Raw genomic sequence first — 56,860 nt, 5'->3', positions numbered from 1 at the left:
TCTCTCATAATTATTTATGGAAGCTATTTAACAGTCAAGATTAATAGCAGACAATATTGCATTCTTTTTAAAAATTTAGAATGTCAGACGCCTTTCATAAAAAGGTGCTAGGTCACGTTTGCCTTTAACCCTAGAATATTTATTATAATTGTTAAAGCCAATAGTCACATTGTTAATGTATAGTAGCTCACCCTCTATTTAATTCGTACTTTTTTTATCTTAATTTTTTACTTTATTTTTCCCTTTGCATTAAATTCTTGTACCATCATTTCCCTCCTTTATTTTTCATGAGGAATTCGATTTTCAAACTCAAATATAGCAAATTCCAACTGCTTCCCCTTGAGCCATACTTGGAAACAATTGTGGGTGTTTGAGACCCTAGATTGAACTTGCTTCTTCTAAGGTACTTTCATGCTTCATATTTACATACCTCAAGACTAGGTTATAAATCACGCTTCATGAACTTAAATACTTGATTAAATTCATGGCTTTATCTTGAAGAAAATTGGATAGCACCTCCCCTTAAATTCAAGCTTTTCAATTTTCACAAAACTTGCTAAATTCTTATTCTATCATTCCTAAACCTATTTCAACATCATTTCCATGATCTTAACATCATCAAAATTTTAAGGTTTTCTCTTTACAAAAATAGGGCAACAGCATAACTCCATGGAAAATTAAATCCCAAGTACTTAGCTCAAGATAAAACTCGTGCTTACCTCTTTACTATAACTTTTTCTTAGACTCTTCAACTTCCACACTTCTTGGCTGCACCAAACTCCTCTCAAGAATCTAAAACCATAGGATTGTTGCTCTTGAAAAGTAGAACAACTTTTTGTGAAAGCATTTTGAGGTAGATATGTGGTTTTGATGGTGATTTTGCTTGGTTTTCTTTCTCTCTCTCTAAACCTCTTATGCATTCTCAATGGAAGATGCTTAGAAATTCTCTCTCTTTCTTTCTGCACTCGCTGACTGAAATGAGGAAGAAGAAATGGGTATGGTGGTATTTGAGTAGAAGATTAAATCGATTTTGATATTATTAGGATTGCAAAATATTTAATTTCCCATTTTTATTCTAATCAATATTGTTAATCAATTTTGGACCATGTAAATGCCTTACTTCTTCTTCAATTACAAATCCAAGTTGACGCCACTAGTCCCTTCAAATGGGCTCAAAATTGGCTCTTAATAAAATTAACTCTTACACAAATGAAAAATTTGTATTATCTTGACACAATATTATATTGGAAACTAATTCTTTAAGCAAACCTAACCAATAAAATTAGTATAATTTTTCCAAATATTTCCTCCTTTCATATACTAATTTTCTTAAATTTTTCCTAAATTTTGAGTAATTTTTTGTAATTACACTCCATAACTTTCAAAAATTACATTCTAATCTAGTTGAGATCAACATTTTTGGATTAATGTTCACTCTTGTTCATCTTTAACACTTGACAATTTCTCACAATCTCACTATATTTAATTAAATATAATTACCCTAGAACATTAATAGTTACCATTTGGTCCTAAATAGACTATTATTCTTACTCAATTTTTTTCTCTATCCTTTCTTAGCCTAGTTAGTAGTTGAGCTGTCTAAGAAAAAGTCATGGATACTCTTTTTATAATAGTTAGTCAAATTTAAAAGGTTTTTATATTCTAAACTCATCCTAGACAATCGTTTTTCTAGAAAACTATCATATACTCTATGGCTTAGTAACTTTTCTATTAGGTCTAATGCGATCATAAAATCTAATTGCAATCTCGAGATCTAACTGCGATTTCACTAAGCTCTTTTTGGATCTAATACGATTGATAGGATCTAATTGCAATCCTTCTTAAGGAGATTTAGGATATAAGGACAATATTGTTAAGTAACTCTATCTCTATTTAATCTAGCAACTTTACTTATTATTCTTCAATACTGATTTTAGATACCCCTGTACCCTCCTAGGCCTTATTCATTGCTTTATTTTTTACTTATCCTGGATACTTTTGGACTTTAACTTGATCATTTCTTAGTTCCAAACATTTCCTTGATGTCTTTGAAAATATTAAGCCGTTGCCCCAAAAAGACTTTAAAATTACATGCTAGTCCTTGAGAACCATTCTATCTTTTTAGGAAAACTTTAGGGATGATAAATCATATTTTTTACATCATTTTTATTCCCTCTATTCTTAGTTTTTGACACTTACTTTTTATGTTTTGAGCATCATTTGAATTTATTGGATCAAGTAGGCCCATGTAATGGGTTAGTCTAAGCTCTCAATTGTGAAGGGTGACCTAGCAAAGGTTTCACTCTCACTCTCAAACCATAAATTCTCCTTTTCCACCTCAAGGGTGTTTCATGTCTCTATTACCAACTTCAACTAGTTGGGGTTAAGGGAAAACCCTATTACCACCTTTCCTAGGTGGGTTTAAGAGCAATAATCAAGAACCAAACACTAAGGTTTCATGGTGCTAATGGATATCATGTAGATTTAGATATATATCTCCATGATGAATTCCCACTCAATTCAAGATCATGCCATACCATTTACTCAAATTTATATATTAAATTTACCATGTACAATCTCACACATCAAATTTGCACATTTCAACCAAATGCCTTAATAGTCAATATAACATGTCAAATTTAAGTACCAAAATTCAAAATCATCAAAGTCATATTTCAAAAACCATAAGCCACTTCACATATAGTTTTAAAACATAAAAAGCACATTATCTTATACAAAAATACAAGTTCAAGTTTCACAAAAACCCAATTCAAAATCAAGCAAATACACAATTGAATTAGTGTCCCCTATAACATCTTGAATTTTGAGCCTAGAACTCAGGAATATGCTATAATTTAATAAGCTACTAAACCCAAGTAATCAAGAGTCTTTTAAAAATAATAAAGAAATGAAAAATTAGGAACTGACATGCTTGTCCTTGGGGTCAAATTAATTCTTCCAAAATTATCATTATTTACTCTCTCATTCCAAAAATTCCCAAAATTACCCCAAAAAAATAATAATAATAAAAGTAAAAATAAAAAATAAAAAAATTCTCTCAATATATATTTTATTTAAATTAGTTTTATGATAAATGGAGAGTAGTAATTTAGTGAAATTATGTTAATAGCTTACCGAGAAAGTCTAGAGTTCGAATTCTCATCAAGCAATAGGATAATTTCATATTATTTTAATTTTTAAAAATTACCAAAAATGTCCTTGTCTTTTCTGTTATAACAGCGAAATTTTGGCCCTTTTCCGTTGTTTTCCCAATGGTTCTTATTTTAGATTTTTAATCCTTTTCCTGTGCCAAAAAGAGAGCTGTAGCGTTCATTTCTTCTTTCTCTCCACCGCCATTACCCTCCTCTGGTTCTTCATCATCAATCCACTCCTCTAGCTCTTCTTGTCGATTCCCTTTTGCTCGTTGTCAACCCATGCCTCTTCACTGCTGCTGGTTCGTCCGTCGCTGGTGTCCAGGTTTGCCGTGGACTCACCGTTGACGAGGTCGGAGTCACGAGTTCGTCGTTCCCCTGTTCTTTGTTTCACCATCGATTCCTTCTTCTCCCTTCCTCGTTGGCATCATTTAGGTGCTGGTGAGTGAAGCTCGTCCTTCGTCCTCCTCCTTTGTGCAACAGCATCTCTTTCCTCTTCCACCACTGAGTTATGTCGGGCTCCCTCTCCCCTGTACAGCTCCTGCAAATCTTCTCCCTTCTTGCTGTGCTGTCTATGATTAAGGTGAGAAGCATTAAGATCTTCTTTCTGATAATCTTGTGTGCGTGAGTGCGTGAATTATTAGTTGAAGTTGTCTTCTTCTTCTTCTTTTTTTTTGTCCCCTCTTGTGCTGCTTCTGTCCGTGTGATGAAAGAAGGAAGAAATTTAAATTGAATTGGAAATAATTTTCTGCACTTGTGAGTGTGGACTGTCGTTGCTGTGCGTTAGAGTGTGGTTTGCTCTGTGTGTCCGTGAAATTACCGAATTTTAGCGTGTTTTCTGTTGCTGCCGTGCTGTCATAGGGAAGAGACAGTTCAAATATTGAGCTGCTAATTTATCTTAAAGTTTGAGAATGATATACTCATGGATTATAATTTTTGACTTGAATTAATTATTTAGATCGGGTGATGTTGAAGAATTTGTTAGGATGAAGTTGAAAAAGAATAGCTTAAATATAAAATTTAAATATTGGTGCTTATAAGATGTTTGTTGAAATGTTTGCTAGAAGATGTTGCAAAGGTGATCAGAAAATAATAATAATAATAATAATGTGACTATTTGAATCCTTGGATAGTTTGTTGATAAATATGTCTTTACATACAAGTTATAAATTTAAACTATTCATTGAAATCGTGTAGCACTTAAAAAGAAATTGTCAAACTATATGATGATTAAAATTTTTGTTAAGTTTCGAATAAGAATTAAATTAATGGTTAAGGTTGACTATTATTAAGTATTGTTGATCTACTTGATAGAAGTTGTTGGAGGGTTTAGTGAGAGTTTTAGGGGTTAATGAAAAATTTAAAAAATTATTGAAGAATTTGAATGTTAATTTTACTTGTTTATATTAAGAAGAAAATTCATAATGATAAGAGGATTGTTGAATTATGTGTTAGATTATTTAGAGAATCACTGAAGTAAGTGAGAACTTAAGGAAGTCAAGTTTTAGAATTCTTGAAGAGTCTCCTGTGAATAGGTGGCATTCCGAATATATTTTAGTAAAGTGTTTATAAACATTTCTTTATTTAAATATTATTATTGTTTTATAAATTGTTTATATATTCTTGTTAATCCTATTTTCATATCAATGGTATTATTTCTCATAAGTAGTTTAATTATTTAATTCTATATTGATATAAAATTTTTATTGCAATGATTTGTATATGGAGGAAATGATGATAATTTTGGGCAACAAAAAATGATAGTTGAATAATATTTGAAAGTGAAAATTTTGAAACTATTTTTTTCTTCATATACACTTGATTTTAATGAAAGGGACTAAGTTCAAACCGCTAAATGCTAACGACAGTTCCGTTGGTCTTTGGTGCGCCATGATACACCTAACTAGTATAGTGCTTATGGGAGGTGCTAGTCCCGTGCGCAGGCCAACACACATGGAACAGAGGGATGATTATTCGTGAGCATTGTACTCATGCTTATTCGTGGGTCTCATGCCTGTACTTGACTCGTGACTCTAGCTGCATTTGTTTTATGGCTTTTAACCGTGTTTGATTGGTTACTTACTCTTATGAACTATGTGTTCACGCTTGGTTAGTTACCCTCATGGATTGTATGTCCACACTTGTTATTCATTCTGATAAAGCTCTCCTAAATCTAAACTTAAAATTCATTATTTTTATATTATTTGTTTAAAAGCATCTATTTAGTCATACTGTTGCTTGAAATTTTTATATTCTATGAACATTATAAATTTTGATAAATTGTTTTATCTTATTAACATTGTTCAAATTTATGATTGTATCATCTTAAAAACTTGTTATTTATGATTATTAGTTTAAGTCTATGGTCTATTATTTCAAAATTTTAAAATTAAATTTATTCATTAAGGTCTTCATATATTTATATACACATACATAATTGAAACGCTAGTCATCGGTAATTTTTTTAGTCTCAGATAGTGTAACTGACTCTATGCCTTCAGCGGATTATTGAGACGCCTTTTGCCTTTTTGGAAAAGAAAAGTCATATTGTGATTATTGTTTTGGTAAAATTATGTATTGTATTTTATAATCATAACTTAGTACTCCATATACACCATAAGTAGGTCATAGGTTTATTTTGTTATTATGTAAATTGCTGGAATAGAGCAAGTCTACTTGCTGGTCTTGTTAATAGGCACAATTGTTGTTGTGAAATTTGGGAGGTTTGAAATATGGGGGAGATTTTGCTAAAATTTTTGCAAAACACTTGAGACTTTATGAGTTTTATTATTATATATAACTTACATATATCAATATTTTAACATAATTTTTGGTTATTAAGACTTATGGAATATGAATTTTTCTCATATTCCATACCGATCATACCTTTAGTTTTGGGGTGTGACAATGACATTGCCAACTAGGATTTTATTTTGTTGTCACTTTCACTACTTGCATGGTTAAATGCTAATTTTTGTTATATTTTGTGCTCAAGTTGTCCTATGCGATATTAATATTACGATTAGGGTCAAAATATAAATGTAAGTGTGCAGGTGTCTTGTGATATTTTAGTTATAATTGGAAAATGAATTATGCATGCTTAAAAGGATTTAATGTGAATATGACCTTGTCTTTATATGTGCTGAAAATGGGACTAGTTGGATAGGTCAACTTGTGAGTTATGAATATTGTTAAGGTATTATGTATTGCACAAGTTGTCTGGGTTTGTTTTGAGTATGGTTTAAAGGTTGTAGTGACCTAATGACATATGGCTGTGAGTTTGAATACTTTAGTTGTGAAAATTTTTGAAAAAGGATGTGTTTTGGTTCCAAAAGTCCAAATTTGTGATGTGAATGATTTTAGTCATGAAACTTATGTCATTAGTTTAATTTTGAAATGAGTTTTTTTATAGATACCTAGATAATTTAGATATGACATTAAACAAAGAAATGGGGCTCATCAAAAGTTAGTTCTTAGAGCTTGTCTTGACAATAGAGGTTTGTTGTCTTGATCCTTGTGCTATTTCATGGTACATGGTGCCTTCATCGCAATATGTGGCATAGAGATGTGGGAAGTTCTTTATGTCGAAAGCTATAACAATTGGCACCCTAGCCACAATGCAGAACATAAGGGGATCTTCTTGGTTTTCTTGATCTATTGTGATGAGTTGCTCAATCTTGAAATTCATGATTTTTTATAGGCCTTTAGAAAATAGTGTTTTTAATCTTTGATGCTTCTGAAAGCTTAAATTCTTTGATGTGAGAGCTGCATACTCTGGTTTGATTTATAAGTTATGGTTTGGATTGAAAATTCATATTTTCCTTGATCTTATTGATTTTAAAGGATTATTTGATACTTCTATACTATAGTAGTATTTAGTTGGATAAGTCCAATTCCTTCTACTATGATAGATGCTCATAAAATTGGTTTTTACTATCTAATTACCATGATAGACTCCTTGCTACCATGGTGTGTTTATAATTTGGATATTTTGAATAATAAACCTTACTTTTAGGCTTTTTTTTAACTATAGTATTAAATAAATATAGAAGATTTATTTCTTTTCTACCATGATAGAACATTTTCTATCATGGTAGTGTATTTCATCAACTTAAAAAGACGAGTGAAATTTTTTATAACCATAATAGTCTTGTAATTCTAGTTAGTTCCTTTTCTACTATGGTTAATCTTTAATTGACAAGGTGAAACCTTTCTATCGTGGTAATCATTAGATATGGGAATGATCTATTTTACCATGATAAAGTATGATTTAATTCGGTTAACGAAGTTGGACATTACCACTTTGGTATGCTAAAGGAGGAAGTGAATACTTAGAGGATGCAAGACTGATAGGAAGAGCACAAGTGGATTTTGTCACTTCTTAGCAGCTTACTTGTGTCTTGGAAAAGTAAGAAGCAAAACTCAGTCTCTTTGTCAAATGCTGAGGCAAAGTACATTGTTGCTATACTTGGTTATGCTCAAATTCTTCAGATGAAGCAACAACTGAAGGACTTTAGGGTCAAACTCATGGAAATTATCATCAAGTATGACAACACAAGTAAAACATACTTAACAAAGAATCTTGTTCAACTTTAAAGAACCAAGAACATTGACATACTCCATCACTTCATTAGAAATCACATTCAAAATAAAAACATGTTGGTGAAGTTCATTCCAATGAATTTTCAGTTGACAAATATTTTCACAAAGCCATTAGGAGTTGAACAATTTATTTATATAAGAAGAGATTGGGTTTGGTAAATCTCAAATGAATTGTAAGTTTTTCTATCGTAATTTTAAGTTATGATAATTTAAGATTGTTACTGACTTAAACTCCATAATGTCTTTAAAGTTTTTTGTAAGTCGGGTTAAGAGTTTTCTAAAGCTAACTGGTAATTTTGAAATTTAGAGGATGAATTTTGAAAGTAACAAGTCAGTCTCAAAACTCATGTGTGTATAAAAAGATATCTAGCCTATTTTAAAAGGAAATTGAGTTCTTGAAAGTGCTAAAGGAAGAGAAACAACACTTTTGAATTTAGGTTGTCAATTTCAAAAGTTTAATGTCTTGAAAAATTTTCAATGAAGAATGACTTTTAATTTGAAAGTTAGGGAACATTTTTGAATGTCGTGGTGGAATGTCAAGTTCAATATCAAAGATGTCTTCCAAGTTTTGAAAGTACAGCCTAAAGAGAATTCTAAAGACAAAAAAACTTTTGAAAGTCATTAGACAAAGTAATGAAAGAAAATTAGAGCATTCATCATCTAAAGTCCTCTCCCAATATTTGAAAGTCTGGATGCTGAATTCAGCCAAGGTACAAATTTCAAAAGTCCTCTCCCATTTTTAAAATTTCATATATAAGATATTATTTAAATTATTTTTATATCTATCTAATTTAATCATAGTCATTGATTTTATTTCTAAATACATTTATTTTGAAACTATCACGAAGGCCTTTGATTTTTTATAATGTTCCACTCATCAGTTTCAAAACACCTTGAAAACTTTCGAAACCTAGCTACATATTCTCTCAAATCGTTCTCCTTGTACATTCCTTCATTCCTAAATCCATCTTATACACTAATTACCCTTGCCTGTGTCATCAAAACCCTTCATTCAAATCATCATCAAGTTTTAAGAATTTTGATTGTCTCTATCTCTTGAGCTCAACAATGGCCATAACCAATAATATAGAGAAGAGCTTAAAACAATAAGGAATTTCAAAAGAGGACTTTGAGAAGTTTGAAGAATTAGTCAATCAACCTAAAAGGAACACACCTTCCAAGTAAGAAATAAAGAGCAAAGACACAGTCATTGAAAAGGCCAAGAAAATTGCAAGAGAGAGGAAGAAGAAAGAAGGGAATCAAAAGTAAGTGAAATTCAAGTTCTAGCTTTCAATCCTCAACATCATGCCTCCTCTACCTCTTGGAGACTCTTCTCTCCCAAAAACTTTTGCATATTCCAATTTGGACCTTGTTGGGTCTAGTGCTCAGAGAAGTTCAAATGAAGAAAAAAAGAGTGCTTAGGTTAGTCAAAAATCAATGATTTTTTAGACAACAAGCAAAGGCTCTAATGATGTGTCTATACACACCACCTCCACTTCATCTACCGAGAAGACATTCAAATAGCCTCTTACCCAAAATAATAAACCTGTTCTTAACTTACAATCAAAAAGCACTTCAATGAGTAAGGCACCTTAAGTGCAACTTGAGAAGAAGAGAAAGCCTAATGTTGCTATAAAGGGGAAGCAAATTTTAGTGCAAGATGAGAGCACCCTTGAGTATGCAACTGGAAAGTTGGAAGAATATGTGGATCAAGCTCAATAGTTCAAAGTAGGGAAGAAGGACTTAGTTAGGTGTTGGTATGTTTCTCTACTAACACTTGTTGAGCATGGTTATGATTTGATAGAGTATCTTAAGGATTATGAAGCTTTTCTCTCCATCAACATGCTTGTATTGCTTCCTATGTAAAGGCATTTTATAGTAGGATGGAAATGTTTGAGAAAGAAGAAAATAAGAAAAAAGAATTTGAATTTTTTTTTGAAGTTTACCTTTTCTTCAAGGAAAATGAAAAAGAAAATTTTATGTTTTATAAAATATAATAAAATGAAAAAAAAATTCATAAAAAAGGAAAACTTCATAAAAGCTTATAGATCAGAGAATTTGCTTCCTTAGTCATTTAGGATATTTTTTCTATAGTATTAATGTTTCCCTTAAATGTCCTTTTCTTTTATCATCCCTACCCCAACTAATTAAATGAATTTCATTAAAAATATATATCCTCACAATAAGGATTATTAGAGGGAGTATTTTTTTTTTGTGATTTAAATGGGCCACGAGGATTAAAAATGGGGAACTAGTTTAACATATATTGAATACAAACTCTTGATCTTTGAAATGTCACTAGCGAGTGCTTGCAAAATGAGTGGTAAAGAGAAAGAGAGTGAGGGTGAGCACAGGTTCTCAATGGGTTTGGTTAAAAATTAGGAAAGGGAGGTTATAGAAGGCCTTTCCAAGCAAGATAAGGACATCATAGTGAAGAACACTTGGAAGAGAGATAAGGATGTAGATATGCAAGACCAAAGGGTAGAAGAAGAAATATTTAGAGGCCATATGGGAAAAAGGATGAGAAAGACAATACTATTGGACAATCGTAATAGTAGAATGAGAAGAATGATGCTTGGGGTGCATTGAGCCAAAGATAGGAAAAGAACTCAAGTTTCAAGGAAGTTTTATGATCACAAATCTCTTATAAGGAGAAGTTGGCTAAGACAGAGAGTAAGAGTTTTGACCAAGATTTGAAGAAGCTAATAAAGGAATGGTTGTTGGAGGGGAAGACTATGACTCTAAAACTAACGAAGGAACAACAGAACATGATGGACAGTTTGCCACAAATAAGCATGTCGAACGAGCAAGCAAAGCAACTTTATTTGCCCTAGAAAAATGCTCTTCTTTTTTATGGTGCTAGGGAAAGAAGTGATTTTGAAAGTGATGCAAGAGAAACTTGAATAGATCTTGAAGACTACTAAGTTTGAGTTCATTGACCTACCAAATAACTACTTCTCCTTTAGGGTTGATGACTAATTTTTGTACCAAAGCCTCTTGTTTGAAGGCCCCTGGATTGTAGAGGTATATTATCTAGGCTTACAAAGATAGAGCCCCAATTTTAATTCTTATAATAACATTATAAGGAAACTTGCTATATGGATGAGAATTCTCACTTTACTTATGCACTGTTACATTGTCAAGTTTATGATGGAACTAGGTAACAATGGGAAAGGCTATCAAGGTGGACATGAACACCTTAGTTCATTGCAAGAATTGAGGAACAACTCTTAAGAGAGGCTACTATGCCAAAGTCAGTGTGGAAATAGATTTAGATAAAAGATTACAATCTAGGTTTGTTATTAGGAATTGTATTTATAGGGTTGAATATAAAGGCTTAGATGTTATATGCTTTAATTATGGTAAATATGGTCATTGTAAGGAGGAATGCCCCCTCTTATCTGAATCATCATTGAAACAGAAGCAATCTAAACCTATGGAAACTTTATTGACAATAAAAGAAAAAAATAAATACATGGTCACTGTTGGTAAGTGATCCCATGATTTTGATTGATGAAGATTTGGGTGGTTGGATCCAAGCTAAGCATACTTTTCTTCAAAAACTATTTTAGGAAGACGTGAGAGGCAAGCAATAGGGAAAACAATACATGAACACTAAGTCAAATCCACAAGGTCAACCATTAGAGTCTAATTCAAGGCTCGACCTTTTGTCAGAAGAGAAAGTAGAAGTTGACACGATAAAGGAAAAAGTTAGTAATAGTATAAAAAAGAAGAATTTACATAAGAAAAAAATGGCAACTTTGAAAGGAGGAGGAAAGAGGAAAGAGGAAAGGGTGCCTAATCAGAATAGGGTGTTCCATACATGTCACTATAGAAGATCATTACAAAAGGAAATCCTATGAAAAAGAGAAAAATGAAAGTTATGAGGAAGGAAGGGGATGGCTATGCACATGTGTCAGAAGGTATGTAAAGTAAAGTAGTGATGAAAGGTTTGAGGAAGAAGGAGGCTACTATAGTGGGCCAAGAAGGAGATTGTAAGGTGGAATCCTAAAATATTACTCATGATTCAAGCCTAAGCATGTTTGAATCGAGAATAAAAGAAGTAATGAATAGAGGAATTAAAACAAAAAAAAAATCTAGGCCCAAGGTGACTTCACCACTTTTAAAAAGGAAAATTTCAACAAGGGCCCATAATATGGTAATTAGGTCAATTAAAAGGATGGTTTCATTTGAACAGGGTTGAATAGAATTAAAACAAGATGTGGGTGAAGTAGAAATAACTACAATCTTAGATCAAGAAGTCATATCAAAACTTCTACATCCAATCCCAACTCCAACCCATTCCTAGTAACTACACAAGGATTTGTTTCCCCAAGACCTCTAAGAACTTCAAATAAGGAAACCAAGAAGGGTATGCATTGGAGACTTTGGATCAATGGTGTGAAACACAAGATGATATAAGAAAGGAATTTGGATTGGATGAAGGGGGTGAGGTGCTTCACCCCTTTAGTTATTTGGATATTACTCTTTTGCCTCCCCTTGAATTAGTTATGAATTTAATAACTTGGAATTATAAAGATGCAGTGTTAAAAGTTTTTGCTAAAATATTGAAGGATTTACTTAGAGGAAAGAACATTAATCATGTCTTCCTTTTTGAAACTCATATTGCTAGGGCAAAAGCTGATCACGTGTGCTGGAAGTTGGGATTCAATAATTAGATTTGATTAGAAGCCACAAGATATTCAAGAGGGATATGGTTCTTGGGGAATGATGAGTATTTTTTAGTAAATTATAGCTTCTCATCTACTGATCAATTTATTCGTCTAATTATCTCTAATCTTAAATTAGGAAAAAAATTTCAGTTACAGGGGTATATGTAAAAGCTAATGCTTTAGCTCATAAATCCATATAGGAGGATCTAGTACTTATCAGCCAAAGAGTTGTGGGTGCTTGGATAATGTTAGGTGATTTTAATTCTTAATTGACGTCTAGTGATAAACATGGTGGATCTGGACCTCATTTTCCTTTTATGTTCAGTTTCAATGAATATATGCAGAAGGCATGTTTACATTTTGTCAAATTTATTAGTGAGAGCTTTATGTAGGAAAAAAACCTCCTTAAAGAAAGAATAGACTATCCAACATCTTTTCTTGTACTCTTGTTCATCACTTACAAAAATTTAGTTCGGATAATAGGCCTTTAATGTTATGTACTGATTGGCCAAGCTCTCAATCTAGAGGAGCTAATCTATTTCACTGTTAGGTTGCATGGTTACTTGAGGAAGGTTTTAATGATGTTGTGAAAAGTGCATGGTCATCTAGGATTTGGAATGAAAAAGTCTAGTCCTTCACAAATAAAGCCTCTGAATGGAATAAGCATAAAGTGGGAAGTGTTCCTTATAGAAAGAAAATAATTATGAACAACTTAAAGGGGGTGGATAGAGCTAAAGGTGGTTAAGGTAGTTTGTTTTTAATGCAAATGGAACAGGATTTATGAAAGAACTACAATAAGCTTCTGACATAGGAGCTCCTATAGTACTAAAAATCCAGATGTAATTGGCTTAGATAGGGGGATAAGAACACAATTTTTTTTCATACTTTCACTTTAGCCTGTAGACAAAGAAATAGCATCAAGGGTCTTAAGAATGACCAAAGGGACTGGATTTTTGACCAAGAAGAGTTAAAGGACTTAGTGGTAAATTATTACAAAGCACTTTTCACTGGTTGCCTAGAATCCTGTTAGAAGCTATGTACCAAAACCTCTTTCACCAACTTAGTGATGCTAAGAAGGATGAATTACATAGTGAGGTTAGCTATGAAGCAATCAATATAGCTGCCTTTGATTTATAAGCTTTCAAGGCACAAAGGTCCAAATGGTATACAAGCTTTCTTTTACCAAGATTTTTGGCACATCATTAGTAAGGATGTTTGTTCTCTAGTGAATATTATTTTTATTAATCCTTCTTGTGTTGAGGACCTTAATTCCACCCATATTGTACTTATTTCAGAGATTGAGTCCCTTGAAATGATGAAGGATGTCCGATCAATATCTTTTTGTAATGTTAGTTATAAAATTATTTCTAAAGTCTTGAGCAATAGACTAAAGAATAGCATGGATAAACTGGTTGGAAGACATCAACATAGCTGTATTGCTGGAAGACAGATTAGTGATAATATTATCCTTACTCAAGAAGTAATCCATACTATAAAGCTAACAAGGAAGAGGAAAGGAATGATGGCAATGAATGTAGACCTTGAGAAAACTTATGATTGAAGGGAGTGGGATTTCATTAGTGGTACCCTGAAAGCATATTGGGATTTCCTCAAACCTCAAAAATGTCTTCATGGCTTGTGTACAAAGCTCTTCTCTTCAAGTGCTATGGAATAGGAACCCATCTATTAGCTTTAAACTGACAAGAGAAATTGGCAAGGGGATCCTATCTTTCCTTATCTGCTCACCTTGTGTATGGAAAGATTAAGTCATACTATTAAGGATATGGTGGAAGATCAAGAGTGGTGTCCTATTTAACTTGTGAGAGGGGACTTTACTCTCTTATTTATTCTTTATGGATGATTTAATTCTATTTAGAGAAGCTACTTCTGCATAAGTAGAAATCATTTTAGCTTACCTTGATCATTTTTGTGAAGCTTCGAGTCAAAAAGTGAACAAATCCAAACCCAAGGTTTGCTTCTCTAAGACTATTCATTTCTTGAGGGCTGATGAGCTTAGTAGTAAAATAAGTGTGAGGCAAACTAGAGATTTTGGGAAATATTTAAGGATCCCTCTCATTCATAAGAGAGCTTCTCACCATCTGTTTACCCTTTTGTTGGAAAATTCCTAAAGTAAGTTGTCTAGCTAGAGAGGTCAATTTTTGAAGTTAGCTAGAAGAACTACTTTGATCAAATAGTGTTATCAGCTTTACTAGCTTATCATATGAAAACTATGATCCTTCATAAAGTCAAAGCTTTCTTTGGGGAAGAGAAAATGACAATAGGAACATTCACCTTGTTTCTTGGGATAATATTACAAAAGATAAGAAGGATGGTAGGTTGGGGATCAAAGTTTTGAGAAGATAGAATGAGGCTTTTGTTATGAAATTGTGTTGGAATTGAATTTGTAATGAAGAAGCTGCATGGATGAAAGTCTTGAGGAGCAAGTATAATTATGGTAGCTATAGTATGCATCAAGTAAAGAAGAAAAAGAATTTATCATTCACTTGGAGAGGGATTTATGAAGTTTGGGATCATTTCAAAGAAGGCATGGGAAAGAAAGTGGGGAATGGAAATACTACTAGTTTCTGGTTTGAGAATTAGTCTATGTTGAATGTTCCACTTATTGAGCTTATGGTGAGAAGGGAAAGACTTATGGAAAAAAAAAAAAGAAGGTGTCTAATTATGTTGATGTAGACAGGTAGTAAGATCAACAAAAACTACATAGGTGGTTTAAGCCAAATTCAATTAATTACCTAACTCATGCTCCCTGAACTTGTGAGGAGAGAGAAGATGATATACACTTTTGGAAACCTTCCACCGATAGACGTTTTACTATTAAATATGCCTATTCTTTTCTAGATGCATGTGCTCAAAGAAATGCAGACAATATATGATAATAATTTGGAGACTACCTATAGTGAAAAAAGTAAAATCTTTCATGTGGCTACTTGTGCATGGGAGAGTTCATACTTATGAACTGAGAGTTAAAAGAGGGTTGACAGTCAACAGTAGTTGACCTTTTGATTGTAAGAATCTAAAAGACTCTATGCATTGACTATGGGACCATAAAAATGTCCTAGATAGATGTAAGCAAGTGGTTCGTGAAGACTGCTGGAATGAGCATACTATGTATATAGGGGTTAAGTAGATCAAATGGAATTTAAAACATGAGATAGGTAAGTAGTCCATAAAGAAGGTTAACTAGGTCACTTTATTCAGTTATATATGTTGGGATATATAGGTAGATAGATGTAAGCGTGTCTTTGAGGAGGAGGTACCATAGGAACATTATTTTGCAATTTCCACACTCTTCAAAGCGTGCTTTGATTTAGACTTCATTAGAATGGCACCCTTTCTCTCTTATACCACCAACCTCTTAAGGGGGGCCTTTAAGGGAATAAATGATGCGTTTAAAATTGAAATGTATGGTTCTGTTTTGGATAATGGTAGTAGTGGATGTGGTGGAGTTTTTTGGGATGCATAAGGTAACTAGATCTTTGGCTTTAGTGTGAAGTTGATAAATGTCCCTCCTACAATTGATGAGCTAATAGCTATTATTTTTGTGATTGTATTGAAGTTGTGTCGTTTGTTACTTAAGGTTGTGAGGAGTTATATCCATTTAAGGATATTGTGGATGATGCTTGATTTTTGTAGCATAAGGTATGGAGTTTGACTATCTAGTACTTTAGTAGGGACTCCAATCCCTATGCCAGCTCTTTCGCTAAAACGTTTCATAGTTTAAGAGTTAATTTTTATACCTTTGATCACCCCTACCTCTTGGACAAGAGGAGGTGGGTGATGAAAGTGATCATTTAATTAGGTGCTAGTTACATTTAATTAGGTGCTAGTTACTGTTGTAATCTCTTGAGTTGTGAATGCATTTTAAGTCCTAAAAGAAAAAAAGTGGGCTACTAGGCAAGGCCCAATTACATAAATATTTCAATGATGTGGAGAACCAAATTTTGAATGGAAGTTATTATATTTAGTATTTGATAGTATCTCAAATAGAATCACTTTCAATAAAAAACACTTATGTAATTACTTTTAATAAAAGAACACTTATGCAATATAGTAAGAAGTATTTACTTTTTTGGGTGTCTTTTTCACCATATGTGAATTAAAAAAATAAAAGAAAATAAGGAATCTATAGTTTGCGTGTGATCTTAAGCATTTGAATCAAATTTCAGGATTTATATTTTTAAATAAAAATATGAAAATATAAAACAAGTCAATAAAATTTAGTCCATTTAAAAATATGATTAATTAAATGGTCCAAATTATTAATTATAAGCACCAATCTCGCTCATTTTGAGAGAGGGAGATGTGTGGAGGATCAAGTGTTTCTATGATGCAACTCTAATTATTTCAAGTCTTTTCCTGATCACACAATGGTTCGCAATAATTAATGTGGCAGTAATCCTTTTTTAAAACTAAGGTGAATTTGACGTCAGCTATGAAGTTACATGACAGTAAAATATCACTTGTGGTAATTTGATGTTTTCTTTTCTTAAGAAAAAATAAATGATAAATTTACTTTTAAAATATAAGTTCAAGAATATCTGATATCTTAAATTTATTTTGTATGCAATATTCTCTTTTAATTTTAAAAAATAGTATAATATTTTTCTTATCATTAACAACTATTAATTTTGACTGTTAGTTAACTAAAAAATTATAAAAAAGGACCTCAAAAATTATAGAAAAAAAATCAGCAAAATTTTTCTTTCCTTAACCCTTTTCTGTAACTTTTTAGGTCCTTTTATGTAATTATTTTGATTCTTTTTTATAATTTTTAAGATTATTTTTATAATATTTTAGTCAACTAACTAACACAGTCAAAATTAATTTTTGTTACTGATAATAATGATATTGTATCATTTTTAAAAGTTAAAAGAAAATATTATATTAAAAATAAGTTTAGGGTCTTAAGCATGAAATTATTATTTAAAAGGAAAGGGGGGAGGGAGAAGCTGGACTTTCACGGAAGGGAACCAATCAAACAATTAAATATTAAATATTATTATTAATAACCACTAGTACCGACTGGAAATAAAGGTGGGAAACAATTGAACCAAAAAGAAAAATAAAACCTCAAACACTATGAAATAAAACCCTCGAAACACAAGAAAGGAAATTAAAGAAGGACCGCCAAACCTGGTTATTGAAAAGCTCGATCATTAATTAATTAAGCCTAAACCCTTACATCTAATAATAAATCTTCTAAATATAAAGATAGTTCCTCTTAATTATACTACTAGCTAGCTAGAAATTAAATCATAATAATCAATCAAAGAGAAATGGCTACATTTCCTACAACCTTGAAAGTGTCATCATTGTCGTCATTTATATCATCATCATCATCTCCATGATCTGTGCATTCTTCATGAGCTGAGCCTCTCCTTCTGGGTTTGATGATGATGATGATGATTGAGTGCATTTGATCGATGATGAGTCAGATAACACATCGTTGTTATTGTTGGCCTCAGAGGATTTTAATAATACGAACATGAAAATCAAGACTCCAATAAGGCCAAACACAACCATTCTTCTGGATATCACGACCATGATGGCTAGCTAATTTCTTAGCTTTAATTTCCCTTTAAGGATCGTCTTTACGAAGAGCAGGTTTTAGAGTATTGAAGATGACAAAGAAGGATATATATATATAAGTAGTCATTTAAGGCAAGCGTTGTTCTGAATTAACGATATTTATAAGGAGAATACTTGGCTGTGCTTATTGTTTGTGTTGGAACTGGTCTCATGGTAGGAGCACTATAAAAAGAAATTAGGTTTGCTATTGAGACGAGAGAAATATGGGAATTCCAAAAGAATCTTTGAAGGGAAATTAAATAAAGTTAATTATTATTATAAATTCAATAATGCTAATATAAATACGCGAATTCTTATTTTAATCAATCATACAATTATTTAGTATTCCTCCCATACCAAATTATAAAGATAATTTTGAAAATATTTTGTTGCCCAAAAATATAAGCAATTTCATAAAAATAAGGTTTCATTAATGATTTTTTTTAATATTACTCTTTAAGTGGAGAGAGAATTGAAATGATTATAGTGTAATGTAATAATTAAGTGTGTAAATTTAAATAATGGGTATTTTTAAAATTTTATATTTTTATTTTGAAAGGTAAATTTGTAAAGTGTCATTATTAAACTATATTAGTATACATAATTTTATCTTAAATTATCTTATGGAGGAGTCGTACGATACAAACTAATTATGTATCATGGCATTGAGGGACTTGTAGAATGAGAGTTAATGACAAATTATGAAACTGAAAATTCCAAAATTATTATGAATATTGACACAAATTAACCTTTCAAAAATATTACTCTTCTTTTTCTTTTAATAAGTATCACGTCTATTTGGACCATATAAGCTTTGGACCTTAGAATTGAGGTCAACTTTTTCCCTTGTATTTTCACCGAGGAACCATTCTTAAAATTTTGATTAATTTTAGAGAAAATTCCTACTATTATTAAAAGAAGATTAAGGATCATTTAAAAAAATTATTCACATACAAGAATCGATTGGATTATTGTTAAAATTTGAATGTGATTTATTTTTTTTAAAATGAGACTTGTTATTAATTTTTATATGTGAATAATTTATTTAAGTGATCATTGCATGTAATTCTCCCATTATTTAAAACATCCATGCTATTCTTAGAATTTTCACCTAAATCTTGGGCCCAACAAGATGTAAAATTTGGACATCGAGTCATTCAAATATTTGAGTCAGGCCCAACTTAAAAAGCTTTATATAAAATATGAAAATAATTACATTCATCAACAAGAAAAATATAATTATCATCATTCAAATTCTCTTATAAAACTAATGTTAGGATCAAAAGTAATGTTTTTGAAAATTATATATATAATATATCCATTATGTTTTTATATAAAGTTAAACAAATCAATCTAAAATTTTGAAACAAATTTAAAAAATTGAAATAATAAAAATGAGCATGCACAAAAATTATATTACAAGAAAAATAGTACTATGAATCAATTATATTTTTAAAAAAAATTAAAAAAAATTCAGAAAACATTCAAGTTATAGCAAGATTACCAAACCAACCGTGTATCATATTTAAATGTTGTTGACTTGGATTTATTGCCGGCTATTAGTTCTAATTTGTACATTTGATTGAGCCTCATTCATAATAGAAATTAGAAATGGGTGAACTCAACTCATATGGATGTAGGCCCTAAAATTTGGTTTTCAAAATTTTATCCAAAATTTAAGATCCAACTCTTATTCAAAGGATTCAGGATTGAGCCCGTAGTTATATTTTTAAAAAATAAAATAAAATAAAATTCAACATTATAAATTTATAATTTAATTAAAATATTATAAAATTCAACATAAAATAAATCAAGGTCTCAAATAATTTTTAAAAAATAAATAAAAGATTTAAAAGTTTAAATTTAAGATGAAGACAAAAATCTTCATCAATCCAAATTAAAATCCTCCTCCTCCTCATCTATAAATAAAATAATGTAAAAAAAAAAATCACATTCCAAGCTTGTAGGACAAGAAACCAAGAAGAACAACAATCAGACTACCAAGACCAAAAATAAAATTACATGAATGCAAGATTTAAGGACAACTAGAGAATCAATCGAGACTAAGTTACCAAAAGCAAATTGGGATGGTGGAGGCAAACTTGAAGGCTAAAGCTGAGAGGAGTCGAGATTCGAGAATCAAAGGCGACCCTACCAAGATCGACAGGCCAGATCTCCGTGATGCTGCTAAGATCAAGAGGCTAAGAATCAAAGGCGACATTGCCAAGATCAAAATATTAGATCGAGAGGAGGGAGGAGAGTACTATGATGGCAAGGCATAATGCTAATTCGAGAGGAGCGACCACCGGCGAAGTCGAGATTGATTCAATAAGAGGGAGGAGACCATCGCATAACGCTGGCAAGAGTGAGAGAACAAAGTCAAGAAGCCTAGATGAAGAGAGTCAGATGAATGAAAGAGGGAGGAGAGTCAGGCAATTAAGTGAGAGAAGTCTCAAGTTTTAGTTCAAAGCAGAGTTGGATGGAATCGGTTTCAGTGCTCATCTCATGCGCTCAGCACCAAAACACTGCCGTTTGGCAGTGTTTTTTTTTTTCTTTTTTAAACCACAAATTTATTATAATATAATAAATAAATATTATAAAATTATTATTTTAATATTTAATAAACAAATAAATATTAAGATGTCAAAATTAAATATGAACAGATTAACTCATTAAAATTTAACTTGAATAGTTTATATATAAATTTCGATCTAAATAGTTTAAAACTGTATTGAAAAAATTAAAATTATAAATATAAATATTTTTTTATTTTATTGATTTTGCATAGTTGTTTATCTATGAGAGATGATATCATTTAAGGCATAATCAGGTATTAAATATAGGTACTTTTCTTAATAGAAATTCAAACATTGATTTATTACATGTAAGAAACTGGCTCATTTTGCCAGACTCGACTCTTATTTTAAATTGTTCAGATCATTTTTTATTTTTTTAGTACAGTTCTCAATGTTCAAACCAAAATTTTTATTTAAACTATTTAGGTTCAATTTTAACATTTTAATATTTATTAGTTTATTAAATATTAAAATAATAATTTTATAATAATTATTTATTATTATAATAAATTTGTGGTTTAAAAAAAAAAAAGAAAAAAAAACTGCCAAACAGCAGTGTTTTGGTGCTGAGCACCACGGTGCTCATCCTAAGATGAGCACCAAAATCGAGTCCAGAGTCGGATGGTGCATTTTGAGAGATTGTTTAGGTGGGAAAAAAAATGTAAAATGAGCTTTGACAGGTTGTCCATTTTTCAAGGCTTATAAAAGACTGGTCTTCAAAACCGGTTACCCTAAAAAAATATTAATTTTCAAGCCAAACTCTTGTGAAAATTAACTTAAATGGGCAACTTATTAAACCTAGCCCTTATTCTTGACTTTATTTATGCTTGTAACATCTTAACTTTCATTGGGTTAAATGATAAATTAACCTCTAAATTACAGATCTTGAAATATCTAAAATCTTAAACTTATTTTTTATTTTTAACTTTTAAAAATAATGTAATGCAGTCTGACCTTTACTATTAACAAAAGCTAATTTTAATTATTGATTGATCAAAAAATGACATAATTGAACATAAAAAAATTATAAAAAATGACCAAAAAAATTTAAAGGTAATTTAGATATTTAACCCAAAGTTTAAATAAACATAATAAAATTTCACAAAAGAAATTCTTTTCAAAACAGAAGTAATTTTTTCATTTAAAAAAGTTAAACAAATATTCCCATAGACTTCATAATATACATAGATATATTGGTATTAATTTACTTAACCATGTTGTTATGTACAAAGTATCCGTAATGCTATCGCAATTGTTGTAACAGAGTGCATACGAGAGCACAAAGAGCATACTAGGATCTACTTAACTTCACAACTTCGGTGAAAGAGGACTTCACCAGATTTCATGTATGAAGAGAAAATATTGAGGAAGAACTGGGAGCTCTTCACCAGCAAACTATATTCTTAAAAAAAGAAAAACTCAGTATCTAAATCTAGACTCTGCCTACAGGGGATAGTGGTGGGATAGGGGTATACTTTATAGGTTCTTTCTCTAGGAGTCCATCATTGTTCCTTGTAGAGGCTTCATGCATCTTATTCATTGCTAGGGCAATTTCTTTCTGGCAAGTTAGAACAGAAACTGAAATGAAGAATGCCTGCAAATGAGTGATCGATGAACTGAAGTCCACCTTGGAGAATCCATCTTTCAATGGCATCAAAGTGAAAAGGGGTTTGTTTTGTTCTGCTCCTTCCTGGAAGTTAGACAAAGTTGACAAGTCAATGGGTTATAATATTTAGGATTAAAGGATATTTTTGCCCCTCAGCTATTTGCTAAAGAGCATATGATATCTTAAACTTTCATATCGTACACCCATCAACTTTTGACGACAGGATATCTGGTGCAACATTTTCAAATATTGAAAGAAAAAACTGCAATACATGTAAGTTCAGAATATCAAACACTCATGGGCAAATAATTGAGGGCAAAAATACACTTTAATCCTAATATTTATTGTTGTGCACAATCACAACCCTTGGCACAGAAAGATTAGAGCCATACCTCAACAAAAAGTTGGAAATGCTCTGGGTGAGATTTTGAACTTCTTGTGATAATTGATCTCTCCTTGTGGTTGGAAAGGACAAGCAGTTTGCAACCAATGTCCCAACCCCCACAATCACACAATCCTCCTGTTTTCCATCGATAGATCAATGGAGAGGGTTCTCCTTTGTTTGGTGAACCATGTATACCACCTGGCAATATGACTGTAGTTCTACTGGAGACATCATTTTCTCCTGAGCTGCGTAAGCATCCATCTTCTGCCAAGCACTTTTGGCACTCATTCTTCAGAAAATTATTGTCATTTTCTGCTCCTTGGCTGAAATTTCCACAAGGGATCTCAACAACAACTGCTGCAAGCTCCTGACTCGGTATGAACTTAGGTGTTATTTGATCTTTCTGGCCGATTTCATCACTCAATAGAACAAATTCTTTGACAAAACAGTGCGTCTTAGAGCTCTTATTGCCAGGTTTAGTGAATTTATTGCTGAAAGACTTCATCTGACCAACAACATTGGAGACATAATGACGATTTTTATCTTTGCTTCCGTGATTCATCCATCCACCAGTCTTCTTAATTTCATCAACAAGATAGAATGTAAAACAACAACCTGAATCATCCTTCTCCGGTAAATCTGATTTTTTTAGGGTAGCAGCAAGAATCTTTCTTTCATTGTTGAGCACAAATTTGAATATGGGGATTCCATTTTTCATTGTAAGATGCAAAAGGGCTTGAATTGAGTAGCCCTCGCTCTTTTCAACATGAGATAATGATTCCTTGACACTGTTTGTCTTGAAGTTAATTCGATCCAAGGTTCCTTTAATTATTGGACTGCTTTCAGACGAATGCTGCATCTCTGTTGCCTTATGCTTCAATATAGGGTCTAATAACCTTCGCAGGGAGCCGGACCTGGTTCTGCTATGACTACGCGCCTTCTCCTTCCTTGAATTATCCAAACAATCCGAAGATTCAGAAGTCACCGGACCAGACTTTACGCTGACATATGTGGAGCTAAACTGTGGTAGAGAGGACCCCTCTTTGAAACTAAAACTTCTTCCAATCCGTCCTAAGCTGAAGCTAAACCGACGATTGGGTGATGGATTCCTTCCTCTCTGAGCTGTCTGCTCAGCGATTTCTTGATCCCCTGATTTATTTGAGTTATTAAAAACAGAATGATTTATGAGCTTATCATCTAATGCATTCTTTTCACCTTGTCCACCTTCAGATTTCAAGTTAAACGTCTTCTTGGACCCAATTGTAGAATGACTACTATTCTGATCAACATTACTTCTGTGTTGCACGAGATTTGTTATTGGCGCTCGCTCAACCACCGAGGGCAATGGACATGAGTGTGGAATTTCAGAATTCACATATTCAGAGTAAACATCATCAATAAGGGAAACATTTGGCGGTCTACCTTGACTTGATTCTCTGAAGTTCTCATCAAAGGACATTCTTGGTTGGTGAACAGGATAACATGATTGGAGAATTTCTTGTGGGTGAGGAAGCCCAATATTACTTGGCTTGTTACAGCATGGTGTGTGACCCATATTGATGTCTGACTCTGAAGACTGCTCTACCACTTTCTTTACTTCACTATTGCAAGCACTCATTTTTTTCTTAGGATGGAATGAGAGCCCTTCACCTTTTGGTTTTAATGATGCAAGTCCCAAGCTAGGAGCAGACTCACGAATTTTGTCATTATTCTTGAGGCCATATTCTTGCAATCGCTCCAAGTTCTTGTCAGCTCCAAGATTCATGTTTCTATTGGGAATTTGAGAGGTCCCTTGGTGTCGCAAGTTCAATTGAACGTTTCCCGTTTGTGAACTTATTTTATCCGAGCGTTTCCCCTTCTTTTCAAACGATATCTCTAAGTGACTTGTGCTGAAGGACTCAAATGTTGAGGGTGTGACTCTTTGCCCATCTCTAATGCTCTCAACTTCAGCTTTAGAGCAGTGAGATTGTTTGACATACTGAAATGATTGTTTGGAATTTTCCGGAAAGACTTCATTATAAGATGCCTTAATACCCAGAGATAGGAAACCCCGTTGATTAGCAAGTTTGCCATTACGACCAGCACTTACAGATGATTTAGGAGCCATTCTTGAGGGCGATTCTCTGACACTGAATGATGTGAAATTGGTACCAAATGCCGGGATATTCATATTTTTGTGCTTCCATTTTTCAAGCCGCGTCCAATCTAGAACTCCAACATTTAAAGCCTTTCCTTGAACGTTTTCTCCTCCATCATTGCGCCGGAGATAACCTGGTAAATTTGTCATGTGCTTGACTAGCTCATCCTTCCTCCCTGCATTTCTCTTCACACTCTCATGGTCGTGACTCTTCCTATCTGCAACCTGCTGTGCTTTGTAATTGAGATCACTAGATATGGTAGAACCAACACCATTCTTGGATTTCAACTTATCCTCCCTAGTTGTCTTTGAGCTGCTTTGTTGCTTTGAACTGATCTTTTTCAACTCTAAAATGAATCCCATTTCCTCAATGGCATGGCACTAACTCAGGCTTTTCAGTTCGGAACTTCATTCAAAAGTTGCTCCTTAGGAGTTTGTATCATGCTCCAGTCATAATCTGTCTGCAAAATTCAAGATTTCAAAAATCGAAAACATGGTGGGACTTGTATAGTTCAATAAATGAGAATCAGGCTCGACCAAAAAATAATAATAATAATAATAAGGATTTTAATAGCATTTATACACAATTTAAAGCAAAAATTCGACTGCCCTGATGAAATGAATTTCAGAATGCAACGATGGTATAAGTGGAATAAGCAAAAAAATGCCACACCTGAATTTAAATGCATGTTTCCAGTTATTATCAGAAGCATAAATAGTTTCGAGTGCTTAATATGGAGACAATAGTCTATAGCCATTATCAATTTAGCAATCTTATGTAGACATTATCAATATTTGAGGACCCAAAAGAGGAAACTGCATTCTTATGTCTCTAAACGTATTCTTATGTCTCTAAACGTAGTTTTAATCGTTAACGTAAGCATAGCAACCTGATTCTGACATTTTCTTGGAAAAGCTCATAGAGAAAGCCGTGTGAAAAGATTATTATTGACGAAAAGGAAATAAGAAAATCTGTACTGCTAATAAAGAATGTATGAATGAACGAACGAAGTGATAAATCCCTCCTTGACTGCTCCTTACTCCTGATGAAGAGTGAAGAGAATATTTAATTGAATTAGTTTTAACCGATGCAACAACTTGACGATGATATGCTAGACAAGATATATAAGCTAAACAAAAACTGATCGAAAATTGAAATAAAACCAAATCTAGCATCATGTAATTATAAAGACCAAGCTCTGCTATGTTGATGATAAGGCTGAAATAAAATTAAAAAAAATAAGTTTAATATAATATAATATGCTACACCAGATAAAATAAGAGCAATTAATTCAGATGAAGCCTTCACTTCCTCCTTCCTCCATTTTCACCGAAAGAACAGATGAAAATTAAAAGGCAACAAAAAAATTCACAGAAACAGATAGTGATCGAGAATGTACCATTCGACACTATCTCCAGTCTCTTTGGAACCAAGAACAGAGGTCGGCGGTCAGACACCAGTGGTCGATCCAGAGAAAGATCTGAGGTGAAAAGAAAATATAAGTTAAAAAAACGAAAAATGAATGTAGATTACAAGCGAAGCAAGGAACATTGTTTGGGAAAATCAATGAAAATGTCGTTGATGTAATCAATAATTTCCTTGCACTTCATACATTTATGTCTCTTGTTCTTTCCTTTCCACGAAAAAGAAGAAAATCATGGCCTGAGCGAGAGCGGGGTTAAGTAAAGTGAGAAAGAGAGTGAATGAAAGAGAGTGAAAACGAATCTTCAAACGGTGAAAAGAAGGGAGGGGGATTGGTGGAGGGGAATCTGTGGGTCCCACAGTGAAGACTTCTTTCATTGTCACGGATCCCGGGGCCTAGAGCCTCCTCCAAATGCCATCCTATTGCCAGATTTGGTTTCTCTTTGTCTCTTCTATTCGTTTTCTCCTCACTTTTTACCGGGTTCTTGGATTCATTTTTAAATAATTTAGATTTAATATTTTATAAAATAAATTTTTAATTATAATCCTATATTTTGAATTGTAGTTTAAATGAAACTAGTTATATTTTAAACTTATTTTTATAAATGAATTATTTACATATTTTTTTATTACTCATAAGTATTCTTTTAATAAAAATAATTATATTCGAAACATAATCGAATGTTAAATGTGAGTACCTGGATCAGTGATAATTCAAACAATAATATACAACATTATGAGATATTAATCTTTTTTACTAGACCCAGCTTTCATTGCTTACTATCCAGAGATAGCCTGAATAATATGGATTTAATATTAAATTTTTTTAATTTTTATAAATTTTTAATTTTAGTTAATACAATAATAAAAATAAAAATAATTTTCTAAGATGCACTTTCTCAAAAAAAAATCACAAGTTTCTCCCTCCATTAAAAAATATAAAATATTTTTAACTGAATCTCACCCCAATAAAGTAATTATCTACTTTTAAACTAATCATATCTTTTTATATTTACCTTTATTAAATACCCTATAATAAATATAAAGTCATATATTAATAGGGATACTTTTGAAATAAAGTAATAATTACATCTCGAAAGCTTAAAAATGTCTTATATTTTTTAATATCTAATTTCTCAAAAAATGTCTTATATTATTAAACGGAAAAGGTAAAAAATTTAAATTTTAACCTTCTAGAATAAATTCGGATAATTAATTTATAAAAAAATAATTAAATTTAAATTATTTAAATTAAAATTAGACTGTTTGAATCAATTATCAAGCAGATTTATTAAAAAATTATAAATTTTATTTGATAAATAGAAAATTAAAATTAAAATTAAAATTAAAAATGTTAAATTTACGAGATTCAAATCTTTATTCTTTACCTGCTCTTTGTGTAGGGCCGAGAGGCAGCACCTCGGCGAAGAGAAGCTGGATCCCGTATTAAAAGTTAAAACACTGATTGGAACTTGAAAGTCTTCAGAGACTAAAGAAATTGTTTCTTTCAACATGTGATTGGATTATTGGATTATCTTTTCCTTTGTAAAATACAATCTTAGTTACTGTTTGTTCTCCAGTGAAAACAATACTAACATTTTTTTAAATAAATACATCAATAATAATAATGCACAGGGGCATAATCTAGTTATCCATAGGGCTATAAAAAGAATTGGATATGACCAAATTTTAATCTAACTCAAAATCTGATCATTTTCACAAAAAAAAAATTAGATTAGATATTTCACAATCTGACTTGATTTAGTTATAATTCAAAAATTAATAAGATTGAATTTGATCTATTGAATTAAGAGAAGTAATAATTTATTTCATTTTGATAAACTTAATTAAAATAATAAAAATATTTATGATTATAAAAAATCCATAATAATCTCTAATAACAATAAAAAAATATTTTAAGTACAATTTACATGATTCAAATTCATAATTGCAACAACAACATTTAACAAACTTCACTAACATGTCCAAAATGCATTACAACAACAATTTAATAACAAACTAAATTAAAATTATATTAAATAGAAGAGTTAGATGTGAATGAAGGGAATGCTACATTCAAACTTAAACTATTTAGATATATTAAAAATAATTAAAATTATATTAAAATAATTTCATAAAATCAGATCTGATTGAATCAAGTGGTCTAAGAGATTGATTTCCTATCCAGTCTAACTTAAGAAGTTATTTAGTGTTATTAGTCTCATTAGTCTTTTGAACTAATTTTTTTATTGGACTGGACCGGACTTGTTCAGTTTGGATTGGATTAGACAAAACAATTAGACTTTTGCACAATTCTAATTATTAATATATCATGCTCTCAAGCAAGATTTTTTTATCACATAAAATATTAACCTATACAACTGCTCCTCTAATCTTATTTGTAAAATAAAAAGGCCTAACATTTATTTTGATTCTATTTATACTACATTACAATTATTATTATGTTTCTTTTTATTCTTTTACCTCTATTAAATATGAAAAAAATTATTAAATAGTAAGGTATTTTATTTTTTAAATAAATATATTTAATAGGAATAAAATTAAAAATATATCAAATTTTTATATAGAATTAATGAGATTTATAAATTTTTATGCTGAAAATATTTTATAAAAAAATAGAAAGAGCACATCTAGGGATCCAACTTGCAAGCTGCCACATGTAGAAGTAACAATAAAACGAAGAAGCGAACTCCTCTGGCAAGATTAATTGATCAATGTGAAGAGTGTGTAGCTGATGAGTCGGGGACACACTTTAATCAATAAAGAAAAGAAGAAGAAGAAGAAGCAGAAACAAGAGGCTAAGCCTAAAACTAGGGGACGTACACTGGAGAACAAGGTATGGGCCCACGTTAATAATTATTACGGCACAATTATTTTGGCCTGTCTTGTGAAGAATCTTTCAATGCCTATGCACTATGCAATGGGCCCCTCTCTTTCTCTCTCTCCCTCTCTGAGTTTTGTTGGAAAAATTGCACCTTCATTCCAAAAACAAATAATATTTTCAATTTTTTAAATAAGATGTATTTATAATTTTACAAAAATATATATAATTAAGTGACATGCATTTATAATTTACAAAAAAAAATTATAATAATATGTTATTAATATTCATTATTTAATTATAAATAATATATGATAAGTTATAAATGTATATAATTTAAAATTTAAAAACATTTTATAAATTTTATAAAATTTTTTAGTACTAAATTTTTTTTTAAAAGACCTTGGTGTAAACTAAATTTTTTTTATAAGACCTTGGTGTAATATTTTATTTTTTATTTTAATATTAAAAATTAAGTCAATTAATATATTAATTCATTAAATAAAATAGCTTGAGAAGAGTATTTATTTTAATTCTATTTATATGATATTTTATAATTTTTATATCTATTTTTATTCTTTTATTACTATTAAATACTTGAAAATTATTAAATATTAAAGCATTTTATTTGTAAAGCAGATATATTTAATATGATTAAAATTAAAAAATTCTTAAATTTTTAGATAGAGATAATAAAATTTAAGTTTTTTAATTTTAATAAAATATTCATAAAATAATTTATAATTAAGGTTAAAGAATATTTTGTTCAAGCTATGACCATGCTCATTTTTTTTGCTTCCTAGTTTCTTTTTCCATAAAATTTAGTGGGATTTAGGCTTAAGTTGGAGATATTTATTTTTAATAAATTATATTATTGACAATATCATTATTTATTTCAATGTAAATATGATAATAAAACAACAGTTACATGATAAGATTGTAGAAAAATATTTTTATAATATATAAATAATATAACTCATTTTTTAAATTTTATATATAATCTTTGGTAAAAAAATTATATAATATTCCATTCGTTTAAAAATATAAAATACTTTTTGAGAAGTTGAATATTAAAAAATATATGATATTTTTAATATTTTAAAGTATAATTATTACTTTTTTTAAAAGTACCCATATTAATAATAACTTTATATTTATTGTAGTATATTTAATATGAATAAATATAAAAATATAATTTTTATTTAAAAATAAATAATTACTTTAGATAAAATTTAATTAAAAATAATTTATATTTTTAACTAGACAAGCATCATATAACTTTTTAAATTATTCAAATTTTACAAAAGTCAAAGTAAGTAATAGTAAAATAAGAAAATCGTACTTATTATTAATTAAAAATTTTAAATATAATATCTCTAAGGTGTTGTCTCATGTCTGAATGCTAGTGAACATTCCACCAGCAATGATATTTCCCTCGTTTTTTTTTTTTTTTGGGCCCCTCTTTCCCCTTCTTTTCTTTTTGACCGGAATCAAAACACTTGGCCAACAATACTTCTTTTTCTTTTAAATTTTCCTTCTTTAATTGATTTATGATAAAACGTGTTACAGTGATATGCTCGGCCGAAAAGGAAAAGATTAATTGCCAAGCTTTAATAAAGTGTAAATAGCATGGCAGAGCTTGAGATTGAGTTAAAATACAAAGCTTCTTAAATTAATATGTTGTCCCTGCCGTACAGAGATTATTTAAAAATATTTATTACCTTAAAAATAGTTATTTTATCGGGAGAATATCAATGAAAGAACTTCAAAAAAATTTAATGTCCGGTAAAGATTTATAACAAGTAAATATTAATAAATTAATATATAAAGTTATTATTTTAATTTATCAAATATTTAATTAGTCCATGTTCTTGTCAAATATTGATTTTTTGAAGAGTCTTTCTTTAATATTCTCCTTATTTTATTTTGTTTTTTTATAGCTTGAACAGTTTAACTAATAAAAAATTATTGAATAAAAATATTCTCTCCATTCAAAAATATAAGATATTTTTAATTGAATCTCACTTCTAATAAAGTAATTGTTTACTTTTAAACTAATCCTATTTTTCTATATTTAACCCTATTTAATAGGGTGCTTCAACATAAAAAAATATAAAGTAATTTATTCAATAAGGTACTTTTGAAAAAAAAAGGTAATGTTTACATTTTGAAATACTAAAAATGCCTTACATTTTTTAACATCCAATTCTTAAAAAAAGTTTTATATTTTTAAACGGAGGGAGTAATAAATAAGGACTTTTTTAAGTATGATAATGATAACTGAAAACCTTGAATATTTGAAATAACATGAAAGGACAATTGTCCTTATATTTACAACCAGAAACAAATGACTTTACAAAATTAATCTCACAACCAAATGACCTCATTCACTATTAATATATTATACAAGTTTTTCATTGTTAATACGTCACATAAAGTCCTTTGATGTTAATGTGTCAAGTAAAATTCTTCAGTGGCAAAAGCAAAACTGGCTGCTATCCTTCCTTAACCATGAGGACGGATTATGTAATCTGAAGAAGAAAACAAAAAATGGACTGCCTTAATAACACTATTGGATTCTTAAGCTGCACAAGCTGAAAATCGTCCCTGTAACTGTGGGCTTGACATTGGCACATTTAGCAGTCACTTCAGCTCAATTGAATGTGAGATTAATGCCAGTTCTCACTTGATACTCCGCTACTACACGTAATTTTAGATGTGCCTCTAATGTTTGTGAAAGTCACATTGCTTATCTTTATCTTCGATGGGGTCTAATCCATTATCGAAAACATGCAAAAAGACATGGATAAAAATGAGAAGCCACTAATACTAGGAAGAAAAATGACAATGAAGAGTTTGAATTACACACCAATTTGTCACATTGATTTGATGGGTGTGAGCTCCTACTTATTAATTAACCCACTAACATTTACCACTTATCCCACATTTTAATATAATCCCATCATACTTCTCATTTGACAAATATAATTATAAATTCACATTCTATTCAACTAACTAATGATGGCCCTCACGAGCTTATACTCAGAAAGTTAGTCAATTTAATCCATTAAAAACACATACTCACAATTAATATGCATTGACAGTCCTATTTATTAATATATAAATATACACAATATAAATTCTCTTTACATATATGCTAAGGTATTACAAACAATTACTAATTGTATGCCTTTAATTGCTTTTTCCTTTGTACCTATAAAGCATCATTTGTAAAAATATTGGTAGCAGAGTGTGAGATAAACATTTCAATAACTAAGAAATTTTAACTTCTACATATACTTAAACAGCATTTAAAGTTGTGTGAGCATAATAGTCCCACACTCCAAAACTACATATAATACCACATAGTCACATATGATACCATGCATTTCTATAAATATGAATGCATGATCATCTACCACATTATAACCTTATTCCTTTTCATTGAGTCCATGAGCTGCTAAGTAATAGGCATTAATTTAGATATCTTGACTCACCCCAAGGTCTTCAATGTTTGAGGGGTAACCCAGTCAAAGGTCACCACTTCCTAAACTTAAACTATGGACTCCCTGCCCATAGGGTGTCATATAATTGTCAACACACATATCCACTCCTTAAGTGAGTATCTTCAACTAAGCCGGAACCACACCTAACTCCCATTGAAGATAGTGCCACAACTAAACAACTCTAGGTGCTACCTAGATATTGTTCATGCCGCATGGACTTAAATCTATTCTCCCAAATCATAGGGCGAACTCCCACCCATCTATGTCACATATGTACATCACATTTATGATCGTCCCAACCTCATATTCTCAACATTTTTATCACATATGCAAATCACGTATTCCTTAATAATTCATAATTACACAATAATTCATGATTCCACAATAATTTGTAATATATCACATTCAATACTTCAATTCATTACTTAAGCTTGCAATACATAAATTACATACACAAACATCTTTTTCACATTCTCATATATATATATAGTTCATGCTCATACATTTTCCTTAAGAACATCATTTATTAAAAAAATATAATAAATGCTAGAGTTAATATATGAGGGAATTTAAGTTCCTAGTTAACTCCACTCTTAAGTCAATCAAAAGGGCACTCAAAGCATGCTTCCACAAATTAAAGACTCCAATCCCGCACAACAGTCACAAAACATTAATCTACAGTTAACATCATACAATTTATCATTACCGACATAGGTAAATACCCAACACTATCCATGACCTAACATAATACTCTAAATTCATTCTGTTAATTATTTTTAAGTTTTCAATAACATTATTAAATTCATGAGACCCCCAAGAGTCTAACTAAATCTACTCTAAATCTTCATAGTCCATTATTTAATTGTAAGGATTCTTTATTAGGTATAGGGTTTTAAGTTAAATCTCATATGAAGGACAAAGTTAATAAATTTTACATAAGAAAACAAATTAAAGATCCAACTATTGAAACTATCGAGTTAGATGTCACAAACCTACTAACTAAATGTGTGTCTAGTTTTCAATTTGGTAAAAATATATTTGTTAAAAATTCATTTAATTTGGCAAAAGTCAGTTCAGTAAAAGTCAGTTGTTGTAATAAAATTTATATTTGAATATATTTTTTTAAAAATTAGTTTAGTAAACTAAAAGTTATTCAGATTAATGATGATTTATACTTTAAAATATGTTTTTAAATACATAATGACCAAAAAATACATTGATTTATGATAATTTTTATGTATTAAAAATTTTTAAAAAATGTGAAAAAATTTAAAATAACATAAAATTTAGTATGTTAAATAATAAGAATAAAAAAATATAAAGTTTGGCATGTTAAAAAAAATAATATAATAAATAGTTTAACATACATTAATATTGAAAATTAACATCACTCAAAAAATATATATGATATACTTTTTATTTTAAAAAATTTAACCAACTGGACAAATCTTTATTGGTTGATAAAAAAATTTAAATAACATAAAATTTTATATATTAAATAATAAAACTATAAACCATAAAATTTGATTTATTGGACAAAAAAATTATAAATAGGTGAATTTACATCAATTTTAAAAATTAATGTGATTAATTATTTAATGTATATTGCTAAAACATGATCTTTAATTATTATTATTTAAATGATTATAATATTTTTAATGAATTAAAAATATTTTTAACTAAAATAATAACAAATTATACTTGGGATATCATCGTCAAATTACACCCCACTTTCCAAATCAACTTTGAATAACTTTCTTAAAGTACTTTTAGGATGCACTTTTATCTCTTTATATTTTTGCAAATAACATTTTACATCCCAAAAGTGAGAACGTACTTCCAAAAGGTCAAAAGTGGGTTATCCAACGACACGTTAAATTTCAGCAAGATCTATGGTGAACAAATTTACAAACAAAAATTTACCAAGACTACATTGTGACAATGCGAAAATGGCTGTTACAAATGACAAAGTTAATAACTCTCTAATTAAAAAATTAATTAGTGATCCAACCATTTAAAATGATGAATTGGATATTATGAACTTGATGACCAAATTTAACCTAATCCAATAGTGAACAAATTCAAAAATGTCAATTTATCAAAACTACTCTGTGAAGATGTGAAAATAGCTATTACGAATGATGAAGTTAATAACTCTTTTAATTAGGAAACTATTCAATGACAAAATAGTAAAAAAGGCCGAATTGGATATTACAAAGCTTATGACCAAATTTAAGCCCAATCCAATAGTAAACAAATTTGTAAATGTTGATTTATTAAGACTGTTTTGTATAGATGCGAAAACATTTTTTTCTCTGCTTCTCTCTTGAATGACTGTAACTTAATCGTGGATATAATATGACCTAATCTGACTCTTCTCTTTTCTTCTCTACTTAGTGAAACTCACAATAGGCTTCAATATTGAGCCTTTCTTTACATAAGAAGGGTGCCTAAACTCATTAACATCAATTATCTTCAAAACACACAATTTAATTATTAATTAAACCTTATAATTTCTTTAAATTAAATTCCTAAATAAAAAATCAACCTTATAATTTCCTTACATCAAATTTTCAAATAAAAATAGATGTTATAGTAGGCAATATTCCTAGTGTATGATCACAGGGTTTGAGACATTATTCATAATAATATCTTCAAAATGCATGTTAAACAAAGTAATAGCTCTTGGAGTGTCAGGCCATGTCTTGATCCTCACACCATCCATTTGTTATAAATGGTGCAGTTTCTAACTTTGACATCTGATACTAGTGCTTCATTATCATATCTACCAAGATTTCCAACTCTAATGCCATGGCCAGGTCATAAATAAACATTCACCACTGTCATGTTAGTGTTACCATCACCTAATGAGACACAATCATCTCTTGCACCACCATGGGTATTTGAAACAACCACTTCATTTGACTTTCAGATATGAATTCCTTCCGTGCTGGGGCCATCTTCGGGTGCATTAATATTGAAACCATCAAAGTTGAAATTGTTGCATGAAAGAACATCAAGAAGAAAATTTTTGCTGTCATTTGAAGTTATACCCTTGACAAATGAATTGTTGATGAAGTTGAAGCCAATGTTCTACTCATTTGACACAAAATTAATTAATGTGATAGGAGAAGATTCTTTTTCATGATGTTCGTGGCAAGTTCCTCAAATAGAAAAGTGCCTTGTTCTTCTAACACATTCCTTTGTGTATTTCTTTTTCTTTAAATAAAGAGAAGATGTAGAATAGGGGAAAATATATCTATTTGGTGTAGTAATTGGTTAAAAAAAATTAGAAATGCACATGATACACTTCTCAGAAGATGTAGACCTAATCCATATTCATTCTCTCATTTTTCAAAGATGCATGTATGTAATGCGGTGCAAAGTTCATGGATCACGCTCTTCCTCTAATCATGAGATTAAAGCAACATATAATTGTTTTTTTCAAAAAAAAACAAGGAGAGAATAATCATATATATGATTTGAGATAGAAGAATATATGTATGTTTGGATGTTATTTGCCATGGTGGGCCAATCACATTTAGGATTATGTATACAATCATTTCCTTTCCAAGCAGTAGTAGGACCCTGGCCATCAACATTTCCGGTTCCAAATAATGTGAAGGCATTCACGTATCCCGTTTTAACCAATTGGTTTGCACCTTTTACTGTAGCTGGGCTGCTAGTGCTTGAATTAAGGGAGAACTTCAACTAAAGATTAGGGATGTAACTTAATTATTAATGGGTTTCAAAAAATCTGAAACTTCAGTTCAATCTAGGAGAATTGAAGTACAAATAATGTCAATGGTAAAAAGACTAAAGTATCCTTTACTTGTTATACAAAATTATTAATCATTAATTCATTTTATTATTTCACTTGTTAATTTATTAATATAAATTATAAATTATATGAATTAACATGTCAATAATTATACAAGATTTGACATCAGTTGCTTAATCACAAGCAACAATACCAATTCTTAAATTGCTAATTTTACTTATTAATTTACTAATATAATTTGTAAATTACTAATAGGTCTTTATTATTTATGATTGATAGTTAATCAATAAGTAAAGCTTCAGTAATTTACAATTAATGTGAATAAATTAACAAGTAAAGTTAGCAAATTAACAACTAATGTTGGTGCTTGTTTGACAAACGAATGTAATTTATAACTCATATTGATAAATTAATAAGTCAGGTAAGAAAATTAATAACTAATGGTTCTACATAACAAGTGAAAGGTACTCTAGTTTTTCTACCGTTAAAATTATTTCTACTTTAGTCCTCTTTGAATTGACATTTTAATTTTTTTAGGAGACCCACTAGTAATCAAGTGACATCCTTGGTCCTTATTTGAAATTCTCCCTTGAATTAAACCATCAACTTGTAACTCAATTGAAGGAGACTTGCATGGTCCTCAAAGATAGGGTTTGGGTGAACAAAAAACTTTAATTAAGGTAGCATTTGAATATGTGGATTTAGATTTAGATTTTGGTGGATTTCACATCATGTATTTCAAATCTCTAATTTAAATCCATGTATTTAAAATTCTTTGTTTGCATTGTAGTTTAAAAATTTTCAAAGGAAGAAGAGTAAAAAGTTGAAATTTGAAATGAAAATGGAAAATAATTGGGAGCGGTGAATTTACTTCTATTTTCTAATCAACAAGAAATGATAATGAAGAATGAAAATAATACAAAAGTTATAAAGGTATCAATAGTAAAAAGGTGAAAAAAATTGAAGTAATTAGAATTTCATCAAATGATTAGGGTATAAAAGAAATTTAAAATTATAAACAAAATGTAATAAGAGACTGACAAATCCAAATTCATAATTTTTGAACATGCAAATAAAAATTTTAATTTAAATTAAGATCCAATTTCAAATTCTTGTAAGGTGAGAAACAGTAGACTTATGTTTGTGCTATGGCATTGTATCAGTTATATCTCCATTAGAATTTCCACCGTAATTAGCTATGTTGAAGTCTGCTGCTTGAGCTAAAATGAAGGAACTCAGAAAAAAGAACAAGGCTCCTATGGTAACAATACTCATTTTCCTCAACATTGTGATTAATTCTTTTTGTTTCCGAAATGTAGTTCATAGATATGATCAAAACTGATTTGCGTGGCAGATTATTTTTTACAATGAAAAAATAACAATAAAATCTCTTTAAATTATATAAATGATAATTTGGTCTCTCAAAATGTCATAATTTCAATTATGTCTTTAAGGACTTCTTTGTTAATAACTTTTTTAGTGAGGATATAATTTTACCCTTATTAAAATAATAAACTCTAATCACAATTTTTCTTTAAAGAATTACAACTTTTGTTTTATAAATCGTAAGAATTGAACAAAGAATTATAACTTATTAATTGTAATTTCTATTATTAAAAAATAAATTCCAATCACAACTTTTATTTTAGGAATAACAACTATTATTTTGTGAATTATAAAAGTTAAACAAGAAATCACAATTTATTAAGTATAATTTTTATTATTAAAAACTAAGTTTTCAAAATAATAAACCCCATTCACAACTTTTGTTTAAAAAATTACAACTTTTCTTTAAAAAATTGTAAGAATTGAACAAGAAATTATAAATTGTCAATAAGAGTAAAATATTTTTTTTAATTTAAAAGTTATTGACAGGAAGTTTTTAAAAGACTTCATTAAAATTATGACATTTTAAAAAATTAAATTATTATTTATATAATTTAAAAGTATTTTATTATCATTTTTCTTTTTATAATCACAAAACATAGTGCTATAAATTAAATAGTCAAAAAGCTAAAACTAATCAGAGACTAACTTGCCAAAGTACATGGAAAGAAGGCGTCCATTCAAACTAAGAATGCCCACACTCCCCAAACCCCCCCCCCCCCTCGGGGCCAAAAAAAAAAAAAAAGGTGGTAGCGAACAGAAACATGATTTCGTTCAGATAGTGTCTTTTCAATTAACTTTGACTTCTATTTATGAATACCCCAAAAAAAGCTAACACCATTTTTGCAAATACTTCAATAATAAAAAAAAAACCACATGGTGATATTTTTCCTTTTATTAATTGCAGAACCTACCTTCCTCATCATATTACTTGAAACCAAAATTATAAATAAAATATCCTCAGTATACCATGTTGAGACACCCTTTACCATTGTGATAGTACAAATTAGGAATAATCAATAATATAGATACTAGGTAGTTACAAAAAAGAAAGAAAAAAATCTAACATTACATTAATTTTTGATAAAAATATAACTTGATAAAAATGTATTTTCTGAACTTTTATTTTTATTTTTTCAGAATCCTAAAGTTAAAGTTTACTCTGAAATTTGAATATGTTTTTATATCATAGGAAGTTAAAGTATCTAATGACAAATCATTGCAATAAATTAAGAATATATTAATATAGTGAGTTTTTATCGTACCTGAAATTAATGTAGTATTTCTAAAGTCTCAATAGTATAAGATATATAAAATAAAACAAATACAATTATATAACATTGGGTTAAAGGATAAAAATATTCAAGAATTTTTTTACTACGACCATCAAATATTTTTAAGTTAATAAAGGTACAAAAATACCCATTGATTCTTTTAAATAAGGGCACCCTTTTTCAATCTATTAAAATCACTTAACGTTCATCAATGTGGATCCAAGATGTTAGGTTAAAGAGTGAAAATATCTAGAAATTTTTTCTTTGGGAGCAAAAATACCTAAACTTAACAATAGTAGATGCTTGCGGAGAAAAAGTTTTTGTTTGATATTTTTGCACCTTATATTTGCTTCTTTTTTTTTTTCTTTTAATGGTTAATATTAATAGATGTCAAGCAAAATTAACAAGATGTGGGGAAAGATGTCCTTATTAAAAAGAGTTCATGAATATTTATGCATCATTATTAACTTTAGGATAATACTAGACGCTTTTATTGAAAAATATTTTGGGTATTTTGTCCTTTAACCCTATAATATGTATTGGATTCTATTGATAACCTTCAGCATACAGAAATTTTAATAAAGGACCATGATATGAAGTTAAACGCTTGAGAATCGATCTCTTATAACTAACTGCATAGATACGATCATATGAAGTGAAACTCATTATGCCTAGTGTTATTGTGGCGCACATCAAATTATAGAATTTACAATAATTAATAATAAAATAAAACAAACTAATACTAACCTCATCATCCTGTAGTATAAGGGAAACTAATTATATATGGATCACATTAAAGACGGAAAAATTTGAATTATTTAAATGTCATAGATGGAAAATGGTATTTATTTGCAGTTATAAAACTCTTCTAATTATTGAATAATCAATGAAAAGTCACTTATAAATTTAAGAAAATTCAATTAATTATGAATTTAAATAAAATCACTTGTAAATTTAGGGAAAGTCAATTTTAAATGAATAAATAATTTCATAAATATATACTTTGTCATTTGTAAATTTTGGAAAATAATTGTGAATTTATGAAAAATTAGTTGAAAATGAATATTTAAAAACATGATAGAGTCCCTAAATAATTGATTTGCAATTAACACTATTCATATCTATTCATAATTGGCACTAGTACAAAAAATGACTTTTTACAGCTGTTAAAAATGACTTTTTACAGCAGTTAAAGAGGTGATGTTATTTCAGGGGGTGTAGAAAGTCCTTCTTTTTATATCAGTTATAAACTCGATGTAAAACCTAATAAAACCGATGTAAAAACTAATATTTTTATATTAGTTATAAAGCCGATGTTAAAAATTATATACAAAAAAATAAAAAAAATTTACTTCAACTTTTAACATCAGTTGGAAGTTTAACCGGTGTTAAAAGTCTTAGTTGGCAATCCAACCAGTGCTAAAAGTTCACTTTTAACACCGGTTATTATCATAACGGGTGTAAAAAATATTATATTCTATAGCGATTATGGTAATAACCAGTATAAAAAGTATTAACTTTTTTATATTATATTTATTTATTAATTTTACTCATTCCTATACATAAAATTTGCCAAATCAGACAGTTCAATTCATTTACAATTGTTTATCAAGTATTTATCAACTATACAAAACTATTTAACTATTAAAAAAACTAACAATTGTCTAAATTATCAAAATTGCCATTCCTGTACATAAAAATTGTCAAATCAGAAAGCTCAATTCATTTACAATTGTTTATTAAGTATTTATTAACTATACAAAAATATTTAACTATTAGAAAAATTAACAATTGTCTAAATTGTGTCAACTATCAAAATTAAAACATATCTATCTAAAAGTAACAAAAAACCTCACAAGTTCTCCACAAAAATAGGTTACTCAACGTATGCGAATGTCTTCAATTTTAGCTTCAGAAAATGCATCCGAATTGTCAAACATTTAAAATTTGATTCATAAAATAGGCGTATTAATCAATCTCAAAATAAAATAAAACTTTTAAAAATATATTTACCTCTTTTGTAAATTCGATCATGCCAAATGTGATAATATTGAGCATATGTCATGACATATAGACCGCACAAGTTTGTCCTCACCGGTTGTCTATGACTCTGTATAAGAACAAATCATAAAAAATTAGTATGAAATCTTAATAATTGAACATATTAATAAAGTATAACATCACCTTTGGCTTAATCCATCTGAGATCCTTAAGCTCATGTCCATGCTTTTGTAAGACTACATTTTAATATGTTCTCATTGCCCTATGATCAAGATTACCAAGTTAGTAAATATATTCAAAAAAATTAAATTAAATAGTTTAGCAAAAGTATTCTTATAAGTCTATCGTCTTCTTCATTTGTTTCTCAAGTTTGTAATGGAGGGAGCATAAAAAGATGACAGTGTTGCTCTTCATTAAAAGAATAAATAACTGCTAATGGTCCTTGCTAAATACGATACAAGTTAAAATAAATTCATATTAAAAAAACTATTAATTATAAAATTGATCCTTATGAGTGCACATATGGAGCCATAAAAATGTTCTTTTTGACTTCACATATTCTCTGTTGGAGGTACATGGCGCTTAACTCTGGAGTATTACCTTTCTCTATCATGTGATGAGGGCAAAGGAATCCAAACTTATCATCTTTGCCTGATGTAATGCACAAATGATGAATGTATTTACAATAATATAATTATATTAGTTTACTAAACTTGATGATTAAGTTTACTTACAACAATGTAATTATATTAAAGAAAAACATACTTACATCATAAATAGTTCAATATATGGTGTGGTAAGTTGATTATTCAACAGAAGTTGAACTAAATCTTTCCATTCAATTGTCATTATCATGTCTTTCTTACCCACAACCTCTGAATCCATTTCTAAACTCTTGAATTCAAATGATAAATCATACGCCATTAAGATCATTTGCTGATGCAGAGTCAACGAGGGTTGTGGACGTTTTGGGAGATTCAGAAAGGAAAGATTCTACATAATAAAAAGGCAAGAAATAGTTAATAAAAACATATATTAGGAAGTTGCTACATAATAAAAATTCATGAAATTTCATACCACAGCTTAAACTAGATTCACAAGTCTTTTGGCTATAAGATAAAATTACCAACGACTTCAACCACAGTCTTTACCTCATCAATAAGGAATGGAACCAAAGCATCTGGCACTTTTAGATCTGCAACCACTACTCTTACTTGATCATCTTGAATTTTCTTATGGTAGATGGTTGACCCCAAGCTATAGATGCTATCAAGAGCAACCAAGCGTTTATTAGGATCTTCTAAAAATATCTCACATGGTTTACCAATGTTGTCATCAGAATGACCCTCTGACATATGCTCAAGAATATTACTCCCTTTTATACTATGAAATGCAGGAGACGTATGAACTGGTTCAGTAGTTGTCTCCTATCGTGAGCTCATCATGCTCATCATCTCCTCCTTCATTTTCTCTTTCGTTTGTAGAAGCCGAGCTACAAATGAAGCTTTGAACTCGTTCTTAGTCTACTACCTCACAGTGAATATCAATGTATCAAGCTCTTTTCTAGTCACTACACCTCCTGAATTGGGATGTATAGGTGCCCCAAAGTAGTCCTTAATGCCCACACCATATCCAATACCCCTCACACGACTCGGATGCTCTGGCTTACCTGTAGCAATTATTAAGATATCATTTATGGCCTCTGAAATGAAGCTTCCTTAGGCTTGTTTCTCCTTAAGAGCATCCTATAATATAAAAATAACAATATTAATTAATAATATATATAATTGTATAGAAATTTAAAGGGACAAGGAATAATAATTTTACTTACAATCCTCTCAGCAATCTCTCATGCTGTCTCACTTGTATAGCTTCCTTTCTTGTATTGATGTCCATATATCCATTTCTCCTCCTGAGAGATAGGTGATGGTGGAGAAAGGAGTATGGAAGGATCAGACTTAGCTTCTTCTTCTTCTCTCTTCTTCTATTTCTCTACTATCAATATATCATCAGCTCTAGCATAATCTCTACGAGACAGGGTACAAGGGCATTGATTCTACCGAACAATTTTTTGCCCTTTATCTCATTTTTCCTGTTAATAAATTAAATTTTTAGATCTTATAATTGAAGTAAATCTAAAAAATATTTAAATCAATTAAGAATCAACAAACTAAAGCCTTTTCAGAAGTTCAAATCCTAACAAATTCTTTCCAAGTATCTTTATTAAGAAATTGGTATGTATCAAGAGGATTGGGACGAGCCTGACCTTCTGGCACCTCAACAAAGATATATCTTCTAGCAAATCAGTCTTAAAATTTCTTGAACGTGTTCCACAATAAGAAATCAACTTGTGTCAACAATCTTGATTAGATGGAATGTTGTATGTGAGCTATAATGAAGACATAAGATAATAATCAGTAATTGTCTAATAATATATAACCATAAAAAATTTTTAATTTTTAATTATTTACCTAAATACTTTCCCAAATTTGTTCCTTCACACATTCTGGCACATCAGGCCAGTCCTCAAATATAATAGGAGGCTTGGTACGCGATAGGAGGCCAAGAAAACTAACAAACTTGGCTTTATGTAGCCCTATCAGATTTCATCTTCAGTCAAATTGAATTGATAACCTACGCCTAGCACTCCTACTTAAAGTCAGATCTCTTAATCGTGTGCCACGTCTCCCCCTCCTCACAGACTGGCTCTGACTTGGCTCCTTACTAGGGGTACCCTGACTTAACTCTTTACTAGGAGCAACATCACCAACTGATTGGCTTGTAATGGGCTGGCTCTGAGTGTCAGCTTATTAATTCAAATAAATGAAATTAATTAAAAAAAATTAAAGATAAGATAATTAAGAAAAACAATCCCACAACATAAATTTAATTGAACTAAATTAACATACTTTAATTTCAAAATTAAACTCATATAGGGATATTCTCTCATATCTCTTCATGGTGATCACTTCTTATGGCACGTTCATCATCTACTTCATCTACCACATCTAAAATTGGTAGCCCACTTGAGAAGTTAGGAGTTTCAAAAATATCAAAATTTGATTCATGATCATCATCACTATCAATCACCCTTTTTCCTTTAAGTGCTTGATAACTTATTGAAATTAATGCCAATTCAGTGCATTTTCCTACACTTTATGTGCTAAATTAGATCAATTGTAAATATTTTGGGTTAAATATAGGAAAATGAGTGTCATTTCAAATTAACATAAAAAATAAAGTTTATTAAGAATTTTGCAAAGATGCTAACTTTGATTTTAAATTTTAAAAAATCTCATAACCTTATTTATTGTTTCAGGTGATTTTTGTTAGATATTTTTAAAGAAATAGAGCCAAACAATGATTGAAGATGTATATGGAAGCAGAATAGTAGAAAAATGGAAGTCAAAACGAAAGATTAGAGACTTTGTGTCATGTGCTACGGCGCATGCTCAGTGTATCGCGGTATGTGGCACAGAGACCAGAATCCTGATGTGTGCCGCGACATACTGTCAACATGCCACGGCACATGGCCTTAATTCTGCTGCGCGTTTTGAGTTTCAGAATGAAAAAATTAGGGTAGAAAAAATATAAATGCGCCTGCAGAAGAGAGAGCACGATTTAGAGAGATTTTTTGAGGTTTGCCCTGCTAGGGTTTGGGGTTCTTGAAGGAGATTTGGCCAAGAATTAAAGATTTGCAGAGATTCAAGTGGATTTCTTTTGGTTTTTCTTCTTCTCTTCCCTTTTCTCTCTTTTTTTCTGATATGGATGCTATATATTATAGTTCCCTTGTTCTAGGATTATTTCAACCCTTTATATGGATTAATACTTGAATATTCCTCTCTTGTGGTAGTTAATGATATATATATGTGTTTATTTTATCCTATGCTTAATGCTTTTAAGTGCTTGATCACCATTTATATTGCTTTGTTCACTTAAGTTGTGCTTGAGAGAGCTAATTTAGGTGTAGAACTTGGATAAAATAGTTTTGGACTTGAAATTTTACAAAAATAAATGGAAGGTTTTGTTGGTAAAATAGAGATATTTTATTAACCCTTTATAGTCACATTAAGATTGGTGCTTAAAATTTGTTCGCACTAATTATTTTTAAGGGATTGTAAAATTTTAGTGTTTTCAAATATACTTGATTTTGACTTGAGAAAGCTTCTTCAAGTGAATAAAAATGTTAAGACTAACACTTATTTTCATTAAAAATATACTAGAGAGGAATTAATTTAAGTTCTATGAAATACAAAGGGAGGGATAATCCTAGTTCCTCATCTCCAAAAGTCAAAGTTTTAACAAGTTTTAATTGCTTTAAAATTATTTTAATCATATTTTTATTACTTTCACATAAAGAGAAATACTTTCAATTTGGTTCAACCTATCTTAAAGCTCAATAGTGAACTTCAACCCTCATTTGCCTAAAATCCTTGTGGGAATGATAATCTGGAATATTCTACACTTGTGATGACTTGCACGCTTGCGGTAACGCTTGATGGCAAACAAGTTCTTGGCATTGTTGCTAGGGAAATTAAAGCGGCAATTGTTTTGTTTTGGTTAATTTTTGCTATTGTGTTAGTAGGTTACGCTTGAGCTTTTTGCTTAATATTTTCATATGTATAAGTAGTTTAGTTAGCTTTTATAGATTCTATAGTTTTAAATTTTATTGAAAAGTTTGATACTTGTTCCTTGGTTTCACCTTGTAGGTACCTTCTTAACGCATGTAAGGACTCTTTCCCGATGAACTTGAAGTTGTTCTTGAAGGAGTAGTTAAAGAAGAAGGTGAAACAAGTGAGGAAGCTGCTCTTGAATTTGGAGAAGACATTCCTCCTCTTGGCAACAATATGGAGGGAGTTGATCAAGATGAGAACGACATCTTTAATCTGGATGACTTTCTTAACCGGGAAGCACAATCTTGTCATTTTAGCATCCAATTATTGGAAATTCAAGCTAGAAACTTCAAGGTTAAATAAGTCATGATCTAAATGATACTAATGTATGGACAGTTTGGGGGTAATGCTAATGAATACCCTAATGATCATCTCACAAGATTCATAGAGGTATGTGAGAATTTCAGCAAAATGGTGTCTCTAAGGATGCACTGAGATTGCGGTTATTCCCAATATCTTTGAAAAACAAAGCATGAGCTTAGTTGAATTCTCTTCCTAAACATTTAATTGAAACATGGGACGACCTAGTAATGAAGTTTAAGGCAAGGTTCATTCTGAAGGGTAGAAGAGCAATATTGAGACGTGAGCTTCTCAGTTTTGAACAACAACTGGGGCAACTTTTCTATGAAGCTTGGGAACGATTCAAGAAGTTAGTAAGAAGCTGTCCTAATCATGAACAAAAGAAGTATGTCATCATGAAAGCTTTTTGGAATGGGTTAGATGATGCAACAATGACCATGTTGAATAATGCTTCTAATGGCGGCATTGGCAAGATAAAGGTTAATGAGTTGTACAACTTATATGAAGACATTGCTTTTAGTACCATGCAACAATGCCACAAGAGAAGACATGCTAGGGGAGGTTTGCAAGAATCTAGCTCCTCTAAGGAGCTTACTTCTTAATTAGAGGCCATAAATTGAAGATTTGATAGTCTTGAGATTCAAATGAAAAGAGGGACTTCTTTTGGGGTAAATGCATTACAAGCTTCATCTCAAGCTTGTGAACATTGTGGTAAATGACAAGTGTCTGATCATTGCCCTTACACTCTAGAAATAATAAGCTATATGAATAATGCACGGAGACCTCCTCAACACAACCCGTACTCACAGACCTACAACCCAGGGTGGAGAAATCACCCAAACTTCTTATGGAGTCAAGGGAAAAGTTTAAATTCAACCTCATCCTTTGGGCCTAGATTGATTAATCCTCTTGGTTTTGATGCACCACAGAAACCAAAAGAAGGTGATTCTAAGATGAAGCAAATGTTGGCTCAGATTTTGAAGAATCAAGAGGCAAATTGGGCTAAGAATAAAGCTACCTTAGCTTTGCATGATACATCTATTAAGGGCCTTGAAGTATAAATAGGCCAAGTTGCTGCACAACTGAACACCTTAAATAGGGGAGGCTTACTAAGTGACACCATCCCTAATCCAAAGAGGGAAGGTAAGGAAGAATACAATGCTATATACTTGAGAAGTGGCATGACTCTACCTAATGTGATAGACCTAAGAGTGACTAGTCACGGTAGGGCTAATTTTGATAATAGTGAGGAGGTGGATGAAGAAATATTATGTGAAGATGATGATAACAAGAAATGAAAAAGGGATGAGAAGAAAAAGGGGGAAGAAGGAGTTTTAGCTCCTCTTAATGAAAAAGAAAGAGAACATGTCGAGGTTGAATTAAAGAAGGAAGAAAAGAAGAGAAAATCAATTGCCTCTCCTACTACAACACCCCCACTTCCATTCCCTTAAAGATTAAGGCTAAGGAGGAAGAAGCTCAGTTCAAGAAGTTTCTAACAATATTTAAGTAGCTTCATATTAACATTCCTTTTATTGAAGCCATTGAACAAATGCCCAAATATACTAAGTTCTTAAAAGATGTCTTATCTAAGAAGAGGCATTTTAGTGAATTTAAAACTGTAGCATTGACCGAAGATTGCAGTGCCATCATACAAAGAAAGCTTCCACCCAAGCTAAAAGATCTTGGTAGTTTTTACATCCCATGCAATATTGGGAAACATTTTGATGGGAAGGCCTTGTGTGACTTAGGTGCAAGTATAAATCTGATGCCCTTAGCCATTTTTAACAAGTTGGGCTTGGGAGAGGCAAGACTGATAACAATGACACTCCTTCTCGCTGTCCGAAGCATTTCCTATCTTAGAGGGATTATTGAAGATGTGTTAGTGAAAGTAGATCAGTTTATCTTTCCAGCGGACTTTATTGTCATAGATTGTGATGTGGATTGGGAAATTCTTATCATTTTAGGGAGACCATTTCTAGCTATCGCCCGAACCATCATTGATGTTGAAAAGGGTGAGATTACACTAAGATTAAATGAAGAACCAGTAGTGTTTAACATGAGCAAGGCAATGAAGTTTTTGAATGAATCTCCTTAATGCTGTTACATAGGAATTCTTGATGAGGTGATATATGAAGACTTCAATGGTCGCTTGGTTGAAGACCCTTTGGAAGCTCTAATATTAGGACAGAAGAACATTGTAGAAATAGAGGAAGAAGAGTACATAGGAATATTTGGTATGGATTCTTTTCTACCCAAGTAGTTTAACCCAGTAGAGCCTCTTGATGTATCGACTGTTTTGGCATCCCCACTCAAGCCTTTGTTAAGGAGCCTCCAATACTTGAATTGAAGCCATTGCTTTCACATCTCAAGTATGTGTATCCTGGGGAAGAGAATTCATTGTCAGTAATTGTGTTATCTATCCTGACTAATTTGCAAGAGAAAAAATTGTTGAGAGTTCTAACTATTGGATGGACCATAGCCGACATTAAAGGTATAAGCCTATTTCTATGTATGCACAAGATTTTCTTGGAGGATGAGTACAAGACTTTGATAGAGCATCAAAGAAGATTGAATCCAGTGATGAAAGAAGTGGTAAAAATGGAAATCTTGAAGTGACTTTCTGCTAGGATCGAATATCCCATTTTTGATAGTTCCTGGGTGAGCCTAGTCTAGTATGTCCCTAAAAAGGGCGATATGACTGTAGTGGGTAATACTCATAATGAATTGATCCCTACTTGCACTGTAACCGGGTGGAGCGTGTGTATGGATTATCAAAAATTGAATGCAAGCACTCGAAAAGACCACTTCCCTGTACCATTCATTGACCAAATGTTGGATAAGTTAGCTGGTCATGAATTCTTTTATTTCTTGGATGGATATTCTGGCTATAATTAAATTGTCATTACTTTAGATGATCAAGAGAAGACCACTTTCACCTGATCATATGGGACCTTTACATTTAAGCGCATGCCCTTTGGCTTGTGCAATGCTCCAGTGACATTTTAACACTGTATGATGTCCATTTTTTCTGACATAATTGAGAGGACCGTTGAGGTATTCATGGATGATTTTTCTGTCTTCAGTTCTTCATTTGATATGTGTTTAGACAACTTGGAAGCAGTCTTGTAAAGATGTGAGGAGACCAATTTAATATTAAATTGGGAAAAATGCCACTTCATGGTGTAAGAAGGCATTGTTCTCGATCACCGGGTGTCAAAGAAGGGTCTTGAAGTAGATAAAGCCAAGATATCAGTGAGTGAGCAACTACCTCCACCATCAAATGTCAAGGGAATTAAAAGTTTTCTTGGACATGCGGGATTCTATCGCCGATTCATTAAGGATTTCTCAAAAATAGCTAAGCCATTGTGCAATTTACTGGAGAAGGAATAGTTCAAGTTTGATGAGAAATGCTTGAAAGCCTTTAAAGAGCTGAAAAAGAGACTTATCTCTGCGTTGATTCTTGTAGCTCTTGTTTGAAGTGTACCTTTTATTATCATGTATAATGTAAGTGACTATGTAGTTGGTGTAGTGCTTGGGCAAAAGAAAGATAAGGTATTGCATCCCACCTACTATGGTAGTCAGATGCTTGATGGTGCTCAACTCAATTATACCACTATGGAGAAGGAGTTACTTGCAGTGGTTTTTACATGTGAGAAGTTTCGGGCATACATTATGGGCATTAAAGTAACTATATACACAGATCATTCAGCTTTAAAGTATCTTTTTAGTAAGAACGACTCAAAGGCTCATCTAATTCGATGGGTGTTATTGCTATAAGAATTTGATTTAGAGATTGTTGATTGGAAGGGAATTAAAAATCAAGTCAAATCATTTGTCATGGTTGAATACTAATGCTCAACAAGAAGCTAATGGAAGAATCAATGAAGAATTCCCAGCTGAGTAACTTTTTACGGTGAAGTGCAATGAGGCACCTTGATATGATGATTTTGTAAATTACTTGGTGTGCCATGCTCTTCCTCATGATCTCAAACCCCATCAAAAGAAGAAGTTCCTATCTAAGGTGAGGCATTATGTGTGGGATGAGCCTCATCTATTCCGATAATGTTGTGATCAGTTGATAAGGTAGTGTATGCCAGAGTGTGAGAAACATAATATACTCCATAGCTGCCACTGTTCGGAGTATGGAGGACATTTTAGAGGAGAGAAGACTACACACAAGATTCTTTAACGCAGTTTTTATTAGCCAACCTTATTTAAGGATGCTTATGCTTTTGTGCTCCAATGTGACCGCTGTTAAAGAATTGGTAACATTTCTAGGAGGAATAAGATGCCTCTCAACAACATGATAGAGGTAGAACTCTGATGTGTGGGGAATAGACTTCATGGGACCATTTCTTAAATCATTTAGCAATGAATATATCTTGGTAGCTTTTGATTATGTCTCTAAATGGGTGGAAGCTACTGCTTGCACGAAAAATGATGCCCAAACCATGTTGAAATTCTTAAAGAAATATATTTTCACGAGATTTGGAGCCCCAAGAACTATTGTGAGTGATGGAGGAACTCATTTTTTTAACAAACAATTTCAAGTTTTATTGGAGAAGTATGGGGTGAAACAGAAGGTAGTATTAGCTTATCACCTACAATCTAACGGGCAAGCAGAAATTTTGAACAGAGAGATCAAGTTTATCCTAGAGAAGACTATAGGAGAGACTAGGAAGGATTGGTCACTGAAGCTAGATGATGCCTTGTGGGCCTATCGTTTTCTCCTTGTCTCCCTACCGGTTGGTATTTAGGAAAGCTTGTCATGTGCCAGTAGAATTGGAGCATAAGGCCTATTGGGCTGTGAAGAAGCTGAATTTTAACTTCAAGGCTAGTGGTAAAAAAAGGCTTCTCTAATTAAATGAACTTGAAGAATTTTGGATGCTAGCCTATGAGAGTTCAAAGATCTATAAGGAGAAAACGAAGAGGTTGCATGACAAGAAGATCATCCCAAGGAAATTCAAAGCTGGACAATAACTCCTACTCTTTAATTTGAAGTTGAGGTTATTTCCTAGAAAATTGAAACCTAGATGGTCAGGTCCCTTTATGGTGGTTCAGGCATTCACCAATAGAGCAGTTGAATTGGAAGGCCAAGACGGTGAAAAATTTAAGGTGAATGGTCAATGATTAAAGCACTATTGGGGCAGAGAAGTGGATCGTCAAGCATCCACCATCCAATTATCTAACACAACTTGAGGAAATGAAGAGTTAGGCCGAAAGACTATAAATCAAGCGCTCTTGGGAGGCAACCCAAGCTCTTAACCTTGCTCTATATGTTTAGTTTGATCTTTGTGTGTTTTAGGTAGATTTATGTTTAGTCTTATGTTTTATAGGTGGTGAAAGATCCTCCAATAAAGAAAAGCATATGTCAAGGGTACAAGAAGAAAAATCAAGAAGTCTAATAGGAAATAAGCATTTTTTAGGGAAGTTGAACTTGAATTAAGCTCTTATTATGTTGATTGAAACTTATTTTCCATGCTGAAAAGGATGTTGAAATTGCTTGATGTCATGATTTCTTGTTTCTAGGATGACATTGTGGTTCTTGGGTGGATGAATCTTCAATGCTATTAAATTCTAATTTTTGCATGATTTTGGGCTGATTTGAGCATGACTCATTAGTTAATTATCAATTTGATAGACTTGGATTGCTTTTGAATGATTGTGATGGTTACTGATGGCCATCTTGTGTCATTTTTGGTTAAAAGTGTGTTTTGGTGAAATTTGGGTTCATAAAGAAAAAACATATTTTCTGATACTGATGATATTTCTGAGTCTGTCGTGCCTTCTGTACTATGCACTGCGGCTCACAAACAGTGCGCCGCAGTGCATCAATCTTTCTCAGAGGAATGATACTCTCTGTACCCACCACCCATGCGCATTGTCATCCCACCACGGCACATATATATCCTCCAGAATCCATTCTTTATACCAAGAGCTGCATTGCAGTGCATTCGTGCCGTGGCGCATATGGCCATTCTTTGTAGACCTTCATGGTGCATGTTGAACACGCTGCGATGCAATGGCATTTTTGCCTGAAATAACCTTAATCCACAGTTTCATTTAGCCATAAGATAGAACATAGCTTTTCGTCCTCATTCTGCATTCACCTCTTCTCCCTTCACCTCCTTCCCTTTGAACACCAGTGTCTTCCATTTCCCCTGTCGTGTGCTACACTATGAATCTTGACCCCACATACTATTTCTTTCTCATTCTCCATCTCGCCTCACCACTGCCATTCACCTTCGTCTCATCCTCATGATAAACCTGATGTCGCCTCACCTATTTTTGTCCCTCATTCCAGTCGGCCACCGTGGCTCTTCAAGCACTCGCACATTCTTCCAACATTACCAATCTCCTTTGCCCTTACACGTCTCGCCCTTCTATTTATAACTACCAATTTTAAATTGTAGGGTATCCTTTGGCTGAGCGTGGGTATGGCTTTGTTGCTCGAGCTTGCTGCTAAACGCTCGAGCCTGCTCTTTTTGTAGCCTTGTCTCCCTTCTCTTCTTGCTCAGGTACGTAGGCAATTGTGAGGTTTGTTCTTCCCGTATGTACTGCATTAGAGAATAGTTTGATAAATAGCTGAAATTTTTGAGCTTGAGGTTGCTAATTAGAAAGGTTCAGTTCTTAATAGAGGAAGGGCTCTGTGAACATTTTAGTTTTGTCTATCTAGAAATTGAATTTTCTTTTTTTTTTTCTTTTGGTTGCGGAGTGTAATATGGTGTGTGTATGATTGTGTCTGGGCTTTTGGAATTATTAGTTTTGGACGGCAACTGTGGTTCAATGGCTTTGTGCCAAGAAATTTTTCATACAGGTATTAGCTTGAGGCTTGAACTTTGTTGGATGGAAGTGTGGGGTAGTTATTTAGGATTGTTTAATGGTGGATTTTAGAGGTTTAGTATTGTTTAAGTTTTGGTGATCTTTTCAGGTAGTTGGAACTTTTCATTTACTTTCATTGTTCTTTTCTTTTGCTTAGTTGTTCTATTTGTTTTCTTTAGTGCTTTTGTAGGTTAATGGCTTCTAAAAAAAGAGTTCGAACCCATCATTCTCCTAAACCCACTCCTGACCACATTAAGTCTGTTACCTTTTCTAGAAAGTTAGTTCAAGAAAAAGAATTTTCCTTCACTAACAAGCATGCCTTCTATAACATAGCCAAAAATTTCCATAAGTGTACAGGCTTGTTGAGACCTAGGTCAGAGGGTATCCTTAATTTTGTTTAGGAATTTTACTTATTCGTAGCCACTTACTACACACTTGACTGCCGGGTTAGGGGTGTTAGAGTTTGAATTACTGATGAGGAAATCCAAAGACACTTTAACTTACCTGCAGTCACAAATTGTCAGTATCAGTACCTCAAAACTCATATAGATGAAATCCCCTTTGCCCTTGTTGCTAAAACTTTAAATGAGAGGGGAATCAATAGTTGGAGTATTAAATTCATATATTTGGTAGTGCATTGCCTTTTGAAAACATTATTTAAAGTAACTTTAGCAACCATGTGAAACATTGGTCACTCTAACCTGCTTTTGCCTTGAAGGTAACCAGTTTTAACACCCCAGATAACAAACTAAAATCAATGCACCCCTGGTATAGAGGCTTCTCTATGTCAATGCACAAGTTATTATACACATATGCTCGTTCAAAAGCCTCTTCCCCAACATCACAGATCATGTCCTCTAATCGATCTTCATTTATTTCTACTTCATCATCAAGATTATCAACTTCCACACATTGAGATGTGTTACTATAATTTTCCAATCATTCCCCATGCCAAATCCATATTGTATAATTTTTGCAAATCACATCACAAATTAAGTGCTCTCTTATTTCGGCAACACCTAGTCTCTTCTCATTCAAACAATTAACACAAGGACAATAGAACCTTTCACTACTGTCAACAGCATTTTTCTTAGCAAATTCCAAAAATTCTTTCACCCCATTATCATACTCGTCACTCGTTCGTCTAGCATTCATCCAACTATGATCCATGTGTCACCTCTTAAAGAATATAACTAATGTTATTACTTTCAAACTATTTTAAGAAACTAAATTCCTAATTAACTTAAGATTTGAAAAAATTTTGACAGAGTCTCCCCTGAAAATTGGATTTCCCAAGACTTTTAAAAAAATTTACAAGAAAAATTAACAATTTTAAACTAAATAAATGATCACATGCAACCACCTGAGGCCTTATAAAGCCACTAACAGTACTCCTAGCAATAATTAATATTATTAAAAACTAAATTTAAGCAATTTAGAGGAAAGAATAAATTCAAAAAAAATTTCCACAGAGTCTCCCCTAAAAATTAAACTTTCTAAAAGTTTTAAAAAATTTTACACGAGAAAATTAACAATTTTAAACCAAATAAATGATCACATGCAACAATATAAGTCCTTATAAAGCCACTAACAGCACTCCTAGCAACAATCAATATTATTAAAAACTAAAATTAAGCATTATAAAATTTAAAAATTCATATTCAAGACATACCTGGGTGGCAACAACTACAGCAATGGCTCAGCACTAAGAGAGTGAGGAGGGGAGAAGGAGTGGTGGCAGGGTAGAGGCATTGAGGAGGGAAGGTAAGGAGAGGGGGAGGGGGTTGGGCAAGAGGAAGGGGGAGATAAGGGGGTAGGAGACGGGCGAGGGAGGGGGTGGCGAGGGGGAGGTGGGGCCGGCCAGGGAGGGGGATGAGGGGGGCTGCGACGGGGCCCAATATGAAGGGGGAGGGGGGCAGCAACAGGGAAAGGGAGGAGGGGGAGGGCGACGAGAGGGAAGAGGGGAAGGTAATGAGAGGTATTGAAGTAGAGCAAATAAAGGAGGAAGGAGACTATATGAATGGAGGGAATTTAAAAAAATTTTCTACACTAGGTGCATGGCCACTTGGTGTAAAAACTAGGTTTTTTACACCGGGTGGAGGTCCACCTGATGTAAACAGTGTCAAAAACTTCAACATATTTACAAAAATGCCACTACCTAAATTTTTTTACACCGTTTTCCTTCCAACCATTGTAAAAAGTGCCCCATAATTTTCATATTTTGTACTAGTGTGGTATTTCATAAATATCAATGATATTTCTTAAATTCACAAGTGATTGTTCATAAATCACAAGTAGTGATGCAAAAATTGATGAGATAATATATTCATTCATAATAAATTTTTTATAAATTTACTAATAACCTTTTTAAAATACACAATTGATTATCCTTAAATTCAAAAATGATGATCCATACATTCATGATATTATTTATCCATTTACAATTGGCTTTCCAATATTGATTCAAAATTAACATTTATTAAATTCACAACTAACTTTCAGTAAATTCATAAGTAACATTCCATATGTTATTTTAATAATTATTCATTTATTAATTACTATATGTAAAATTTGGCTCAAATTTGATGGGCTAACTTAAATAAGTTTGAAAAATTTTAGGGTCGTGTTTGAGAGTTTAGAAAATTTTCTACATTTTGGGCTTATTTGGCCTAACCAAAAAGGCCGAAGAAATTTGCCAAACTTAAATGGGCTACCCAAATTATTTTTTAATCTATTCTTAATAACATCAAATTAATTAACCTTCACCTTAACTTTCACTCAGCCTTCTCAAACCCTCTTTTAGACTTTTAGTTCATATATTTTGCACTCTTAAATGAAGTTTTAAGGTTTTAATAATTGATTGTTTTGAATATATTTTGAAAATTTTTAAGGCTAACTTAAATAAGCCCAACAACCTACGGTGTTAGAGTCGAGTTTAACTATATGAGCTTTTTTACATGTTTAGGTATTTTAAACTTGATCTAAATTAATAAGCCCAGCTTGAATAAGCATGACTAGCACGAATTACTGGCTTTAATAAAAACCATAGTCCTTCTATGGCATTTTAACATAGGTTCACTACAACAGATCTGACTATAGAGGACGATTGTTTTTCATAATAGAGGATGGTTAACAATGGTCTTCTATTTGATTGTCCTCTATTGCTAAGACATATAGGATGGTTATAAAATGGTCCTACATTAAAGATAAATAGAGGATGGTTTTTAAATAATGGTCTTATATAAGATTCATATTTTAGTCAAAGCTGGAAATAGATAGGCCTTAAAGGATGGTTATATAGTATAACCATCCTCTAATGTCATGTTTTTTTAATAGGGTTGGCTGCTTTTCCAGCAACCCCCCTGCAATACAAAAACATATATACTTGATAATACTCCAAAACAACCCAGAAGATGTACCCTACTCAATTAAAAACTATAATAATTATAATTTAATTATATCAAAAGTATTGAATTTAAAATTCAATGATATAAATCAATCAATTTGAGCTAAAATACCAATCCCTAAAATATATCTAAACTATATGTTGACAACTAAACTAATCTATTCCTAGACTAACTACATATTATCACCTCATATTGGATGTGAATTACTTTTCATATGCATATTTACTCCACTTTTTGAGGACTTCATTAATTTGGGTATCATCAAAATGAGGTGTAGCACAATCTGGATAGTACTGCAACATACATAACAATGAAGTTAGTTGATGACAATTAATATTCATTATAATATAAAAAATATATTACTCAATTAATATTTATTATAATATAAAAAATATATTACACAAATTATAATACTGTGTGGGGGATTGTAGGCTGCCCGTAAGTGATGATGTCTTTAGCATACCTCATCACACAATAGCCATAATCATAATTGTTGTCGATTTGTCGGGGAAACTACATGAAGAAAACCATAAATATATATGTTATTCACATTAAAAAATGAAAACAATTGAGTAATTGGCAGTAATTTAAGAATACCTGTATTACATTCCATTCAATAGCATCCTTATATTCCTTGAATGATCTCTTGTGTGGAAGATTTGTATTGATGCGATATAGCATAATAGCCCTAACATATGAAAGACAAACATGTTAGAAATGTAGAA

General features: G+C 31.3%; 1 protein-coding gene, 1 long non-coding RNA gene, 1 other non-coding gene and 1 pseudogene across 4 annotated transcripts; 1 reads left to right on the top strand and 3 right to left on the bottom strand.

The window, feature by feature from the left end:
• The first annotated feature begins 3,334 nt into the window (after positions 1-3,334).
• LOC129319000 (uncharacterized) lies at positions 3,335-5,350 on the top strand. The gene is made up of 2 exons (XR_008595389.1): positions 3,335-3,735; positions 5,021-5,350. It is a non-coding gene; the product is annotated as an uncharacterized LOC129319000 (long non-coding RNA).
• Positions 5,351-21,753: 16,403 nt separating this feature from the next.
• Positions 21,754-26,410, bottom strand: LOC129317077 (uncharacterized). Of its 2 annotated transcripts, XM_054961415.1 has the most exons (4): positions 26,334-26,410; positions 26,121-26,201; positions 22,591-25,181; positions 21,754-22,282 (listed from the first exon to the last, which is right to left on the bottom strand). In XM_054961415.1, the coding sequence occupies exons 3-4, from the start codon at positions 25,081-25,083 to the stop codon at positions 22,025-22,027; spliced, it is 2,751 nt and encodes a 916-aa protein (XP_054817390.1). In that variant the 5' UTR covers positions 25,084-25,181; positions 26,121-26,201; positions 26,334-26,410; the 3' UTR covers positions 21,754-22,024. The 2 variants fall into 2 exon arrangements, with proteins under 2 accessions (XP_054817390.1, XP_054817389.1); XM_054961414.1 differs by lacking the exon at positions 26,334-26,410 and having other exon boundaries at positions 26,121-26,314.
• Positions 26,411-31,654: 5,244 nt separating this feature from the next.
• On the bottom strand, positions 31,655-42,288 carry LOC129317459 (polygalacturonase-like; annotated as a pseudogene).
• A 3,890-nt stretch (positions 42,289-46,178) lies between these two features.
• On the bottom strand, positions 46,179-46,285 carry LOC129319117 (small nucleolar RNA R71). Its single transcript, XR_008595428.1, has one exon. It is a non-coding gene; the product is annotated as a small nucleolar RNA R71 (small nucleolar RNA).
• Positions 46,286-56,860: the final 10,575 nt, after the last annotated feature.

The sequence above is a fragment of the Prosopis cineraria genome, unplaced genomic scaffold (genome assembly GCF_029017545.1).
Source record: "Prosopis cineraria cultivar Desert tree isolate PC_DT_omini unplaced genomic scaffold, ASM2901754v1 PC8, whole genome shotgun sequence".
NCBI classification, from domain to species: domain Eukaryota; kingdom Viridiplantae; phylum Streptophyta; class Magnoliopsida; order Fabales; family Fabaceae; genus Prosopis; species Prosopis cineraria.
This window is presented reverse-complemented; position numbering and strand designations above follow the sequence as displayed.

Excerpts from the sequence above, each read along its gene's own strand:
- LOC129317077 (XM_054961415.1), bottom strand. The coding sequence starts at position 25,083 with ATGGGATTCATTTTAGAGTTGAAAAAGATCAGTTCAAAGCAACAAAGC. Across the intron at positions 22,283-22,590 it reads ATTTCCAACTTTTTGTTGAG|GAAGGAGCAGAACAAAACAA; the intron begins GTATGGCTCTAA and ends TCTAACTTCCAG.